This window comes from Cryptomeria japonica, chromosome 4 (assembly GCF_030272615.1).
Source record: "Cryptomeria japonica chromosome 4, Sugi_1.0, whole genome shotgun sequence".
Classification (NCBI taxonomy): Eukaryota; Viridiplantae; Streptophyta; class Pinopsida; order Cupressales; family Cupressaceae; genus Cryptomeria; species Cryptomeria japonica.
Window position 1 is genome coordinate 516,506,063 of NC_081408.1, and position 72,089 is coordinate 516,578,151.

The 72,089-nt window shown below is 37.6% G+C and overlaps 1 protein-coding gene across 1 annotated transcript; it reads right to left on the reverse strand.

Moving 5' to 3' along the window:
- Positions 1-7,774: 7,774 nt before the first annotated feature.
- LOC131031234 (protein TAB2 homolog, chloroplastic) lies at positions 7,775-44,412 on the reverse strand. The gene is made up of 3 exons (XM_057962282.2): positions 43,857-44,412; positions 43,634-43,703; positions 7,775-7,969 (listed from the first exon to the last, which is right to left on the reverse strand). The coding sequence occupies exons 1-3, from the start codon at positions 44,369-44,371 to the stop codon at positions 7,775-7,777; spliced, it is 780 nt and encodes a 259-aa protein (XP_057818265.2). The 5' UTR covers positions 44,372-44,412.
- Between the last annotated feature and the right edge of the window lie 27,677 nt (positions 44,413-72,089).

Here is a 72,089-nt window from a genome sequence, read left to right on the forward strand (position 1 = left end):
GTGAAGGGGAAACTTCACTCTGGTACTTGTCATATTTATACTTCATCTTCTTTGGAATGGGAGATGATGGTAAATCTGACATTGAAGAACAATCTGGTATGCTTGCTTATCCAAGATGCCTCTTCAAGAGATGAAACAATCTTTGAATGGAGAAAGCAATCCTTTAAATAGAAATAAACTCCAAAACCCTTGCCACATTTTTTCAAACCCGAATTTGAAGAATAACAGCAAAAACGTGTTTCAAGATGCAAGAAAAATGGATCAAATCTCTATCCAAACCCCACGCCTAAGTGAAGGAAGCAAAAACGATTTAGGAGAGTGTTAAAATTGTGTCAAATTTCAAAGAAAATCACGGCATTAATAAACACGTTTTTTGTTGTTAATAAATCATAAAAACCTAGCGATTTGAACCTCCAAATGGCATGGGATGTGTTTACAAATGCATGAAAATAGGAGACAATCCAAAACGCCTCTTACCTCCACAAAATTTGGTTGAAAACTTGAACAAATTCGCCTTCCTTGGCTGCTCGGGTTCTTGGAGAAATGCAACAATTTTCAATTTGCATGTAACAATGAAAATCGGGTTTCTTTCTTCATATTACAAGTTTAAAATGTCACTTTTTATTGCACAAGGCAAAATAGGGTTTCTAAAACCCTTTAGCAAGTTTAAAATGCCTTTATTTTCATTTATAAGCCAAATCGGGTTTTTGAGAGAGAAATACAAGTTATAACAACTTGAAAGAGGAAAATTAAATCCCTTCAACAAGTTTTAATAACTCAACTTTAAAAAAAGAACTTGTAATGGGGATTTAAAATTCCCTTTACAAGTGACTTAGAAAATAAAACATGTAATAGGGAAATAAAATCCCTATTACAAGTAAAAACACTTAAATAGGAACTTTCTAAAAGAATTACAAGTGACTTTTAAATTTATAATTTAAAATTAACTTGTGACTTATCGAAAAAGTTCCTATTATGACTTAAAAAGCCAAAAAGCATCAAGGGGGAAATAAAAAGTAAGTTACAAGTTCTAATTTCATAAAGTGCACTTGTAATTAACTAAAAATTTCCCTACAAAGACTAAAACAAAGGAAAACATTAAAACTTGCAACATAAGGAAAATTTCCCACCTGCAGTCAGGGAGAAAAAACCCGAAATTGAAGGAAAAACATAGCAAACGAACCCAGAATGCGATGAAATTTGAAACGTGGTTTGTGGATGGACTGAGGATTAGTCCAGTCAATGGGTAAGGCGAAATTCTGCCTCGAGAAGAGTGCCATAGAGTACAATTTTCATTTTTTTTTGACAAAAATTTTATGTAATGGTCCATTTTTTAAAACAAAAATGAGGACAACAGTACGGTATATTCTGCCGGTACCACCGCCTCTTGGCCGTGCATGAGCTAGAACGGTGTATGGCCCGTGGTCACCTTGTACGAGGTACAGTACACCCACAGTTGCGCTGGTAGGCATTCCTCCCAGTCTGCCTGCTCCACTCCATAGAATTTAGAAATGATAGACACGAGTACCTTATTTGTGGCTTCGGCTTGGCCATTCGCTCAGGGGTAGTAGGGGTTGGACAGATTGTGAAATATTTTAAACTCGGTCGTCATTGTCCGAATGACTTGGTTAACAAAGTGGGCCCCCCTATCACCTATGATTTGAATTGGAATCCCAAACCTGGTTACAATTTGTTTATACAGAAACCTTGCCGTACTTATGGCAGTGTTGTCAGGCAGAGCTCGAGCTTCGGCCCACTTTGTCAGGTACTCCGTGGCTACCACAGTGTGTCGGCATCTATGCATGTTGCTTACTTTGAGAGCTCCTAGGAAATCGAGTCCCCATCTTTCAAACAGTTCCTATGGCTGGGAGGGAAACAGGGGCATGAAGTCTCGTTTAAAAGGCTTCCCCGTACGTTGGCATGTGTCACGTCCAACCACCCATTTGCGCGCATCAGTGTGCAAAGTCGGCCACCACAGTCCTGCCAACAAAACCTTTCGTGCAGTAGCATCGAGCCCCATGTGGTCCCCTGCCAATCCATCATGAGATTCCTTTGACACACTTGGGATTTCCTCCTCCATGACACATCTCCTCAAGATTTTATCAGGTCCCATTTTATACAAAAGACCATTGATCAATTGGAAGGTCTTACTCTTCAGTGCCACTCTCTGCCATTCCCTTGGTGGCATCTCTTGTGGAAATGTGGAAGTAGAGAGGTGCTGGCTGATCTTCTCGTACCATGACGGTAGTACTGCAATCTGGAATAAGTGTGCATCCAAAAAGTCCTCGTTTACCCCTTTGGCCGGCTCTCCCAACCTGATCCGTGATAGTTGATCGGCTATCACATGGGACTTCCCTAGCCGCACAATAATGGTGAAGGTGAATTCTTGCAAGAGCAACAGCCATCTACTTACCCGACCTTGGATGATCAATTTATTTACCAAGTACATTAGTGCCTGATGGTCCACGTAAAACGTGAACGAGGTAGCCAACAAGTAGTGATGAAAATTTTGAACGACGTACACCATCCCGAGCGCCTCCCTCTCTGTTGTACTGTAGTTTCGTTCGACCCTCAACAAAAGCCAGCTGGCGAAGAAGACGGGGTGATCCAGTCCCTGTGTCCCCACTTGTGCGAGGGTGGCCCCAATGGCAAAGTTAGAAGCATTGACGTGTACGTGAAACTCTTTATTCCAATCCGGGTACACCAAGATTGGTGCACTCACCAGTCGATCCTTTAGTTCCTTGAAGGCTCCTTCCTGCTCCCTACCCCACACGAACGGCTCCCCCTTCCTTGTCAGCTTGTCTAGGGGCAAGGAGACTTGCGCAAAGCCTTTGATGAATCTCCGGTAGTAGCCAATGTGGCCTAAAAATGACTTCACCCTGTTACATTCATCAGACTCTCCATATTGATGATCATCCCTATCTTGTTTGGGTTTGTCTTTAGTCCTTCTTTACAAATAATGTGGCCAAGGAGCTTTCCCTGTGGTACCATAAACCTGCACTTCTTCGGGTTAAGAGTTAGCCTAGATTTCCGACACCTCTCCATACATTCTCCGAGTGCCTTCAGATGAGTGTCTTGATCACTGAAAATAGACCAGTCATCCAAGAACGCCCTGAAGTTCCCCACGGACATTTTGTCGAAGATGTGCAAATTTATTCTCTGGAAGGTTGTCGGTGCATTACATAGCTCGAAGGGCATGCAATTGTAGGCATACACCCCCTCTTCCACCACAAATGTAGTCGTTAGCTTATCTTCTTCCACAATACTTATCTAATTGTATCCTGAGAACCCATCCAGAAACATGTATATCTCGTGACCAGCTACTTCCTCCAAGATGTTGTCTGTGAATTGGATTGGGAATCGATCTTTGATTGTTACTGCGTTTAGGTACCTGAAGTCTACGCATATCCTTATCTAGTTAGCCTCCTCCTTGAGAGAAATGACTATTGGGGAGACCAAGTCACTTGTCTCCACCTTAAATATGATCCCAGCCTCCAACATTTTGTTGATTTCCTCATTCACCTTGGCCGCGTAGTTCTCTTTCATTCTATATGGTCTCCTCCGTACAGTTTGGGCTCTTGGTACGACGGATACGCAGTGTAAGCACAATTTCGGAGGTACCCCCTTCAAGTCCTTGTAAGTCCAAGCAAAGAAGTCTTTGTACTCCAGGAATATCCTGAAGACTGTCGGCTTCAATACGGGGTTCCAATCATCCCCTAAGAGTATCACCTACGGGTCTTCGTCCTTGCCTAGATTGATTTTTTTCACATCACTTTCCTCATACTTGATAGGTTTATCACGTTCAAACCGGTGGGCTGGTGTGTCATCCACCCGTGCCACCCCTTCCTGGTACCTACCGTACTCCGGGGGAAAAGACTGCTCTTCTGTACCGCCACTTGATTCCCCAATCTCGTATATTTGCAGCATGTGGCACTCCAAGTGGAAGACCTCGTAGTCCTCCATCTGCCAATGGAACAGTCTAGCCAATGAACTAGTTTCATCTTCAGAGCATCCGTCCAGTTCTAGCACTCCTTCCCCGTTGGGTTCCATCCCTCCTCTGTCTCCTTCGGAACCCCACTCCCATCTATTTGAGTCCTCTGAGTCGGAATCAAACGACGCAAGCTCCGCTGACGACCTGGTTCCTCAGGTCAATCACATACTTATGGCCTTCACTCTCAATCGAGAGTGTATTCTTCTTCCAGTTATGATTGGCTCTAGCCATGATCACCCATCCCTTCCGAGAAGGGCATCGTACCCTTTCCTCTCCAGTGGAATGACTACGAAGTCCAAAAGGAATTGTTGTGTCCCAATCACCACCTTTTGTGCCATGAGAGGCTCAAGGGGTTTGATGTCGTGTTGATCTGCACTGACGAGGTGGAATGTTGGTGGCCAGAGGGTAGGCTTGCCAAGACCCTTCCAAGTTTCTTCTGGTAGTACGTTGACACCAAACCCACCATCCACAATGGTGTTTGTAAGCTTATGTCCCATTATCTCCACCTCCACCACGGCAGGTTTTCGTCCAATGCTTACTGTGAGCAGCATAGGGTCTGTGGCATCCGTTCTAAGTTCTGTCACTGGAAGCGTACTAGGTGGTTCTATTGCCGTTTGGTGTTTCTGGTCAGCAGTGGTGTCACCGGCTGCATTTGTCAAGGCCATCCTCAACTGCGGCATGGTTTGTAGGAGGTCGGATACCCGTACGGGTATAGTGGTCTGTAACATCTGCTTAATGATAGTTTTTTCCGGTCTCGACCGAAGTGGAGTACTGGCAGCTGGGTGCGAGGCCCTCCGTTCTTCTGCCATCGCGCGTTCAATGTCTGCCCTGGCCTCTTGGAGTCTTTCCTTCTCTGTGCGAGGGTCAGGGTACGTGGCTTTCTTACTTTGCAATCTTGTGATTGCCAAGACACTCTCCTCCAGTTCCTTTACCTCCAGCATATTCACCCCTTTTTGCTTTGGACACTCTGTGTCCTCGTGATTTCCCGAACTGCACCATTTGCATAGCAAACTCCCCACACTATCTCCATTTTGACATTCTCGTGCAAAGTGACCCCATTCGTTGCATTTTTGGCATTGGATCATGGGTCGTCCTTTTGCGTCGTACTAAATTCTACTCCTCGGCGTGTTATGCCGGTTGTTTCGGTACCCACCAGGAGAGGTGTCCGAGTTTGCTATCGGCTTCGGAGGTGTCGCTGACGGTGTGACTTGGTCGGGTTGGGTGTAGAGCACTTGGCTACTCCGTGCTTTCAAGTTTTACGGGCATTCCTTGATGGAATGTCCCATTCCTTGGCAGATATCACAGAAGGGTTTTCGATGGCAACTCCCCCTAGTATGCCCTTTTGTCTTACAGTCGGTGCACTATAGTTCCTTTCCTTCCTTGCCATTTTCTTTGTCAGCCTTTAGTTCTTTCATCATCTTCATCATATCCCTTCGAAGTGCTTGTACGGTCTTAGATTCCCCGTCCCTGTCTTCATCTGTACTATCACCATCACTCACCCAGCGCTTCCTTCAAGATGTCTTACTTTCACTCTCAATATCCATCGTGTGGTTGTATGCTTCGTCATACGAGGGCGGAGGGACCACCTTCATCTTCCGTCTAAGGGACGATACCAGTCCTTCGACAAACCATCTCTTCTTCAGGCCATCAACCGGCTGGTTCTCCATTTTGTTGAGTAGTTCCCTCAACCTTCTATTGTAGGCCCACACATTTTCACTTTTTCCCTTCTTGGTATTGTACATCTCCGCCACGATTTCATTGTCATCTCGTAGGAGTTTAAACTCCTCTGGGAAAGCCTTCTTCAAAATTGTTCCATGATGTTTTATACTGGGCATCCAAGTCCGTATACTAGTCAATTGCTATTCCTTGCAGGGTGGCCGGAAATGCCTTCAAACAATAATCATGGTCGTCTTGGCCATTTGCCTCCCAAATGGTCACGCATGTCTTACAATGTCGTACAGGGTCCTCTGACCCGTCACCCATGAATTTTGGGAGCTTTTGTTTCTCTAGAGTGTGTGCCATTCTCTTTGTCTGGAGGGTTTTATGTAGCACCTGGAAGTTATTATATGTCTGGAAGGTATTATGTGTCTGGAAGGTACCGTATGCGTTTGACCTGGTTAGAGCCCCGTCCGCATGGCTTTGGTCACCCTCGCTCCTATAGTCCCTCCTTCCCGGGGTTTCTGGTTCTGACCCTCCTATTTTGGTTTCCTCCGTCAAGGACAAATTCCCAATGCGAGATAATGTCGTTTCAAAAATATTGGCGATCTCCTCGTGCAGATCCCGTACCGCCTCCTCTCCTTGTTCAGAATACTCTGACAGACTGCTCTGCGATTCGGCTTCAAAGTCTTCTTCACTCGACGTCGAGTGTGGGGCCTGGTCGACAAGATCCTCCTCCGCTACGTCTGGAAGTGACAGGTTCTTGGCGACCTCCTCCAACTCCTTCCACGTACACAGTCTCTGTCTCTCCCGACTACGACTCACACTCCGACTTCTGCTACGTTTCTCAGGGCTCCTTGAGTCAGCAACTTCCCTTAGCCATCGTCTCCGCTCATCCTGTTCTTTTATGTGGAGGGATCTTCGTACAGTTCCCTCGTCTACTCCCTCGATGGTAGTGGTACGTCTGTCTTTGTTTGGCCGTAGGGGCATTAAGTGTAGAGGCTACGGCGTCAGCTTATATCCCTTTCCTCTTCCTCCTTATGGTTCCACTCTTCGTACCTTTGGAGTACTTGTTGGCGACGGAGTTCCCGTGCAGTTTCCTCTCTTCGGTCTTGGAGTGCAATCAAATTTCTAGCGAGCAACCTTGGAATACTTCCAAGCAGATCAAAGATGGGAGTGTTGACGGTGAGTTCACCACGTACCATGCCTTCAGAGACGGCTCTCTCCTGAGCCTCCCTCTGCACGTACTGCGTGACCAACACGTCCCACAACTCTACCAAGTGTGTCGTCAACTGATCCTCTCGTGCCTCTTCCTCAGTACTTTCTTCGTGTGTGTCACTGTCTACGACAGTTAATTGTTGGTTGAATGGCCAGCCCATTAATTCCTTCCGCCTGCAACCATAGTTATCTCCAGGTTCGTACAGGCAACGGCGCCAAAATATTTGTTCCCTACTGTGAATGGTTTAAGTTCCAGAATGAATCACGAATAAGCACAGAACATATACCAACAATACAGCTATGCAAGTAACATTCATATGGCAGAAAGATGTTCTTTATTGCATTCTCCAAAATATTCAATACATCCCGGGGTTCCCTTACATGGCAATATATACTAACTAACGGTTGGCGGAAGTACCAACCGTTACAACTAACACGGGAACCCACACGGCCGACTCCAAACATAACAAAAAGACATAACAATAACTTAAAGTTTTATTCCCTAATTACGGCCTAACACACAGTTCCTTAGTGATTGGGAGGCCAGTATCTACCCTACCCCAGTAAGTATTCACTTGGCTTGTATCATTGGGTTCTAAGTTCACATGAGCCAAAATTTAACAAAATTTGACAGATTCAAGAAAGAATTATTTCTTGAATATTTAAGAAACAAAAAGAAAGCGTGTAATGTCCTAAAATAATCATAAAATATTAAGGAGACAATTATATGCAAGAATGTTTAATACAGAAAATAAGGAGTGCATTAGGGATCACCTCATGTCTATTCTGAAGGAAAGTATTGTAATAAATAAGAAAGATTTCATGAAGATATGTCCTAAAGGAAATAAACAATTAAGTTCCACATGAAATGCCTATCTACCAAAAGACAAAAGCCTGAAAACAGAATCCTCAAATCAGAAAATGAATAGCACCTGCCAAAGACAATTGAACAAAAGCCCACTTCTCCCCATAGAGGTTATCAGGTAAGTCCATTGGAAAAGGCTGTTCTATTGACAGAAGAGGTTTTGCCCCTTCCTGAAATCCTGGATGGCGCATATACACAGGTTCGTACCGCTCCTCCAGCAACTGAACCAATGATAGACACTGAAAAAGTAACAGTCAAGCTAAGAAACAGTAATTAAATAGCCTCTAAAGGAGTCACTGAAACAAAAACATGCTACAGCGTTTCCCAGAGAACTTAATGTTAGCAGTATTCTAAATGCAGATATATAGATGCTGGTAAATAAACAACTCATTGCAACAAACCAAAGTTTGACTTATTTCAACAACACTAGCATATTTAGTGCACAATAAGCTAAATGAAATCATACATTATAACAGAACCACAGGTTCTGACTACAAATCTGCATGTAATGAAAACAAGCACAAGGAAGCACTGGAAGTTTGCATATCCTACATAGATATAAGCTTTATTTGCATGGCATGATGATAAAAATTAAGCCTTAAATAGAAATATCCATAGAAGGGACCACCTCAAACTCATAAGGTGATTTTTGGTAGCCATATTTTGTTTTTTTAAGAACACTAGGCACACATAATTATCATTACATGATTCATAAACTTGAAAAAAAAAGTGTTAAAAATCCGTCTTTTATTTAGTTAGTTGTAAATAGGAAATTGTTCAACCATAGAAAATCACCTAAGAATTCTAATATGCCTCCTCATACATTAGTCCACTATCATGCTTGTAACTGTTACATTTTCAACAATATAACAGCTTAAAATTCAACTGAAGAATCTTTCTTAAATTAAAGAATCCTAAATAGAAATGTATACAAGAATTTATTAATATAGTATTAAGAAAGATTATTCTAATCCAACAAAGGAGAAAATGAATTGTAGTTTCTATTTAAGAACCTACAGTATTTCTGTTTTTGTTCAACACATAATCATGTCTTGCATTTGCCCCACAATCTGTTGCCTTATGACTAGAATGATTACAAAAAAAGTAATCACCAATCACCAAAGAAATAACTTTACAACTTGGTCATATGAGGCTGTTTGGAGGGGATGATATTCTGAAACCCTTGTTATCCTTGCTATTTTTCTGATGAATATCCTCTTCTTTCTTCTTACTTCCCCCATATTGATAGACCCCTTGAGTGCATCCGTATGGCTTTTAGGCTTTTCTACACTTATCATCTTTGGTGGTTTGGTAGCCTTTGGATTCTAATCTTCTTTAGCATTACTTTAATCTTCTTCATAACCAAGACCACTCTTAATGAATGGTGACGTTGGCATTTAATGATGTCATATATGATTATAGTACTCTTCTCAAACTTTAAGCTTCTATTCGGTTGAGCAGCAGTTTTCTCCAATTCCTTCCTCAAGGAAACAATTTCAAACTCTAGCTTCTCACAATCATCTTCCTTTGTCTTCAGCTAAGTTCTTACCACCTCTTCTATCCTCTGTGCTCTTCTAGTTGAATCTTTAGGTTGATGATCTTATTAGATTCCTCAAGGCTTTGTGACATTTTTTCTTTTGAATCACAATCCTTTTCTTCATAGTTCTGAAGCTGCAATTTTTGTTTCATATTATTTTTCTTAACCTTCTTGATCTCACTTAAAGCACAAATGAGTTCTTCTTCAAGATTCACTTCTTCAATTTCAGGATCGTCCTCCTCTTCTGAATCCATCTATTTTTTCACACAATTGTCTTCACCTTCCATGACATCAACCCTTATTTCTGCTGCCATGAACAGAGTTTCTTCTCTATCACTGTCTGAGACACTTTCATTACTCTCCTTAGATGAGTTGTCCCTTTTTGAATAGAGGCTCTCCTTGTGTTTATGGAAGTTCTTCCTTTTGTATTGATGATGTCTACTCCCTTTCTTCTTGTTATGATCTTCATTGAACTATTATCATTTTCTGCATATAGACACTTAGCAGCAAAATGTCCTATTTTACCACAATTAAAACATTTAAATGGTAGCTTGCCTTTGTATTTGCCAGATCCTTTCTTTAGCTTTCTCATGCTTCCTCTACATCTAACTCACAGCTTGATTCAAGGTCTTCATTCTTCACCTTCTTCGAAGCTTTGAGGGTTGCTTCTCACTTTGATGGCTTCCCTTTTCTAGTCCTCATTTCATATGTCATGAGAATCCCATGCAATTCATCCATTGTTAATGTATCCAGGTCCTTCATTTCTTCAATGGCAGAAAATTTTGCATCAAATCTCAAGGGGAGAGACCTTAGCACCTTTTGCACAATCATTGAATCTTCAACCTTTTCACCAAGCCTTTGATGGTGTTCATGATTTCATCCACACAAAGGAGATAGGTTGCAGTATTTTCTTCATCTTTCATTTTCAAGCTCTTGAATTGCCTTCTATGGGTTTGGAGCTTAGTCTTCTTAACTTTGTCATCGCCTTCATAGATGTTCTTAAGTTTGTCCAAAATTTCTTTTGCCGATTTACAATACATCGCCTTGACAAACTCTGATTTTGATAAACAACACAAGATAGCATTCATAGCTTTACATTATTTTTACTAGCCTTCTTTCCAAACAGATCCATTGGTGGATGATGGAGCTACATAACCACTCACTACTGATTGCCAAATGTCAAAACAAAGAGCCATAAGATAAGTTTGCATCCTTATGCTCCATAATGCATAATTTTTTTCGTCAAACAATGGATCTCTATTTAAGGAGAAACTTTCTTGACTAGCTTGTTGTCCATATTTTTGTATTCATAAAATCGGACAGCCCCTTTAAAAATTTTGTTCAAAAATGAAGATTTTACTCTAAGACACACTTTCAAGGCGAAATTTTTGCTCCTTTCTGAACTAGACTAATCTTTGGTTCACCCTTGATCCACGTTTCAAATTCCATCGCCTTCCGAGTTCGTTTGCTATGTATTTCCTTCAAAATTGAGTTTTTTCCTCTTGACTGCGAGTGGGAAATTTTCCTTCTTTTGCAAGTTAAGAGTTTCCTTTTCTTTTCAAGTTGTAGGAGTTTTTTCTAGCAATTACAAGTGAACTTTATAAAAGACTTGTAACTTGTAACTTTCTTTTTATTTTCCATATCCCCCTTTTTAGTCTTTTAAGTTGTAGGAACTTTTGGTCAAATTACAAGTAAATTTAAAATTTAAAAAGTTCCTATTTTCTTTTTAAGTGGTAATAGGGATTTAAAAATCCGACTGCAAGTGTTTTAGTTCTTTTTGTGTTTTTATTTGTTATTGCTTCTCCAAAACCCGACCACATTTTTGGCATCGATTTGTGCCTTTCTTGGTGGAATCTGACCCAAGTATATGCATTCTTAGTTGGATTCGGTTATCATCTTGGCTACGATTTTGGGGGATCGATGGTTGTTGCCACGTTTGGCACACGTTTTGCATATTAGTGTGAAGTGTTTTGCTCCGTTTCTTGTTGTGTATGCTCCGCATTTTGGGTGCACATTTTCCGCCATGGTTGCCACGTTTGGCACACGTTTTGCATCTTTCATTCATTGAAGAGTGTTTGGCATCTAACGTAAGTCTCCTTCCAAGCTGTTTTTTTGTGAAATGAGTTAAATGCAAAACCGATTTGTTTGCTGCTTGGGATACCAAAGTGGTGGCTTCTTCACCTATTTATAAGAGCATTACAGTTTCTCCCAAGCTTATTTGCTTTGATCTAGGGCATTCTTCAAGCAAGGTATGTGTATTTTCAGTTTCATTTTGCTTTCTTTTTGGTGGTTGTTAGTTTCTTGTTTGCTCATGTATTGTAAATATCTTGCTCTTGCTTGAATTCGGATTTTAGAATGTTCTTCCCAATTGATAAGTCATTTGCATAGCAATTTGTGAATGTGTAAGATTTTCACCTTTTTTTATTTTTCCTATTTACTTGTATTCGGGTTTTTAAAACCCAATTACAAGTAACATTGGTTGTGTTGACCTTCCCTTTGGTAAAAAGAGTTAACCTTCTTTTTACAAAAATTACAATGTTAAGAATTGCTTTGAAGCTCATTTGCTCTAAATTCGGGTTTTACAAATCAGATTGCAAGTTGAGTTTTTCCCATTTTCCAAATCACCAAGACAAAGATGTCCTCCATATTTATCCATGGTCATCCAAGTTTGCCATCATTGGTCAAAATCACTCTTTCCATCATGTCATAACTTCTACTCTTGCCATTACATCCATTTGTCCCACTTTCATTTATTTTTCTCATTATAAGCTTACTTGTAATCGGGATTTTAAAACCCGATTGCAATTACGTCTTCACAGGAGTTTTTCCCCTTTCCCATACTTGCAATATGTCTTCCAAGATCCGATAAAGCCTCTTGTTTGTTCATCACTCCTTCTCCAAGAGCTTTAGCGCTAGGGTTTGAGTTTTTCCCATTTGAAGAAGATCATATGGCTTTTTCAGCAGATCGTGATTTTGCATTGACACTTCTGGATTTTCATCGCAGCGTTACGGATTCTTGTTCAATAACCGATTTACCAACATCATCTTCCCAAAAGAAGATAGAAGTAAAATATGACAAATATCAGAATGCGATCTCTCCTTCTCAAGTCTCTTCTTCATTGGATGAGATTAAGGATACAGAAATCAGACATGTGGATATGTCAGATTTCCTTAAGAGGATTAAAAATCCTGTGGATCACAACATGCAGCGCTTGCTGGATAGTCATATTCATCTTGCCTCCTCTTTCCCAATGGCTGCCCTAGAGCTGTAATTCGTTCTTGCTTGTGCCGCTCACTTTAATCAAGAGACCAGAACTATTAGAGATGATGATGGAGAAATGATTATCCGCCTTGATGTTGAAACTATCGAAAAAAAATTCAAAATACCTACAGCCGAGGTTTATGTAGAAATCTCAAAGGAAAGTGCAGCGGAATACTATATGAAGAGGGAGAAGGAATGCAAGCGTCATATCAACAAGTGGATTCAGGAACCACGAACCTGTCTTACCCGGTGGGCTAAGTTGTTTCGTTGTGACTTCAAATGAGAGATTGGTGATACAATCACTCTTTTGAGTAGGATCATGGGTTTAGAGCATTCTTGATGTCTTTGAACCATGGATGTATCAATTCATTGTACTCATCAGACAGTCCCAGCACATCTTTTGGGGTGAAATCATTAGTGATGCTTTGTGTGAGCAGCTTGCCAAAGTTCCTACCACTTTGACCTTCTACATGAACTCATATTTGGTGTATATAGCAGCATCACTTAGACATTTCCTTGGTCTTTCTACCAAGGGTGATCGCTTGCTTGTGCTTGTGTGGGATTATTATGATCAGCTACCTTTGAGACCTAGCAGGTTGCATTACAGGAGAGTTCAAGATGCTTTCTATGGTCGCTACATGTGTTTATTTGATAAAACATTCAAGAATAGAAGGGTGTGGTTAATGAATATGGTTGTCTTTTCCTTTAATTCCCAACTTTTACTTATATAAGAGTTGGATGCTACAGTGGAAAGCCTTACATGCTTCCAAGATACCCAACCGATAAAATCATTCTCATGGAATTGGGAAGACAACTCATGGCAGTTCATGCGCAACAATCAATTCGACATAAGGCTGGAATGGGGATATCTTCAAGTACCCCATTGCAGATTGGTCGATATTCTCTCATGACATCCACAAAGGCTAAAGCTATGGAGACTAAGATGCAGGAGATCAAACTCAAAAGGTTCAAAGAAAGGGCAAATTTTGATTACCGAAGCATGAAAGGAAGGATTAAGATGTCCTTCATACATGTGAATCGCATAGAGGACATCTGGATTGATCTTCGCAAGGAAGAGGAGATTCGTAGGATGGACTATTGCAGGCTCACACTTGAGCAAATTGTTGCCTTGAACCTGGTAAGCATCCCTTAAGGAATGATTGATGATGGAAATGTACTTGATTCCGAGTATGTTGAAAAAAGAGTTAATGAAGCAACACTTCCATCGATTCAATGGTCACATAAGGAATGTACCTCTATCCTAGACAGATTTCAACCTATTTTGGCTAACACCAATGCTTGGCTCAAAAGCAATGGTGTTAGACTCATCAAGATTAAGATTGGAAAAGAAGATGATTCTACGGGGCCTGTCAGACGCAAGTCTGAAATCAAAATTGACAAGGAAGGTGCATCATCTTCTAGTACACGAATCAAGTTGAGAGTTAGCAGAGCAATGGTACTTCCTCCTGAAGAAGTAACAGTTCAAGGAAAAGAGAAGCCTCAGCTTCATATTCAAATCATTGATTTTGAAGATCCAGAGGAAGAACAGCAGCAAGATGATGCTCCTAAGTCCACAACTTCGGAGTCTCCTCATTAAGTTCCTTCTCAGATTCCTCTCAATGTACCTATGTCTCCTCTTGACACTAATGTGGATTCTTTTTCCACCATTCACATTGCTCCTGTTCCATTGAGTGTGTCTGCTCTGAGGGTCATTCCAATTTCAGCTTCGGAGCCATCTCTTGATCACTCACATGAGGACTTGTTAAATGTTTTCAAGGAGAATCCTGCATATGTCTCTTTGCCCAATTTGTCGCTAACAGAAATTGATACTTCTGCTATCAATTTCGACAAGTTCTTGATGCAATCTTCACATCCTTTGGTTATTGAGCAGGCAATAGTTGTTGTTCAAACAGAAACTTCTCCCAGGGTGACAACTGTAGTTCAAACAAAACCTACTTCTTCATCACCCCCAGCTGTTTCTGAGGCAGATTCAATGGCTTTACCTCCATGGCTAAGCTCTTTCACTCCTAAAAGAAAGAAGTAGGAAATTTCTCTTGATATCTTTGATTTTCAGCAACTTAAACAATCCAAACCCAAGGCTGCTAAAAGAGCTAAGATAGTTTCGAGAGTGACTGTTGATAGCAACAAGATGAAAGTTGCATAAATTGTTGAACCAATTGTGGATAAGCCTCATGAAGAGATACAAGCTTCTGACTACAGAATCACAAGGGTGGAACTAGGTAAACAAACACATGCAGTTGTCATGCATGATGCTCAGCATTCGGTGACTTCATTGGTGCAACGGTATGATGAACTCTTAACAAAGAAAGACAAGCTGGAAGAGGAGAATTTGCAGCTTATCTTAGTAATTCAGAGAATCACCAAGTCTTCCAAAGAAGGGACCAATCCTTCAACGTCTTTCAATTCAAAAGAATCAGTCCGAGAAGTTGAACAACCTGCTCAGAAAGTGCAAGCACTCGATTCTTGGGTAGATCAGATTTCTGATCTATGTGCTCGGGTTTTGAAGGAAGTATTCCAGGTAATGGTCAAGCTGGAAATGACCAAGGGGAAATTGAACCAAACTTCTGAAGTTTTCAAATAGAATCTAAAAAAGATTGAAATCAACTTGAGAGTTTGGCACAGGATGCCACAAGAAAAGATGAATGTTTTACAAGAGAATGGCATTGTTCCTACTAGAACTATGTGATTTGGAATTTGGAGAACTTCTAAAGAATAAATCCCTTGTTCCGAAAGCACTCATTGAAGAAATTGATGATGCCTTGAAATTGCGTATGGAAATGGTACAAGATATTGTTTCTCATTGTGAGAAAGTTTCTTGTAAGATTGTAAATCAGGGTGGGGAGTTGTTGTCAGAAGAAGATATTCTCTCAGATTTGAGAAGAAAGATTCATCAAGAGTGGGAAGATGAACAGTTTTCAGTTGCATCAATTCAAGCTTTGGTGAAATACCAAATCTTTTTGCAGGAAATTCAAACCACTCTTGGGAAGCATAGTCTTGCGATTCTTAGTAGTTGTTATCAAAATGGTTATTGTTGCTAAGAATACCCATGAGCCAAATCCTGATGAGTTGCAAGGAATTATTCAGAAGTTTAAAGGATACATGGCCAAGCATGCTGCTATATAAGTGTTTTGGACACTTAGTTTTAAATTCAGAATTGTAGTTTTCCTTTCGACAAGTTTACTTGTAAGAACAATTTTGTAATTGCAAGTTAATTCATCACTTGCACTTTTGTAATTACAAGTAAGTTGATTACAAGTCAATTTAGAATAGGACTTGTAATTTTGAATAAGTCTTAGTTAGTTGTTGAATGGGTCCAAGTTAGTTGGAAACCTCCCTTCTTTTTCTCAAGGCTCCTCTCCTATAAATACTTGAGGGCGTCTATTGTAATTTTTATCTTTGGAAAGCAAGCAAGTAAACTCTGCCAAAATTTACAGCAAGAAAGACTTTGTGCTTTTTTTTATGTGTAAATTGAAGTTGAAAGGAATAGAATCAAATCATTCAAGGCTTTAGACTTTGTGCTGAATCTCTTGAGTTTTGTATTCAATATTGCCCTTCTTGCATGTGATTCTTGAGAGCTTAATCAAATTTGTCTTACAGACTTTGTGCTGCAAATATTGGAGATTAATATAGATTAAAGTAAGGTTCTTATTGAGGGAGGTTGTAGAACTTTGTGTCTACACTTGTTCTTGAAATAAGTTAGAGTAAAAATTGATTTTATGTTAAGAAATAGCAGTGAGACTTTGAGTTCACACTAGTTCTTATTGTCTTGTGTTAAAAGTGACAATATATTTCAGACTTTGTGTTGTTGTATCTTGTACTTGTTCTTATTATCATAAAAGGGTAGATAGGATTGCAAATATTCAAGACTTTGTGCTTGATATTGTTTTCCCGTCCCAGAGGAAGTGACGGAAGTCTTTGGTCTTTCAAGAAACTTCATTTCCTCTCTCTTATTTTATTGTACAAGTTATTGCTAATATTTGTTTCTAGTTGCTATTCTTTTCAATGAAGAGAATAGAATATAGTTTTTCTTGAAAAAAAAAGAAGGACTGTTGTCTCACCCATTTTTAGTTTTAGTTTAGTTTGTAGATAGGGGGAGCCTTCCCTAAATTAGAAGAGTATCATACTCACACACTGTGGCTGAAACCACAATTTTGCACATCCCCCAAGTGTACAAAATTTCCAACCAACATAGCCTTGTGTGCTCCCAAGATCTACCTTCTAGCAGTTAGACAATTTCTAAAGGAACTCGCTCTGATAACAATTGATGAGCACACACTTATACTAAGAGGGGATGGGTGAATCAATATAAGATAGTCTTTTACTTATATAAAAATTTAAACACAATAATAACAAACACACAAGATCCACACAATTAATACCACAAGATTTATGTGAAAACTCTTTCGGGGAAAAACCACGGAAAAAAACTGCTTGGATCTACTATCCGAATCTAGCCACAACAAGAATAAAATGATTTTACAATATTTGCAGGCACTAACCCACTGGAGACACCAGTCCCCACTACAGAATTTGCAGGCATCAATCCCTACAACTAAGCACCAACTCAGCAAGAGACACCAATCTCTTCTTTTAAGAGGCACCAACCTCTTCTGCAAAATTCACCTTTTGTATGTTGTTTCTTCAACGAATGATGAATATTTTTTGCACTTAACACACTTCACAAAATCTACTTTGTATTAAATCTACTTTTCTTTGTATTCAAATGATCAAACACTTTCTCCCACATCATACTTAAAAACAAGCTTCACCTTTTTATACCCCTTTGAGCACCAAAATTAATTACATAAAAAACATAAGTTGGCCCTATAAAATAAAACATAATAATAAAATTCCATAAGTCGGCCTCCAATTGAAGCCAATATAACAACCAATCTCACTCTTGCTTGAACAAAACAACCTTTAACATCAATGACTACATTTCCAACAATATGCCTCCTCATACATTAGACTATTAGCATGCTTGTAACTGTTACATTTTCAGGAATATCATTTGCTATTATGGCTCTCTATTTTGCAGATCATTTTGCTTTTGCATCCTTAACATCTAAAGTAGATGCAATGGATTGTTGACGATGGACATACAGCCTTTGGTTTCTACTCACTTGTGTCATTGTCAACTTCTAAGCAATAACATGAAGTTCAAAAGATCTTGTATTCTTCAAGTTGCCAATGGAGCAGTCCAATATCTAAGTGATCACCCTCTGAACATTCCTCTCACTATGGAATTCCTTTCTCAATCGATTAAAATACCCCATTGTCATAGGCTTCTTCTTCAAAGTCTACCACCCCTTCACTTATGGCCTGTGTCTTTGACCTACATTGATACACTTTCCTTTGTTGTCCATGGTTACACTATCCTTTCCAATTATCACAGAAGTATGTGAAAGTGGTGACTCAACAAGGCTCATATGCTGGTCCAAGCAGGAAGATAACCACAAAATATATAACAAAATTCTGATCTCCAATATCCAATTTTGTACAATAGGACTCCAAGTGGTTCAACTCATATTGATCTGACATAGGCAATCTAGAACTCAACAGCAATAGTCTTGCCTTACCCAATTTATGCGAGGTATCCTCATATGAAACCATCACACCCGATCCTTTGTCTACAATTATATTTGTTCAAGTACTACAATTATATCCATGTTAAAAGTTACAAGTCAGTCCACTTTCACGATAGGGGCTGCAGGGTTAACCAATATGGTCAAGATCAAACTTTTTAAATTCAGCAAGCAGGGATTAGTTTGCCTAACATTTCCTACAGGTCTGCTACAATCTGCAACACATTTGTTACCTTGGGCTCCTACTGATGTTTACCATACCAGGTCTGCAAATACAAGATTTGATAGGCCATGGCTACCTTCACACTTTGTTTCTCTCATTTATCAGGTTAATATGAATTAAAACAAGCCTAATTTTATTTCATTTTCCATGTCCTAGGTTTCCTCTTGGACTCCAAGCTCCACTGCTTTTATGTGGCAAAGTTTGGGAAAGTCGCCTCTCTTGCTTAGTTTAAGGTGCAGCCACAGTTGTTTCTTCTCTCCCCAACTGCACCAGAATTAATTTAGTATTGTGCTTCCTGAGGTAATTATTTTTGAAATGGTCTCATTGTCCACAAAACTGACACAAGACCTTCTTTTCATCTTTTTAATTGTCTTCTCACCACACCTTTTCACCATTTATTTTATAAACGTGCTGATAGATTCAAGCTTTTCTCTTTTTATTCCTCCAATTATATTTAAATATCATGCTTGCATTGTCTTCTCTCCATAGTTTCTTTGTAGCTTTATGCTTCTGCAAAAGAGATTGATTGTACCAGCTCATCTGAGATTGACAATTTTGCATGAATCCTTCGATAAGCCATCTCTTTCTTGATCCTCCAATAGAGGCTTTTTCAAATGTACCAGTCAATTCATTTAATCTTCTATTTTAAGCATGTATTCTAACTATCCTTACATTTTTTGTAAATTTAATATTGTTCTGCTAAAATTATGTATGTGATATGCAGATTCTGCACTCAGGTTTGAAATTAGTTGTCTAAATTAAGCTTCAATTGAACCTGCAACTTTGAGTGCAATAACCTGCACACAAAAGCTTCTTAAAGTACAACAAACAATGAATAAAAATTGAGACCAGAAGATATCACTTCCTATCTGAAAAATATTTTATAATTTTGAGTTTTTTGTGTATTACAAAAGTGTGTGCAAAGTCCTAAATAGACCTCATAACTTGGAAAAAAAATACTTTTTAGGTAACTTCATCACAAAGAAACCCACCAAAACTAAGCTTATAATACTCAGAATAAAGCAAAAAGAAAAAGAAAATAGCACCAAAAAATAAAGATAAAATCTGCACCTAAAAATAACCTAAAACCAGTGCACATCTTTAGCAGTTGTACACACCAATAACAGTCATTAAATTGGCACCAAACTGAAGAAAAATCACAAAGAAATAAGTCTGATTTTGTTGTGTTTAGTGCCAAAACACTATTTGAGAGACCCATAACAATCTCACACTCCCTCTTCACAACGAAGGTGTTCTCCATCAATCCTTCACTCAAATCCTCAAACTTCTCTTTCGAGAAATGTTGTCAAAATTCTACATCTTGCTCACCTGAAGTAACAAAATAAATTGCTCCCTTTTGAACTTTGTCTCTAAGAAATGATAATGAATATCCATGTGCTTGGACCAATCATGAAACATTGGATTTTCAAATAGCTTGATGTAACTCTAATTGTCACAATAAACTATTGTCAACTCCAATATATTAGTAGTAAGTTATGTCAGCAACTTGCAAAGCTAGATAACTCACAACTAGCAGAATCTGCTGCTATGTACTCTACCTTAATGCTTCTCCTGTTTGTTTCCTACTAAACCAAGACGTCATATCTAACCCCATGCTGAAACAATATCTTGAAGTGCCCTTCCTAGCTTTAACCATCACTTGCCCAATTGAATCCACAAAGGCACACAACATTAATTCTTTGTCTCCAACATACTTCAACCCATAATCAATTGTACTTTCCAAGTATCACAAAATATGTTTCATGATAGTTCAATAAACTTGTCTTGGCTCAAGCATAAGCTGACTTACTGTATTTACCAAAAAACAAATATTAGGTCTAATAACTACCAAGTACATTAGAGAATGTAATGTCCCTTCCCAGAATTTTTAAGGATAATAACAGATTTGCGACAAAACGGCAATCTTCTCAAGATTTGAAACATAAACAGCAATATTAACCCAACTCTTCCCAAACAGCAGCAATTAATCATACTCAAATAGCATAGATCAACTAGACAATCAACACATGAACTTGCCCAGAATGAATCAAACTCCAACAGCAAATAATATCGATTATGATCAGATCTCTACAACCAAATGACTATTATGACAGTTACAATGGCAACAAACAACACTTACAAATCTGCAATGGATGATGCATTCATAGAAAGACTAAATTGTACTTTAACTTAAAGCTCCAATGCATTCCTTGAGTGAGAATGCCCTCAAGAACCAAATGGTTTTTGTCCTCTAGTTCTAGCAATCAATGGGTTTTCCGTCCACTGATCACATCTCCTATGGGTTTTCGTCCAAAGAAGATCACTTGAACACAAAGTGCCAAGAAGATATAATAACATAACATGGATGATTACAATTGAAATGTTTTCCTAGTTTTATATGCTTCCCAACCAAAAGATCAAACTAGTCAGCCTGGACCCAAAATGATGCCAACGCCTAAATTTGAATTCTACATGCTACATCACAAGTCAGCCTTAAAGGCCTTACAAACTTTCCCATTGAAGGTTCAAAGTTTCTCCTTCCTTCTGACTTGGCATGTGTTGGGCTGCAACCCGAATCGTCAACCTCTAATAGATCATTGGCATGTGTTAGGCAAAAGCCTCAATTCCCAACCTTCAATAGCTCCTTGGCATGTGCCAGGCAGAAACCCCAATCCTCGACCTCTAATAGTTCCTTGGCATGCATCGAGCAACAACCCCAATCCCAGACCTCCGACAAGTCACTTGTAATGTCCCCTTTCCAACACTAGTCCTTTTGGTTGACTTTTAGCCTCTTTCGAAGGCCCGTAGGCTAATCAGAGACAAAATTAGGGTTTCCATCTTCTAGGAGGTTTTCAAGGGGTTGTTTGCAAAAGTCTACAGTTTTCTCTCTAGGTATTTATGGGTTTTCAAAGAGCTTCAGAATGTTGTGACATGCATTTCCATCAGAGGAGATTTTTGAACTTACTATTTTTAGTAAGTTATGATAACTACCTGGATTGTGCTTAAAAGGTGTTTGGAGTCACTTTCTATTTTTAGCAATATGCTGAATTTTTAGTAAGTACTATTTTTAGCAATATGGTACAACACTTGGTTTCTATTTCTGGCAGTCCAGTTTGAGGGGTGTTCTATTCAGGTTTCTTAGAGTTCGTTTTTGGAAGGTAATAATTGAAGTGATTTTATAATTTCAAGTTGCTTTTTGACCCCCACGCCTAGGCTCAATGACTTTTAAGTTGTTTTTAAAAGATGTTCTCATGTGGGCACTCAAGTTGGGAATTATTAATGAATTTTATTAAGTTATTTGTGCACATGAAAAAGGGCGTCCAACTTGGAGGGCAAAAGAAAATTTGAATTGTTGAGTTTTGAGCCTATAAATAAAAGGTCCTTCCTTCTCTTTTGGTATGCTATTATTTTGACAACGAAGTGCTGTTGAAATTTTTCAGAGACTCTTGCTTTGGGGTTGAGTGCCTCCTAGCTTCTTCCAGTTTTGAGTTTGAAAGATAACTCCTTGTTAATTGTGGTGTAGCTTCATCCAGAAGTTGCCACAGAATTCAACAAAGATGTTTTCTCTCAGTCTTTATTTTGTGTGGGTTTGATGTTTTCTAGCTGGTGTGTGAGTGGTGTTTGTTTGTTTTTTGGAGTGTGAAAAACCCTAGTTGCTGATTCGAGTTTATACTCATACCATCTGAAGGTTTGGTCCGATTTTTGTGGGTACTGGCTCATTCTTTCCCAGAGATCTGGGTGCTCCTATGCCCAAGGTTTCATGATTTTTGATGAGGACATTGATTTTTGCTACTGGCCATACCATCCTGCCTAGGCTGCATTGGGATTTGTGCCATCTCCTTAGTTGCTGGTTGGGACTTGGGATTGGTTAAAAGTTGGATGCCTAGCCCTTATAGTGTCTTTGCTTTCAATTTAATATATTTCGGAGAAGAATCGAGAGAGTTATGATCATTTGAAGCTTCCCTGGGTTGCTGGTTGAAAAAGTCAGTTTGTAGCTGTTGCATATCAGATTGGGTATCGTTGTTCTAAACTCCTATTTTTCATCATTATTTATCAGCATTGAGTTTTGGGATTGATTCTCTTACTTTTTGAATCATACTAGCAGTGTTTTCTCATGATGCTTCATTGTTAGCTTTATTGTAATTCGTTGCTTTAATAGTACTAAACAACGTTCCTTAATTTTCAGATTTTGAAGCTAACCTTGTTACCCATTGGATAAGTGGAAGTGGCTAGTTTACTGCCAATTTCTTATTTCATTACTTTCCAGCAATTGTTATTAAAACTCCCACTGAATAAGTGGTCAAATTTAGTTTTTGTATTGCCCACTGATGAGTGGAAGTCATTGGTTACACCGCCAAGTTGTATTCCCTTTCATTTTCCAATATGTCTTTCCAAGTTGTTATCTAATACTCCAGCTGAACAAGTGGTTGAGTTTTCTAGATTTTCTTATGCTAATGTTAACGGCTGCAAATCCTTGTGTTTTAAATTGAAAAAAATTAAGGGGATATTTCATCACTAGCATGCATTGAATCACAAGCTCAATCTACAATCTCCAATAGCTCCTTGGCATGCATCGAGCAACAACTCTGATCCCCAACCTTCAATAGGTCCTTTGCATGGATCAAGTGGTATCTTTAAACCCTAACATCCAACAACTTTTCAACATGAGTCAAGCAACATGCCCAATCCCCAATCTTCAACAACTCCCTAGAAAGTGTCAAGCGACAACTCTAATTCCCAAACTCCAACATTTCCTTGGAAAAGTAGCCTTTTGTAGGCTTTTGAAAAAGGGACATGACAAGTCCTCCCTCCCCAAGGTTGCTTGTCCTCAAGCAATGCAAGTTAGGATGCTCAAGAGTCTCGGACCCTTCCCATGTGGCACCTTCAACTAGTAGGTTTTCCCATCTTATTAGATACACCATGATGCTCTTGTTCCTTAATTTTTTTATGCAAGAGTCCATTACTTCTTTTGGGATCAGAACCAACTTACCCTCATTGTCTAAGGGAGGCAACTCCTCTAAGGGCATAATGTACTAACCAAGGACTTTCTTCAAACAAGACACATGAAAAAATTTATGAATCCTACTATTCTGTGGAAACTCTAACTCATATGCCACTTCACCAATTTGTTTCACTATTCTATACAATACAATGAATACATAGTAACAAGGTTTGAGTTTCTCAACTTCACTCTTCTTAATAAAAGTCTATTTATATGGCTGCAATCTCAAGAAAACCATGTCTCCCACCTCAAACTACCTCTCTATACTTTTTCATTCTACATATGTCTTTTGCTGATTCTATGTCTACTACAAGTTATCCTTTAGTCCCCTCAATATCTCTTAACTGTGGTCCATCAAGTTACCAGCTGTTGGGACTCTACTATCTAAAAGCAATAGATTAGTATAAGATAGTGCAACATAACCATATAGAGCCCTACAAGGTGTCATCCCAATGAACATGTGGTGTTAACTGTTAAGTATTGTAGCAATGTTCACCCATGTACAACCACTTAACCCATGCAATTTTCTAGTTTGAAACATAGTTTCTTAAGTACTCTTCAATCCAATTATTCACTATTTTTGTTGTCCATCAGTTTGGGGATGGTAGCTAGTACTTGGTGTAAGTTATGTACTTGTCAATTGAACCAATTCTTGCCAAAAGAAATTGAGGAATCTACTGTCCTTGACACTAACAATGTTCTTGGGCAAGCCACATAACCTGAAATCTCCATGAATAATATGTCTACTACTTGAGGTGCCTTGAAATTCGAAACAATAGAAACAAAATGTGCATACTTTGTTAAATTATCAACCACAACATAAATTTATTCTCTACCTTGTACCTTCGGTAAACTTGTAATGAAGTCCGTAAATAAGCTCTCCTATTTTTGCTCAAGAATTAGTAGTGGTTAAAGAAGGCCTACTAGAAAATTTGGTTCTCTTGTTCAGTTGGCAAGTAATGCATTTTGTAATATGCTTATCGACATCCTCCTTCAAAACCTTCCAAGAAAACCTCTCATGAATCTGCCTATATGTCTCATAATACCCTTGATGCCTCCTGTTGTTGGAGTATCATTAAAGGCTTTCAAAATCTTCTCCTTGATCTTAGACTTAGGTACAAAACAAAATTATTTTTGTAGAAGATCATCCCTTCCATCACCACATACCTATCACCTTTCACAATCTCATCAAGGACGTCAATAAAAAATTTATTCTTGGCATACTCAACAATAATGGAAACCTTCCAATCAATAGCAAGGACAGATTATGTGCATAAAGTAGGCCTCCTAGAAAAAGCATCAGATACCACATTCCTCTCACCCTTCATGTATTCTATTTCAAAATCATAAGCTTGCAACTTGCTTACCCATTTTTGTTGGAAATCATTCAAAAAAATTTGACCCTAGAAGAAATTCAAAATATTATGATCAATCTTCACCAAAAAAATTCCACAAACTAAGTACTATCTAAACTTCTCTAGTGCATGCATAATTGCCAACATCTCCTTACCATTGATGGAATAACCCTTCACTAAATTGCTAAATTTCCTACTTTCAAATGCAAGCAAATGCCCTTTCTAGGTAAGGACAATTCCAATACCTTCTCCAAGGCACATGTAATGTCCCTTTTTTGGGGTTCTCTTGCTTTGCAGGTGGCATTAGCTTTCTAGGTTAGCTTTCTAGGTTTGTGTCAGTTTGTTCAGAGGGGTAATTTGATGTTACCAATGAGCTTAGATGATTTAGTGTTGTATGACACTTTTAGATGTGATTTCTAGCTTTTGGTGTGCTCTCCAAGAACCTTGGAGTGACCATCTATTTTTAGTAAGATGCTTGGTTAGCTCTATTTGTCATTATTCTTCATCGAGGTCACTCCAGTGCGATAAAATTTCAATTCTGATGCATTCCGACATTTTTTGCAAAATTGGTACATTAATGGCTTTTTTAAATTATTTTTACTAAGGTTGCTAAAATATTTAATTAAAATATTTTAAATGCACCTTAGTGTGATAGCTCGTCAAAACCGAGGTGAAAAGTTTTAAATCTTGGGCACATCAAACAGGGGCCTTGTGTGTCAAATTTTCATTATTTTAATGAAAAGGTCTTTTTCAGAGTTAAAATGGTGTTTTAATTAAAAGTGGATTTAAAATGGAGTTTTCCAGAAGTTTGGCGGAAAAAATTATAAAAAGGCATTTGAGGAGCTCATTTGGTATGTTGGAGTTTATTATTTTCTCTTTGGTGAAAACCCTTGGGGTTTTGAGATTGAACTTTGTTCAATTCAGCCTTTTGGAGGATGGAAATCCTCTGGAAGAAGATCAGCTACAGTGGTGAAAGATCTACCCTGGTTGATGTCATGGGATTTGTTTTAGTGTCTCAGCTTGTGCATTGAAGGATTTGTAGGATACAAGTTTGAAGAGTTGTTTTTGGTCAGATTTGCAGATTGGAAGTTCATTTTCACATGTATGCGTGTGTGCCAAATTGAAATATCTTGAATATTTAAATTGCAATCTGCTGGTTTATGTCCCCTGTAATATCCCTTGGCTAATCTGACCCTGTTTCGCTTATTTGAACCCCAAGGAATATTGTCAAACACTTGGCATACAATGTTTGAAGCCGCTGTTATGAATTTTTTATTTATCTTCTTTGGGTTTGTAGGCTGCAAATGAAGTTATGGAAAGCTTCTAACAATGCAAGGTTGTTATAGAAATGATATATTAGCTGTTTTAGACCTTTCCACACATATGTAATGACTGAAATTAACTAGTACAGCTAGTTGACATTAAGACAAACACTTGTCATGCATCCCAATGTATACCTACAGCCATTAGGCATTTAAGCAAACAATTGGCATGAAAGCTAAGTGGCTGATCAATGTTGAATGTTACCATGAATGTGGAATATGCAAATTATATCTCCATTAAACATATGCAACCTCCAAGTAATTCATGATATAATCATAATAGAAAATGATGCAATGAAGTAATGATTTTCTAATACAATGACCATAGATAGAAAACCTGGAATTTCAATGGCTGCCTTGATATATTGGTTTGATTCTCCTCATATGCAAATCCCTTGTCAAATATATATAGCTGTTCACCTTTCTAAATCCCCTTCTATAGAACTCGAACTACTGTAGCGCACTGTTCATGGCACTGTAGCGCTCTGTTCATGCGCACTGTTCACGGCACTATAGCGCACTGTAGTCTCTTTCAATTTGCAAACAAACTCTGAAATAAACCCTCCAATCAGCTCAATATTGACTTCTGAATGAAGCCAACTCTCACAAGCATAATCAAATGATATTGCACACCCTCTATATACTGTTACAATGAAGAAGCCACGCTCTCCAATGCCAACAAGCCTTGAATCCTGCAGAAACCCTTGGTATTCTACACTTCAATGCTCCAGAGAAACTTCAATCAAAAACTCCAATCACATAATGAAGTTCGATTCCTTTTGCACACTTATATTTCCTCAAGAAGTTCGAACTTCTTCAAAAAGCTCTTAATTAACATTAAAATGTTATAATATTTCATTGGCATCAATAATGTAATTAAACCTTGGGTTATGTGCTCATAAATTATTAATAAACTTGGCCCCCTTATCATGATAAATAGACCCTCATTTAAGTGCTTTATATTATAAAGTCATTTTATAACTTAATAATATAATCTCCAAATAATTAATGTTTAATTGAGCCAATTAAACATTAATATCTCCATGAATACTTTGTATTTTCAAATGTCGTCTGAACTGGGAGCTAACATGAGGAGACTGCATATGACCATACCCCCTTTACTAAAAATAGCAGGGGTCCATCTCTAACATCCCAAGACTTACTAAAAATAGGAAGTAGAGCAAATGATGTCCAAATGATGCCAAACGAAGACCAAACTGAAGCACTTTGAACACTGGAGATGATACCAATCCTCAAAAGACCCTCTATCCAACACATTAGCCTACGAGGGTCAGGATAATAGGCTAATCTCACAAAATCCAAGTCTGCTAAAATGGGGACATTACATCCCCAGCCATACCCTTTGTGAAGAGCATCAAATAAATTATTTCAGCTGATATTTATTTTTCCTTAATTAGCCATAATATTTCCAAATTGCCTTCAAAGGAGCCGATGATGCCAAAAGGTATTTTTTTAAGCTTTGAAGAATAGCCAGCACTGCTTATACTTGGCTTTAGGGGAGTCGTGGAGTTGAAATCTAGTGCAATGGATATTTTTTTCCAATGAGCTATTGATTAGAAAATCATTGTTGGGTCGTATAAGTCCAAGATGATTTGGTGCATCTCTCCCTTGTCCTTCGTGGACTGTTAAGAGATGACATGGGCATGTTTGATCAGATGAGGGTGTAAATCAAGAGGTGAGTAGTTGGAACTTTCTCATCCTTGAAATTTGGATGCTTATATGGTGAATTGATTAAGCATGAATTTAATTTTGAAGATTGCAGGTATAAGCTTAAGTATTCATTCTCTTTCTAGGCAATTGTATTCCACATATCGAGACGTCCATTCATACAAGCAAGTGTGAGTTTGAATGGCTTCTAGCTGAGCATTAGATTTGTGTGTGGTTGGAGGTTAAATTTCCCTTTGCTGGCGTGGAACTTCATATTGTTGGGTGCTTACCATTCTTTGTTGTGTAAGTTCATTATATTGCTGATGTTAGGGAAGATTTTCATACTTGGAGTGTGGTCAAAAAGTATTCATAATTTTGGCACAAACAAACTCAGATTTGTGGCAGCTCAGAATCGCAGATTCCAATCATTCCTCTCAACTTCGATACCAAGACATCTTTGCTATTCAAGGTCAGGTTGCCATTATATGTTCCTGTTCTAGTTTGCTGTTCACTACAAGAATCTTCCTTCTAAAAAGTTGTAAATAATTGTTATTTTAATTCAAATGTTTTTATTATTGTTCAACAAATATGTATGAATGATGTTCAAAACTATGAAACCAAACTATTATATCTGAAAACTCTCAATCAGAATGCACATGAAAGGTTTGACAAAATGTATATTCAGTAAACTTGAAAGGAGATGAAATTTGGCTCAGATCTTACAACGGGTATAACACATTGCCTTATTCTTACAAAAACTGAAACATCCAACTTGCAAGCAAAATGTTTGACAACATTACTTGAGATAAAAATCCCCTTCCAAATTGTAATGTTCTTGGGCAAAATTGTTATGTCCCCTTCCAAATTTTTCCCTAGAATTATAATTATAACGAATTAGTGCTAGGGTTACTCTTAACTAAGGTTTATGATACTTCTTACTAGGAAGTTCAACATATTTCAATAATAACTATTATGCTTAGATTCAATTATTGCAACTAGTGAACATTTAGCATTTGTAATACATTTGATAACTATTATATTTCAGCCCCAATCCCTACCTCTAACCTAATCCTCCACCCTACGAAGGATGGGGAATAACCATGTTAGGGTGCTAGAAACTATCCTTCACAAACAGTGCCTTTGTATGATGTAACACATGCCCATTCCACCGCACGTCTTATCTATTGCCATTGTATGATGTAGTTGTTAGAATAATATTTCTTTAAACTGTTAATGGTCAATAATGGCATATTAGATGTCTACACTTGTAGGTAGTTAGAAGTAGGTGATTTCATTTATATCTACAGCATTTTGTTATTCCTATATATTGTAATCTTTTCTCAAATAATAGATAGATTTTTACCAGTGAATCTTTGATTTTTACATGGTATCAGAGCACAGGTGACTAAAAAAAAAATTTGGTCTTCTACAATTCCGAAAGGAATTTTTAAAGCTTTTGAAGATCATTTTTTTATGTTTTTTATGCTCTAAAAATCGTGTTTTTTTCTAAGGAAAAATCGAGGGTTTTTTGTTTACGATTTTTGTGAGTATTTCTCATTAAGAATTGAAACCCTTCTCTGTGGACATGAATTTCTGAAGATTTTTGGAATTTTTTCTAGAAAAATCACGCGATGGCAACTTCTGGCTGATCAGCGAGGGTTTTTGTGAGAATTTTCTCGTGTTTTTAAAAAAACCCGACGGAGGCTCTCCTTACCTACATTTTTTCAGGCCTTCTTTTCCCGTGCGACGCGATTTCGCATCTTCTCTTCTGCACACAAGTCTACGCGAATTTTTCGGCCTTTTTCTGCGACGCAACTCTTATTCCCACGATTTTTTGCGACACCTTTTCAGTTTTTGGCTTGCGATTTTCAGCAAGATTTGGCACACGATTTTGTGTTTTCGGTGGCATTTTTTGTGGAATTTTTCCGTTTGGCAATGGATTTCTGCGACCTATGACACATTTTCTGCAATTTTTCTAATCTTTTATGGCTACCTAAGGTTTCTGCAAATTCGTCTAGGGTTTTGACCCTCTGTTTTAAGGTGAAAAACAAATTTGATTGCAGATTATTTGTGGGTTTTTCGAAATCTCTTTTGGGTTGCTTTCAGATTTTTTTGTGTATTCCAAAAAATTTTGCCTCAAAAACCGTGCTACAGTTTCAGTTTTTGCCTTAAAATCTAACTTGTAGAACTTTAAAAAAAAAACCTCTGTTTTCATCTGTTGGTTTTCATGCATCGGAATTTGTGCCTTCACCAATTCGACCTTGGGGTATGTGATGGCATCTCTGACAAACATTATGCTCAAAAGTAGCCAGAAATTCAACGGCCGCAACTACAACACTTGGAAGCAACGCATGTTGACAATTTTTTAGTACCAATGTCTTGATGCAGTTGTTCCGGGCATGTCTTTGCATCCAACTACTATCGGAAAAGATCAAGACAAATGGGATGACCACAATCGGGAAGCCGTCATGCTCATCAAACTCTCCGTCACCGATGAGCAGCTATCTCAGGTACCGTCCAAAAAAACTGCAAAGGAGATATGGGATCATTTAAAAGATCTTCGTGAAACCTTTGACAAGAGCAAAGCGTTCTTTCTCAAGAACATGCTCTTTTCCATCATGATGGATGAAAAAGTGTCCTTACAAGAGCATCTAACGAAGATTAAGGACATTCGTGATCAGTTGGAGGCGATTGTCCAAACAATGTAGGAAGAGGACATGGTCGTCATCACTCTGGAGAATTTGCCCAAATCTTATGAGCATTTCATCGAGACGCTGAATATCACCTCCACCATTGTTGATCTCAAATTTGCAGATCTTTGCAACAAGCTGCTACAACAGGATCGTTGGAGACAACAGTTTGGGAGTAGTACCAGTTCCACCTCCACCAAGCAAGCGTTCTCTGCCAAATCTTCTGCTAAGAACAAAGGGAAGGCTCAATCTTCTTAGCCGAAAGGCTCTGTGTTGGTTGAAAATTTTGTACACTTGGGGAAATATACAAAATTGTGGTTTGAACCACAACGTGTGAGTAAAACTCTCCTAATTAAGGGAAGGCTCCCCCTATCTAACTACAACTTTAAAAATAAAATAGGATGGGACAGCAATCTTTCTTCTTTCAAGAAAGACAATATCCTTTTCTCTTCACAGAAAAAGATAGCGATTGAATATAAACAGCAGTAACCACTTTCAAATGAAATGAGAGAAAGGAAATGAAGTTTCCTGAAAGCGCAAATACTTCTGTCACTTCCTTCGGGACGGGACAACAATATCAAGCTCAAAGACTTGATTATATGAAGTCTTATCTACCCTTTTCTATACTAAAGCTATAAAAGACAAGTTATAACAACTCAAAGACTAGAATATCTTATTCTTTTCTACTTAAAAGAATGGGAAGTAGTATAAGCTCAAAGACTTACAGCTATTTCTCACAAAATCTACTCCTAAATTCTCCTAAGAACAAGTGAAAGCACAAAGACTTACAGCTTCTCTCAACAAAATATTTATTTTAATCTATATTAACCTCAACTACTTGTAGCACAAAGACTGCAAATCAAATGTGATTAAGCTCTTTAAGAAACACTTGCAAGAAAGATAATATAGAACATAAACTCAAGTATGTAGCACAAAGACTCAAATCTTGAGCAATGTTCTTCTATTCCTTTCAATTCTTGAATTTACACATGAAAGCTCAAAGACTTCTTTGCTGTAAATTTGGCAGAGTTTTTGCTTGCTTTCCAAAAGATTAAAATTACAATAGTCCTCTCAAGTATTTATAGAAGAGGAGCCTTGAGAAAAAGGTGGGAGGATCCTAACTAACTTCAAAGATTCTCTCAACCACCTAGACTTATTCAAAAACTAACAAAGACTTCAATAACTAACAAAGACTTATTCCAACTACAGTCCTAATTGAACACAACCTGTAGTTGCCTTACATGTAATTACAAAAGTGCAAGTAATGAGTTAACTTGCATTTTACAAAAATACTTTTACATGTAACTTGTCAAAACAAAATTACAACTAAAGATTACAAAAGCGGGAAAATACAACTAAGTGTTGAAAAACACTTAAGTTGCAACACGTGAAGACACGAATCCTTTAAACTTCTGGATGATCATTTGTAGTTCCTCAGGCTCCGGTTCATGGGTGTTCTTGGCAACAACCATGGTCTTCACGATAGTATCATGACACCGAAGGAGCGCAGAGTTGTTTTTATCCAGGATGGACTAGATTTCATGCAAAAAGACTTGGTGTTTCATCAACATTTGAATTGAAGCGGCCGAGAATTGTTCGCTCCTCCACTCATTATGAATCCTCATCTGTAAATCAGCAAGAACTTCTTCTTCTGGAATTTGCTCTCCATCCTGACTTAATATGTTGCAAGAGGCCCTTTCACAATGTGAGACAATATCTCGGAAAACTTCACCCCGAAATCTCTTTGCATCACTGATCTCCTCAATGAAGGATTTAAGAACAAGAGCCTTGTTTTCCAGAAGCTCTTCAAATTCCAAGTACATGACCCTGGAAGAGATGATGGCATGCTCCTGTAAAACACTCAACTATTGTTGGGGCATGGTACGCCAGATTGTCAAACTTTCTTCAACACTTTCCAGATTCTTTTTGAAAATATCAGAAGTCTGATCCAGTTTCTCCTCAATGGTTTCCAACTTAGACATCATCTGAAAAATGTCTTTCATTACCTATGCACATAGATCATGAAGCTAATCAACCCAGGAATCCAGTGCTTGTACCTTGTGAGCAGCCCTTTCCATTCCATTGATTCTTGGGAACCAGAAGAACTTATGGAGTTACTCCCTTCAGCAGCAGGTTATGTGATTTTATGAACGGCTGCCATAAGTTGTCGATTTTCCTCTTCTAGCTTGTCTTTCTTTGCTAGAAGTTCATCACACCTTTGTACCAGCGAAGCTACAGAAAACTGAGCATCATGTTTAATGACCTCATGCGTTTGTTTGCCCAATTCTATCCTTGTAACCTTATAATCAGTAGCTGACATTTCTTCAAGTGGCTTATCTGCAATGGGTTCTACAATTTCAGCTACCTTCATCTTGTTATTGTCAACGGTTACTCTAGAGATAGTTTTGGCCTTCTTAGCAACCTTGGATCTGAACTGTTTTAGTTGTTGATAATCAAAGGCATCAAGTGAGATTTCTTGCTTCTTCCTTTTTGGAGTAAAAGAGCTAAGCCATGGGGGTAAAGTCATCAACTCCCCTTCAGTAGCAGCTGTAGGCAAAGGAGAAGTAGTTTCTGTTTGAATCACCGTGGTCATCCTGGGAGGAATATTTGTTTGGACAGCGACCACGGTTTGCTCAATTACCAATGGGCATGTAGATTGCCTCATAAACTCTTCGATCAGAAGTGGAAGTATCAATTTCTGACAACTGGATGCAAGTAGGAATATCCTCAAGAACTTCCAACACACTCTTTTATTGATGATCAGGAGGTGGCTCGTATGCTGAAATGGGAATAGCATTCTGAGGAGATTCATCCACAAGCAAATCAGGAGGAGAAAGAGGCCTCTCAATGGAAACTGGGGGAATAATCTCATGAGGCGAGTGTGAAACTGGGGACTTAGGAGCATCATCAGATTGTTGCCCTTCTTCTAGATTATCTAGATCAACCACCTGAACATGAAATTGTGATTTTTCCTTCCCACGAACTGTCGTTTCCTCAAGAGGAAGCACTACTGCCCTACTAACTCGCAACTTGATCCTTGTGCCCGAAGATGATGCACCTTCCTTCTTGTCAACCTGAATCTCAGACTTACGTCCAAGAGGCCCCGTAGAATCATCTTCTTTTCCAACCTTGATTTTGAGTCTAACAGCATTACTTTTCAGCCATGTGTTGGTGTTAGCCAAGATAGGCTGAAATCTCTCGAGGATGGATACACACTCTTTGTGTGACCATTGAATCAAAGGAAGTGGAACTTCCTCAACCCTTCGTGAAATATACTCAGGATCAAGTACGTGTCCATCGTCAATCATCCCTTGTGGGATGTCTACCAAGTTCAAATCAACAACAGTGAGCCTGCAGTAATCCATCTTCAGAACTTCGGCCTCTGTGCAGAGATCTATCCAGATATCCTCAATGCGATGCATGTGCACAAAGGATTTTTTGATCTTCTCCTTCATACCCGTGTAATCAAAATCAACTCTAGGTTTAAACCTTTTGAGTTTAATTTCCTGCATTTCAGTCTCCATGGCCTTAGCTTTTACGAATGTGACAAGAGAATACCAGCCAATTTTTAATGGGTTTGTTGTAGAGATTCCCATTCCAACCTTGTGTTTAGCAGACTAAAAAGTGTGGACAGCCATGATCTGTCTTCCCAACTCCATAAGAATGATCCTATCAGTTGGGTATCTAGGAAGCATATATGGTTGACCACTATAGCATCCAATTCTCATATAGGTAAAGGTGGGGAACTGTAGAAACAAGCATCCATACTCGCTCACCCTTTCCCATGCCTCATCTGATACCCTTTTGTTCCTCAGAGTTTTGTCAAACTGACACATGAAGTAACCAAAGAATGCATCTTGGACTCTTCTGAAATGCAGTCTGCTAGGTCTCAAAAGCAACTGATCATAATATTCCCAAACTGGTATAAGTGAGCGATCACCCTTGGTAGAAAGACCTGGAAAGTGTCTAAGTGATGCTGCCAAGTATACCAAATATGAGTTCATGTAGAAAGTCATGGTGGAAGGGATTGCTGCAAGTTGTTCACATAAGGCATCGCTGATGACTTCTCCCCATGATATATGATGAGACTGCCTTATGAACATGATGAACTGGTACATCCAGGGCTCAAAAACATTAGAATGTTCAAGGCCCATCATCCTGCTGAGAAGGGTTATGGTGTCTCCTATCTCCCATTTGAAATCACAGTGGTACAACTTAGCCCACCTTGAGAAGGAGGCTCGTGGCTCTTGGATCCACCTGTTGATATGCCGCTTTCAATCTTTTTCTCTCTTCACGTAATACTCAACTGCACTTTCTTTGGAGATTTCCATGTAAACAGGTGCAGGAGGTATTCTAAAGACCTTCTCGATTGTATCTGCATCAAGACGAATTATTGCTTCACCATCATCATTTTTTATGACTCTTGTCTCCTTGTCAAAATGATGGGCGCAGGTGAGAACAAATTCAAGTTCTAGGGCAGCCACTAGGAAAGAAGATGCATGATGGATATGGCTGTCCAACAGCCGCTGCATGTTGTTATCTTGTGGATCTTCCACCCTCTTGACAAACTCTGACATATCCACGTGCCCTATTTCTGTGTCTCTGATATGATCCAAAGGGGAAGAAACTTGGGAAGGTGCAACCTCGTTCTGATACTTGTCATATTTGTATTTCATCTTTTTTGGAACTGGAGATGACGACAAATCTGACATTGATTGAAAACCTGGAATACTGTGATGAAGACTTAAAAGTGTTAAGGCAACATCATAGTCAGCTGCAAATAACATTTTTCCTTCTTCAAACGGGAAAATTTTCGATTCTTGAACCTCACGATTTTGTGAGAGGAAGAGGGGAAATATATGGAAATGGGAAAATCTTGACTTTGACCAATTTCGGATCTTGGAAAAATTTTTGCAAGTATACAAGTTGGAAAGAGCATACATGCAATCGGATTTTTAAAACCTGAATGCAAGTACACTTGTAAATTTGCAAATGGAAAAATGGATGGAAAATGAGAATTTGACTAAAGGAAAATGACGGAAATGGAAAGTACGGATATGGGAAACATGAATGGATAGAAATGGGAAAATCCAGGAATGTCATTTTCATGATAATGGGAAGAACTTTTCAACATGTAATCCGGTTTTTAAAACCCGATTTTGAAAGGGGGGGTATTTCACATCTTTTCAACTTGGAATTTGAACCGAAAATGGTTAAATTTTTTAAACCGTAAGGGAAGAATAAAAATTTTCAGCCAACTTGTAATCGGGATTTAAAATCCCGATTACAAGTAAAGAGGGAAAATGGGGAAGAACAATGCAATTCAAAAATTGCATACCAAGGGGAAAATCTCTCTCACAAAAACCGATTTTTGAGGGAAGAACAACATATTTACAAAATTACAATTAGAAAGGAAAACTAAGAAAACAAGAAAATAAGAAAAAGAAAGAAAGAAAGAAAGGAAAATATACCTCGAATAAAACTGAAAATGCTTCTCCAAAAATGCAATCAATCTTGGAATGAAGAAGACAAACCAATAAATAGAGAGAATCCAAAATGCCAAACCCTAGCCACATTTTTGCAAAAACGCCTTATGTAGAAAAGCATGGCAGCAAATGCAAGGGAAATGGCATGAAAGATGTTTGAATCTCCTTCAACCCTCAACGCCTTATCATTCCAAGCAAAAACGATTCATAACATTGCTGATTCGTGTCATTCCAAATGGCAAAAAACGTGGTTTTGGAAAAAATGTGGTTGTTGTTATAGAGCTAAAAACCAGCAATCTTAACCTCCATGTGGCGTGAAAGGTGTTTGAAAATGCATGGAAATAGGAAGGAATCCTAAACGCCTTCCTATTCCAACAAATTCTCCACAAAATTTTGCTAAAAATCCTCAAAAACGTTTTTTCCTTGCAAATCGGATTTTTTTGGAACCAATAACAAGTTCGAAATGCATAAAACCATGAAAATCAGGTTTTTTGGAGGATATAACAAGTTTAAAATTTCACTTTTTCAACATGTTAGGCAAAATCGGGATTTTTTGACCAAATAGCAAGTTTAAAATGTCAAAAATGCACTTTACAAGCAAAATCGGGTTTTTGTAGACAAAGTGCAAGTTTTAAAATTGTCACTTTTTCATTCACAAGGCAAAATCGAGATTTTTTTAGAGAGATGCAAGTTTAAAATCACTTGCAAAGAGGAAATAAAATCCCCACAAGAAGTTATAATTTACTTGCACACATGTAATGGGGGTTTAAAATTCCTATAACATGTAAAAACCATTAAAGTAGGGGTTTTTGGAAAGAACTACAAGTTTACTTGTAACTTAACCAAAAAATCCCTATTTTAACTGAAAAAGCCAAAAAACAATAAAAGCAATAAAGGGGAAATTTAAAACAAATTACAAGTTTTCATTTTTTAATAAAGTGCACATGTAATAAGCTAAAAATCTCCCTACAAAGACCAAAACAATGGAAATCATTAAAACTTGCAGTTCATGGAAAATTCTCCACCTGCAGTCAGGGAGAAAAAACCCAAAATTGAAGGAAAGACATAGCAAACGAATCCAGAATGAGACGAAAATCGAAACGTAGTTCGAGGATGGATTGAGAATTAAGCCAGTCCAAGGATTATTCGAAATTCTGCCTCGGGAAGCATGCCATAGAGTAAAATTTTTCATTTTTTCACAAAAAATTTATGTAATGGTCCTTCATTTTTGGATACAAAAATGAGGACAACACTCTGATTCTTCTCAGGACAACTAGAAGAAGAACGTTCAATGCAATTATTGTCATAAGTTTGGTCACATGAAAGCTGAGTGTCGAATTCGATTGGCTTCTGAACAAAAGAAGCAAGGAGGGCCTCAACCAAAGGCAAATGTCGTCGAACACTCTGAGCAGAAAGAATCTGCTTTCTATGCTTTTATGGCTAAGCGAATAGCAGATCCAGTACATTCTTTGCCTGGTATATCGATTCAGGGCTGGTATATCGATTCAGGGGCTTCGCGACATTTTACTCATCATCGGGATTGGTTCACAAAATTTGAACCATTCTCGGATTCTGGAATCTTTGGAGGAGGAGAGTACACAGTTGTTGGTAAGGGCACTGTCCAAATTCACTCAGGAGATAGAAATTTTATTTTTCTTAATGTCTACTATGTTCCAGGCATGGAACATAATCTCCTCTTCGTTAGCCAGATCATGAGGCATTCTCCTCAATTAGATGTTACCTTCAGTTCATCCACCTGCAACATTGTTGATAGGGAGACTCGTACTACACTCACTATGGGACTTGAGGATCATGGTTTGTATAGACTTGTTGATTCCGACGATTCTCAGGAGCACGCTCTGGCTGCTAGGAGTACATCCATCAGAACACTTTGGCATCAACGTAATGGGCACTTAAACGTGCACTATCTCTCTCAGTTATCTCGGGAGGGTTTGGTTGCTAGTCTACCTGAGATCCAAACTCAAAATCATGGAGTTTGTGGAGCCTATCAAGCTGGGAAGCAGCATCGGACACCATTCTCAAATGGTGATTCTTGGCGAGCCTCCAAGGTCCTTCAATTGGTTCACACTGATGGATGTGGGCCAATGAACACTCCATCTGTTACTGGGTCTAGGTATTTTTTATTATTTGTTGATGATTTCAGTCAGAAAATGTGAGTGTATTTTCTCAAGAATAAATCAAATGTGTTTAATACATTTCAGCAATTTAAGGCCTTAGTTGAGAAAGAATCCGGTTCTCAGATTGTCACTCTAAGGTCAGATAATGGGGGGGAAGTTTTGTTCCACTGACTTCTCTACATTTTGTACTACACATGGCATTAAGCGCCAACTCACCACACCATGCACCCTCAGCAAAATGGTGTCGTTGAACGTAGAAATCGCACCATTACTGAAATGGCTCGTTCTATGATGGAGCATAGAAATGTTCCTAAGAAATACTAGGCTGAAGCAGTTTACACTGCAGTCTACCTCCTGAACCGATCACCTACACATGCCATTAAGAAGATGGCTCTTGAAGAAACCTAGTCAGGACGCAAGCCTAAAGTGGACCATTTGAAAGTCTTTCGTTCTACTGCTCATGTATGGATTCCAGACGCCAAGCGTGCTAAGCTAGATTCAAAGAGCCAAACACTTATGTTTACTGGTTACAACAACAACCACAAGGCCTACAGGTCGATTGATGTGGAGACATATTGTCTCATTTTCAATCATGATGTTGTGATTGATGAGACTATTGGCCCATTTATGCCTCCTAGTCCTGCGACTCAGTCTATGAAGACTTCTTATGTTGGTGTTCGTCTTCCTCTTGGTTCCCATGATGGGAGGGCTTTAGAGCATTCTAACTCTAAAGATGAGGAATCTACCAATCCAGCACCACCTGATTTTTCACAGGATTCGCATCCAGATGACTTTGTTCTGAAAAACTCCAAGGGATGTTGTTTCTCCAATGCCAGATGTTGGTACTTCTACCCTCAAGCCTAAATGGTGGGCCAAGAAAATTTGAGATCTTCGTGATGATGAGCTTCTTGAGGATAGTCTAGTTCGCCGAAAGAGAAAGCAGCAGAATACAGTCAACTTTGCACTTATGGCCAACATCCACAGCATCCATGAGCCCCAGGCATATTCCGAGGCTAAAGGAATTCCTAAGTGGGAAAAGGCTATGGAGACAGAATACCATAGTCTTCTGAAGAATAACACTTGGGTTCTTTCTGATCTGCCTCCTGGGAAGAAACCTATCAGCTGTAAATGGGTTTATAAAGTCAAGTATCATGCAGATGGTACTTTGGATAAGTACAAGGCCAGATTGGTTGTTCGGGGATTTACACAATGGGAGGGCGTTGACTACGAGGAGACTTTTACTCCTACTGCCAAGATGAGCACAATTCGTCTTCGTCTCGCCATTGTAGCTCAGTTTGGACGAAAACTTCACCAAATGGATGTTAAGAGTGCATTCCTCAACGGTGAGTTGCAGGAAGAAGTTTATATGCTTCAACCTCCTGGCTTCAAGGTTCCTGGTAAGGAACGTCAGGTTTGTAGATTGGTAAAAGCCCTCTATGGCCTAAAGCAAGCCCCTCGGGCTTGGTACTTCAAGATTGATCAGTATTTGGTTGAACATGGTCACAATCCCTCTGACACTAATCTGTATGTCAAACTCTCTGGTGATGATATCCTTTTTCTTGTTGTCTATGTGGATGACTTGATCAATACTAGCAGTTCAGCACCTTTGATTACAGCCATCAAACAAGACTTGTGCCAAGCTTTTGACATGATAGATTTGGGGCTTCTCCATTATTGCTTAGGCGTTGAAGTGTGGCAGACTGATGACAGTATCTTTATTTCACAGTCCAAGTATGCACACAGTTTGCTTGACAAGTTTCGAATGCAGAATTGTAAACCCGCTTCCACACCTATGAAGAAAGGGCTGAAGTTATCAGCCCAGTCCGATTCACTTGCAGCAGATGAAACTGAATTCAGGCAACTAGTAGGCAGCCTCATCTACCTAACTGCCACTAGACATGACATCAGTTTTGCTGTCAGCTACATCTCTCGCTTCATGACAGCCCCAAAAGTTGATCATTAGATTGCAGTGAAGCGAGTGCTGCGATATGTGAAAGGCACTTCAGATTATGGCATTCTGTATAGCAGTTGCAACAATCCAAAGCTGATTGGTTATACCAACTCAGATTGGGTAGGATCAGTGGATGACAGAAAACCACTTCTGGGTACGTATTCAGTTTGGGTACAGCTGTCGTCACTTGGAGCAGCAAGAAGCAACAAGTCGTGGATCTTTCCTCGACCGAAGCTGAATACCAAGGAACAGTCAAGGCTGCATGTGACGCAATTTGGCTCCGGAGGATGCTCTCTGACATGCAGATGCCACAAGCAGGTCCTTCTCCCTTGTATACTGATAATCAAGGGGTGCTCAAACTGGCCAAAAATCCAATCTTCCATGAACATACCAAGCATGTCGAGCTTCTTTGTCACTACATCTGCAAGCTGGTAGAAGACGGATCAGTTCAGTTGCAGTACGTTCCGACAGCAGATCAAACTGTGGATATTCTCACCAAGTCTCTGAGCCCGGATAAGTTTGTAAAATTCAGGGGGCAACTTGGTGTTTTTGATCGATTGACCATTAAGGTGGGGTGTTAGAATAATATTTCTTTATACTGTTAATGGTCAATAATGGCATATTAGATGTCTACAGTTGTAGGTAGTTAGAAGTAGGCGATTTCATTTATATCAACAATATTTCGTAATTCCTATATATTGTAATCTTTTCTCAGATAATAGATAGATTTTTACCAGTGAATCTCTGATTTTTACAGTAGCATGGTCCATTCCACCACAAGACTTAGCTATCTTGTGAGGTATTAGTACTGCCTTTCCCTAACAATCCCGCATTCAATCCTTCTTAGGGGCAATAGGAAAGATTAAAGATTAGGCTGCCATATAACCATTCTTAATGTAAATGTTATGAGCATATTCTAATTAGTAATTTATATGAATTCACTGTATTAATCAATCTGCATAAATCCATTTGAAATACATAAATATATATTCTTCTATCTAGAATGGATTCATTAATGAATACGATTTACTTAATTATTCTCATTATATGAATATAACGATAAACATAATTCTGCTCACGTTATGTATCATAGATTGGCCTTTATTCCTTTTAATTATTAACTTATGAAATTGCATTTTGTAATTGTTCATATGGTAAAGCAGATTTAGCGTACCAGGCTGTGCACTCCAATGAGCAATCAATACTGAATACTATCAGAATAAAAATACCAAATCTGATTGATGATCCCTTGGATTACTGAGATGGCCTCCTTATATCCCCTTCTTCTTGGATTGTCATGTTCTTTCATTGGCTGGCTGTTGTGGAGAGACGTCTCCCTCTATCTGACCATTGCCCATTCATGTTTCACTTTGACCAATCGTCTCTCTTAACCTCTACTAATTAATAGTTTACAAATAAAATCATGGCACCTCTTTGATTACATGCTCTTTGCCTCTAACTAATCATTAAGGTGACCACACCACTTCAAGGATTAATAGCAACATTAATTAAAGTACACTCAACTCTTACCATTTCCTTAATTTATTCGATATTATGCTAGGATCGCTGCATTCTTGCTGATGTAGATTTTGAAAGGATTGCTGGCCTGCATCTCCTTTCATGAGAAAATCGCGAAGTCTCATAAATGAGACGATTTTTTGATTGATGGTATCCTACTGTAAGACCATTTCATGCAATGGGGTCACTGTCGGATCAGGCGCATGACAGTGCTCCAAAAGATAAATTGGCATAAGATAATCCCAAAGAAAATATTTGTCAAGTTCTATATGCTGCAAGCCAAACTTGGGTGCCACAATTCCACGCCCCATTTTAGAGGGAAAATTAGTTGAAAATAATATCCCAAGACCACTCCTTAACCATTGGCCAAAAATAGTGAATGATAATTGACATAAAAGATGCTCCATTTAAATTTTAAATAAATGCCAAATGCTTTTCGAGATTTCCAAGTTCCAACACCTCCACTTGCTAATAATATTAAATTTAATATTTAATAGTCGGATAAAATATCAAATATCAGAACTAAATTAAATATTAAATAAATTATTTTTCATTTGATTTACTATTAGCCAATGGGAAAATAAAATGGGTTAATAATCAATCTGAACTTACTAATTTTGGAAAGAGGACATGACTGTTGTAATTGTTTTCCAATATCAACATGTGCCTTCATTGGCTTGAGAACTTTTGGTGATAGGACTCTGACCACTCCACAGATGTATTAGTGTACAGTTGTGCATAGCATCTGTATTCCCATTGTGGTCATCATAGACTTTAGTCTATTTACTGTTTTGATCTGAACCCATGTTCATTTTATGGTTAATATACACAAACTTATTCCCATTGTTTCCAAAAGAATTTATTAGTGTACAGTTGTAATTGTATCCAATATCAACATGTGCCTTCATTGGCTTGACAGCTTTTGGTCTAGGACTCTGATCACTCCACAGATGTATTAGTGTAAAGTTGTGCGTAGCGTCTGTGTCTTGCTTTGGGATTACTCACTAGATATTTACCTGAGTTATCTTATCCAGTTTATGTATTGTCTTTGGCACATGATGGTGGTGAATGGATCAGCTGAAGAGATTCATCATTTTTGCGGCTTGAATTGAGACTTAGGATAATAGGTGGCTTTGTTAGAATTTAATTTAACTAACCTAGGTCAAATTGAATAGTTGAGTCGGTGATTCGGTGATTGGTTTCTCCCAGTAAGTTTTGGGAGATATATTTCTTGCAATTTTTATGTACCTTGTACAGTGATAGTGATTGCATGAATGGAGAATTCACAATATGATTGTCGCTGTGATTTTATTAATTATTTTATGCAGTCATTCCAACAGATTCCCCTCGGGGCTGTTCAAATAGATAAAGATATCCAAGAAGACAATTCTTTGATGAAATACACAGGTAGCCTTCTAAACTCTATTATAGATTAGATGTGCATGCATCTCTCTCTCTCCCCACCCTCTCTATTTCCCCGCTTGCTCGCTCTCCCCTATCCCTCGTCTCCCCTCTCCCTCCATAGGTTCAAAAAAATTCAAAACAAATTTCTCAATTGCATGCATAGAACCTACAAAATGCACTGGCCGTGGAGGACATGACTGTGTGTGAGAAGACGCAGATAGATGATAATTGATATTAGCATATCTATATCCTTCGCACTTGTTAGTATTATAGTAAGAAAAGATTTGTAATGTGCATTTTTAATCTCTCTCTGAATAGCTAGAATCTAGAAGTCCAACACAAAAATGTCGTTAATGTTCATGCCAAGCTTGACATGGTTTAGCTTGAAGTGGAGCAATTGCCATGATAATGACCTGGGCTGAAGCCCAACTAGGCCTGCTCCACTTGTTAACGCAACAGGTGTGTCAGTGTGATATACCATCTTTATCATATAGAAACAAAAACTGATGATAGTAAGCAGAGGTTGACTAATTGTATCAATACCACATGAGCATCTGTTCACACCCTGCATAAACAGGTAGATTTCAGACATTCAAAATCTCCAGACAAGCACCTATACTTATGGTTTACTTGCTATCGCAGCAGTTAAGATTTTTAATAATAAACTCTTTTTCCATAAATGCATTGTGGGCCACTAAATTCAGAGAAACACCATAAATATGAGAAGTGCAGAAAACATACCCTTTTGCTTGCAATTGGCTTTATTTCAAGCTCATTACATGCTTTTGATACGATAGTCTGCATCTGTGACCTGCCATTACCAAAAGCCTCTTATTGCATTCCCTATAAATACTTTGAAAAGGTAAGACTTCCAGTAACTTGGGTACCATCATTTAGCCCCTTTGATTTCCAACTTACGTCACGTAAAGCCCAAATTTTCAATTTTCGAGTTTTGAGCACCCACCTGAAAAAACGAATTCTCTGAGGCTTGGGCACACCCAAAGTCTGAATAATGGACGTTATGGCATTCTTGAGAGTTATACTGTTGATCACATTGTTTGGATAAAATCTGGTAAACTCAAGATCCCTCCTGCTGTCACATACAACAAGTTCCCATATCTTTTTACCACGGATGTCTAAAATGGGTCTAGAGCAAAAGTCCAGCTCCCATTCTGTTATGCTCTGTGGATCAGCATCTAGTGCTAGTTTTGTCACCTCCCAACCTTCTTCAATTCCCTGTAATGTGGATGCAGGTGTTAATGTGGGCGCTCCCGATTCAGTGTTAGTTTTAGTTAGGCCTCCTGATTGTTCCCCACTGCTCGTCTCCAGAGCCCAACTAGGAGATTTTAGTGGTCTATTTCTGTTTTCTCTTTGCATGTAGGGGGCAATTTTCCATGGTGATGGGAATTGTTGTACAGCTTGAGATGAATATGAATAAATGCCTCTGTTTGGCAATGCAGAATATCTTAGCACACCCATGGCCTGGGTGGTTCTTTCAGCGTAGCGTTTGGGTTTTTATACCTTGAAGCTCTGCCACGTACTCTTCTCCATAAATTATCCAATCTTTTCCCCTAATATCTAATGTTTTCTTTAACCTCGTTTAATTTTATAATCATTTTTTCTAACTAAAAATATTAGTGTGTTCAAATTACTATTGTTCGTGTTTTTTTATTATGTATTCTCATTTATCACTTTAAAGTTGTTAAATAGTATATCAAAAAAATTATAAAAATTTTAATGTCTTTATTTTTTAGTTAAATGTTTATAATCATTTTTTCTAACTAAAAATACTAGTGTGTTCAAATTACTATTGTTCGTGTTTTTTTATTATGTATTCTCATTTATCACTTTAAAGTTGTTAAATAGTATATCAAAAAAATGATAAAAATTTTAATGTCTTTATTTTTAAATTAAATGTTTAAAGGTATTGTTTGGGATTCTAGTTAGTTACAATAATAATGGAACAAGTCATTATATAAAGAATAGTTATTAATTGGTCATTTGAAAGTGGTGATGGGTATCCATACTAAGGCACTTAGAATATTTTTCATACCACCTAGTCTTAATAAATCAATTTCATCATCTAGAACATGTCCCCTTCATTTAAAGTCTTCCACAGTTAATTAAATAATCATATTATTTACTTAATCACCTTTTCCAAATCATCTTATAAATAAATAAATAATTGTCCATTTCCACCTATTTTCCACCTCACACATGGCTAAAATAAGTAACCCTCAACACATTCCAAAAATAAAGGAGACCTAGAAAATTTTGTCCTTATGGTTTCACTATTGCCTCCACCAAATACAAAAAATACTAGTGTGTTCAAGATACTATTGTTCGTGTTTTTTAATTATGTATTCTCATTTATCACTTTAAAGTTGTTAAATAGTATATCAAAAAAATTATAAAAATTTTAATGTCTTAATTTTTAAGTTAAATGTTTAAAGGTATTGTTTGGGATTCTAGTTAGTTACAATAATAATGGAACAAGTCATTATATAAAGAATAGTTATTAATTGGTCATTTGAAAGTGGTGATGGGTATCCATACTAAGACACTTAGAATATTTTTCATACCACCTAGTCTTAATAAATCAATTTCATCATCTAGAACATGTCCCCTTCATTTAAAGTCTTCCACAGTTAATTAAATAATCATATTATTTACTTAATCACCTTTTTCCAAATCATCTTATAAATAAATAAATAATTGTCCATTTCCACCTATTTTCCACCTCACACATGGCTAAAATAAGTAACCCTCAACACATTCCAAAAATAAAGGAGACCTAGAAAATTTTGTCCTTATGGTTTCACTATTCCCTCCACCAAACTTAAGAATATAGCCTTCCTAGATGAACATGTCTCTTATTTCCCTCATCTTCTCAACCACTTACTAAATTTTGTAAGTTCATCTTAGTCATGCACATTCTAACTACCTCCATCTCAACCCATCATTCCCTCCTGGATCTTAGGGAAATCCTCTCAACCATTCTCCACCATTGATCTCACCATGAAATCCTGAGCATTTGTTCCTCATTCCAAAATTTTATATATTCAAGCTCCCTCCCTCATTTCAATATCCATTATCATTTGTGCTAAGTACATGTCAAATCAAGTAGTCTTCAAGCAAAGGAGCATCCACATATCAATATTTACTAGCAATTGCACCTTAGTGTGGAATGGGTACACCGAAAAAGATGTTGTTTCTTAAAAATATATATAACAATGACCATTCACATGATTAGTGGAGTCTTTCACTTTGTGCCCCCATGCTTGATGCATTGGTGATATCATTTTGTGTGGCGTTGTACTTATCATGATGCCTTGTGTGCACATTGTTGTGTAATGCAACATTTGAATATCACATACAATGCAAAAAAAAAATTCATTCAATTTTGGTTCAATTAATGTCTTGTGTGAAAGCTTGGGGCATTACATTATGGAAATGTTTGAAACTGATTTGAAGTGTTTATAAAAAAAATTAGTGATGGATAGAGTTGTTGAAGTATTTTAAGTTTTCACTTCATCCATTAATGTCATGATCTTTCGACTTGAGTGCATGAAGTCCATAAGTCTATTAGAGTTTCACTTTTTTTAATAAAGTTTTCCACTTAACAACTGAACTGTTTATGAGAAAGAATTAGTGGAGAAGTGATAGCTTAAAATCAACTATGCGTTCACTTAAAAGGATTGAAATGTGAATGAAACAAAGCCTCTAAATCAAGAAGATAATTAGGTTCCACTACCCACAAGCTCATGTTATGTTTGCAATCTAGAGAGAGATGGAAAAGGAAAGGGATACAAAGAGGAGAGGGAGAGATAAAGAGAGAGGAGAGAGGGATATATAGAGATAGAAGAGATAAATATATAGAGAGGGAGAGAGAAGGAGAGAATGAGAGAGGGAGAGATCGAAAGATAAAGATAGAGATATAAGTGACATACAGAGATAACGAGATGTGTGTGTGTGTGTGTGTGTGTGTGTGTGTGTGTAGAGAGATGCATGGATAGAGAGGAGGAGCATGTCTAGAGATAGAGGGAGAGATGAAGATAAGAAGTGATATACAGAGAGAGCGAGATATATATATATATATATATATATATATATATATATATATATATATATATATATATCTGTGTGTGTGTGTGTGTGTGTAGAGAGATGGAGACAAGGAGGGAGAAATAAGGAGTGTGTGTATATGAGTGGGAGAGAGATAGATAATAATAGTAGAGAGAGAGAGAGAGAGAGAGAGAGAGAGAGAGAGAGAGAGAGAGAGAGAGAGAGAGAGAGAGAGATGGATAGAGAGATAGATATAACTTGGGAAGATAGAGAGGGTGAGAGAGACAAATATATAGAGAGAGGGAGAGATGCAAGGGGTGAGGAAGAGGGGGAGGAAAAAATAGATACAAAAAATAGGAAGAAAATGTGAGGGGCAGATGGAGAGATAAAGGAGGTCATAGAGACAAGTGATAGAGAGAGGAAGAGAGAGGGAGGGCATAGTGATAAAGAGATAGATATGGAGATGGGGAGGGAGTAACAAGAGTGTGTGAGAGAGAGAGTGAGAGATATAGACTTAAAGATAGGGAGGGAGAGGGGGAGGGAGAGGGATATGGAGATAGAGATAAAGATAGAGAGGGAGGGAGCGACATGGAGAGAAATAGAGAGGATAGAGATGTAGAGAGATATGGAAAAAGAGAGTGATAAGGAGAGAGAAAGAGTGGAAAGACAGAGTAGGAGAGAGATGCAAAAAGATGTAAAGACAGAAGGAAGGAGGGAAAAATAGAGATAAAATTACATAAAATCTATTATATATTATTGTAAATTATAATATATAATAATACAACTAATATGTGTGTGTGTGTGTGTGTGTGTGTGTGTGTGTGTGTAATATTATACAATAACAACTACAATTATTTATATATAATTTAATTTGTGTTATTTTATTATATATTTATATAAATTGTATTTATATTTTATAATTTGTAATATAAAGTGTAAAATATAACAATAAATATAACTATTATATTATTTTAAAAATAAATTTAAATTATGTAAATGCATATCCAAATCTTTTTTTATTTAATTATTTATTATTTATTTGTTCAATTTTATCATTATTTATATTAAGTATATATTTTTAATAATATTTAATTAATCAATCTATAAAATCATCACAAATATATAATTAACAACTATTAAATTTTATTAATTCACACATATATATTTACACATGTGTGAACAAAATAGAGAGCAAATGCAAATGTATATATATTTTCAAATAATCATGCAAGCTTTCTCATCAATGATATCACTAAATAACAAGTATCTTACGAGCTATATTTCAACTACAATGTAATAAAGGCAATTACATTGATTTGAAATGTAACACGAGCTATGATTTGAAATGTAATAAAGGCGTGATTTGAAATAAAAAGAGTTAAAATAAAATATATTTAATTGTACTCCTAATTCATTTTGAGGTAAGCAAGAAATATATAATCTCTAAACTTTCGGTACATCTTTACAATTTCTTGGAAAGCAACGTTAATGAAATTTTTGCTCAGTTTAGTTTTTACTATAAAGTATTTTAAATGTTTAAAAGCCTTGCCTTATTGGGCAAACTCCCCATGAATGCATGTATATGATTTTGTGATTTAATTCATTGTCTGCAATGTATTGAAGAGATTGTGACTAGTCGACGGAGAAGGTACGAAACTGATGTGAAGGGCACGGTCATCGAATTGATTGCATCTTTTGCAATGTTGTCAGACAAATTCAATTCGCTTCCTTCTGTTTACAAGTAAAGGCGCATAAGTTTTTGCTAGACTGTGGACGAATAGAGAGTACAAAAATAGTGTCGTGTTGTGCACGACACTTATTTTTCCGTTTCTTTTCTTCCCAAAAATGTAATGAGTCATTTATTTATCCTTACCATTCCACATATTTTCACTTATTGAAGATCTATCCAACTTTATATCTCAAATTTGATCTTTTAAACCATGATCACAAATTTACAATCTCACATTTTATTTTCTTATTTTATTTCTAAATAATGATCCAATAAATTATTAATTTTGCCTCCATTAACTTATATAATCAAACTATAAACCTAATCTACCACTTTGTTATACCCTGAAAATAAAACATATTGCCCAAAAATCCCTCTCATACCTATCTTCACAACCACTATGTGGTATACAAATATAAGCATTTAGGAAGAGTTTAGCAAAGTGCTTTGATGTTGCTAATTACATTTCTAATGAGAGATACAAGAGATCAATGATATACCTCGCCCCATATAGTTCATTTCATTTTACTTGCATTTAGTTTTGGCACATGTTAACATCTTAGTCTTACTACTGTCTTACTACTGAGAAATAAGAATATGACCCAAGAACAACCTTCAATTTTGAGGTCTTATGATAATGTGTGTGGTGGACACAAAGTATCCAATCATAAATAAAGGTAGCCACCCATAAGTCATGTAATTGGAGAACCCCACTTTTTGTAATTATACTCAAAAGACTAGAAAAGGTCTCTTAAGATAGAGATAGATTGGTTATTCCTTCCACAAAATCCTTTTTTGTTATAAAGCTCCTCTTTGTGGTTGTAGCAATTCTTCAAGTGAGACCAAAGCACGTGACCCCAACAATGCTTAAAATTTGATTGTCCAAAAGGCTAAAAGAAGCACACAATGACCCATGCCATTGCAAGTTTTTGTAAGCAACATTTTCGCTTGTCTACCATTGTAAAAAAATGAGAATGAAAGCATGTGGAAAATATAGAAAATAATTTTGAATTCTTTGGGTATGATGATTTGCAATGGTTTCATAAATTTGTCCACTTTTTGTGATTTGGGAAGTTTTGAAAGAGGGGAGCTTTATTCAATGGCATCTCATTTTGAAGTTATTGATACAAAAATCAAGGTCTTTCACAAGGTTGTCTAATACAATTTTCATCAAAAGATTTTAAATATAATAATCCTTACAAGAAGACACTAAGAAATTTCTAGTTTCTAGGAATAAGCAAAATACACATCAATTTTGTCCCACCAAGCATGTCTTTAAGTTTCCAATGTGTACATCTAGACATTTATTTTTTCTAAAGTTCAAATGTGTAGTTTATAGGCAACTAATAATTTTCATGCCTACAAGATTTGATTTTGAATGAATATAATTACAAGGTATAGTTATGTAGAATTACCATAACTTGTTCAAGTTCCTTACTACCAAGTCACGGGGGCTTCACTTAGTGAACCTAGGTTATAGCACGTGCGTTCATGGCATACTAAAGAATCCCCCTATTTTCAAAAAATATTGCCCTAAACTCCTTTTTTGTCACCCCCTCCCAATACACAACTTGAATTAAAAGCCCCCCTTTTTTCACCAAATATTGTATTTTTTTATAGTCAAAATTAAAAACCACCCATTTTCACCGATAGGCAATATATTGCACCCTTTTTGGGGGGATATTAAACCCCCCAATATGAATGCACGTGATATAATATTGCCTAGTCAATGAAGCCCCCATGTACCAAGTATCCATTTGAGGTTGTTCATAACTATTGATCCTTAAAGCTCACACTTCAAGGAAACAATTTTATAGGAAGCTCAATGAATGCGAGACTAAGTGTGTTTCACTAAACAACCTTCAAATTTTAGAAGTTGGCTTTTCATTTATCTATGGGGAGGAAAAGGGAAGGGGGGAAACTTATAAACAAATCTAAATCTAAGGTGAAATGCAAAGCTTTACAATAATTAAACTCTTTCTCAAGAATAATCAAAACATCTCAAAGAACATAGAGTATTGCAAAGTCTTCATTGTTGGAAAGAGAATGAAATGCTTAAGGTCAGAGTACTTCAAATCTCTTCATGAGAAATACCTACTAAGGTTCACTACAATATGCTTTGATTATTTCATTACAACCTCTAATGCTTCTACGTATCACTCATCGGTAAGCATAGTATGATGACTAAACATAAACAATTACAGAAATTGAAAAAGTAGAAACCATGATCCAAGATTTACAATGACATACTAGCATCCTTAATAGCCCAATGTAACATACAAAAATTACATTCATGCTATTAAGACACAAAGCATTTAAATGAAACACAACACAGAAATCAAACTCACAAGAGACAAACTAGGCACCGTTTGTTATATTGATTTCTATTCTACAAAATACAATGCTAAGTTTTGAAAATGAATTGCTCATTATTGAAATCATAAGCGTCTCCAAAAACTAGTTAACCCGTATTGCACTAAGCCTACGGGCTTATATAGAAAGATCTTTTCTAACTGAACTTAGCTACTACAACTAAAGGAGCCCATGCATATTTGCCACATGTCCCTTGCTATCATGGTGGCTATTATAACTACTCACGGATAATGATTATGCATGTGATGGCATCCTTCAACCTCTATTGCGACAACTTGAATGCCTAGGCCTTTTGTTTTGTTTTGTTTTCTATTGCATGATTTGAGACTATCATGTGGCATCTTCTGCTTTGTGTTATGATCTTCCTTTATTTTTCCTTTACCTTGTATGTATCCTGGACACACGTAGTGTTGGTGGAACTTGTACAAACCTTTTTTCTTTTCCTTACTCAAAACCTTGTGGTGCCAACACGTGGCACTTTTTTGTTGTGGATATTCTTCAAAACATAAAGCCTTTCTTGATAGTGCATGGGGCTGCCATGTGGCGCATTTGTGCTTCTTCATGAAAACAAAAGGTAGCTTTCTCACTAAAAACTGTTTCATGTTATCACATGGCTTGTTCTACGATAAGATTGAACACTTAAAGAACTAAGGCCCAAGAATTACAAAATGATGCTAAATTAAAAAGATGAACTATAAAGCACTTCAAAATTTAAAACAATCAAAATAAGATTGCCCTTCGGCCACTGAGATGGAATCCACAACTTTGGTGACTCAAAGAGGCCTTGAATACCAAAATCTCTAGTATGTAACAAACAAAAATGATAAGCATAAATAAAACTGCAAGATACTATAGTTTTGAGAGAATAGATTGCAAAGGTGCCCAATCTGCATCAAATGGTCGGTTTTGTAGTTGGAAGACCTCAAAGGCTTGATCCAAATCAATCATCTCTCTAAAAGAGATATTAGTTAACATGGTCAAAGTGGCCTCCATATGGAAACTAAGTTGTGCCAAGGTGTGCAGAATTTGCTCGAGCTCTATAACATTGGGTTTAAAACTCAAAGCTTGCATGAAAGACTAATCTTATTGTTTACACTCTAGCAATTATTTCATTTGATCTTCATTAAGAACTATCTCATCTAGAAATAAAAGGTGATGAGAGCCCCAATCGAATGAATTGCTCGATCTCACCCCTCATGTGTTTTATAGTTTACTTAAGGGCTTTTGAGGAATTCCTTTCTCTTGAGAGCAACTACATACATTCAATTAATTCATTGGGCCTTTTGGTGGCCTTCCTTCTATCAGTAATCCCTACAAATATCAAAGCATTGCTCCCTGCAACATATAACTTTTTAATCAACAATTTTGACTTTGCTACCTTGAAAGTGATGCTCTACAAAATTTCCTTAATTGTTGAGCTTACATCGACACTTAGCCTTTGTGCATCCATAATGAATTGAAGGGTTGGCCTCAAAGAGACAACAATAGCTTTGATTTTTGTCCTAATAAGAGACTTATAATTACTAGAGCATAGGGAGGCAAACAAATTATAGAGTCGAATTGACCAATGTGGCCTGCAATTGTTGAATCTATAGATCTTTATTGTTAACTTCTTCCTGTAACTTGTTTATTCTCTCCAAAGAACTTGAAATCTCTTTATGTGATTGCACCAATTCATGATCCCTTAATTGCAAAGTGGATTCTACAGCCTACTTGACCCATATTTCTAAATCTATTAAAACTTGAGCTTCTTTAAGTTCCTTTTGGATCTGGGCCTCTTTGTACTATAGTTCTTGCTTTTTTTGGCCCTGCATCCTTGTAGCATCCAAGAGATCCTATTGGAGCTTGGTGATTTCTTACATTTTGGCATCCAACTAGGCCTCAACCAACTCTCAAGTCATCTTCTCAGTGCTTGTTTGGGCCTATGCCTCAATTATTTCTTTAACCCGTCTTCCCTACTCTATTTGTGCATTTTGTTGGAGTTATTGGTGTTCAACCCAACAATAAGAATAATAACTCTAATTGAAGTCTCAACCCGAAGTTTGGACATTCACTCTGTGAAGTTACTATCTTCATAATTGGTGTTCATTTGATTGTCAACCCAAGGACGTAATACTTGAAATGGATCTGCACTATATATGCACTAAGTTCTTGCGATAGCTACCCTGCATTACTGCAGCAACTAACATCTATGTGGGAAACGTAAGCAATAATTGAAACAATTGAAAGACTACAGGAAAACTTCTGCATTAACATAAATTCATTCAAGAAATACTGGCTAAGTTCAATGCTACCAAACAAGAATTACTCTGTTTTGGTTTGGCTGCAGGAACAATCAATGGATCTGTTTCCAATGGCTGCAGGAACAGTCAATGCAAGAACGTCTAATGTAGCTAAAGAAGAAAACTAATTTTAACAAAGGCACAGGAACACTCACCAAGTGGGCCCCCTTGGATGAGTGCTTCCTAGGCTTCCAACACAATTCTAAGTGCTCAGAATAACATATCTTTATTCATTGTTCATCAAAAGTCATTACATGATTCAAAATCAAAAGAAACTCAAAACACTTGTAACTTTATTTCTAAAATCCTCTACTTTGTTTCTTCTCTTTTCTTTTCTAACCTATGAAAAGAGATAAAGACTTTTATTTAAAAGAAAACAACTACTTCCTTCAACACAGATCACGCCAATAAGAAGAGGCAGATAATTATTCAAGAAAGGAAATAGCCGAAGTTAAGTCACTGATAATGTGGATCTAAACCAAACCACAGTCATAACATATCGTGGCGGTATTTACAACACTAATGCCCACTTGAGTAAGACATCAGTAAGTATTGCACTCCTACTTTTCCTCTGCCATTCCTTATGCTCATCAACATTTCCGTTGATTCAATCTTTCAGTCACCTCCTTGAATATCACTTTCTGCAATTGGCGTGATAGGAGAGCTTTCACAACAACATTATTTTATTCCTACAATTCAAAAAGAAAGAACATACAAGAACGTACACATCTATTTTAATTAATCAAAACATCTATTAATTTCACACATGATATTTCCTAAGACAATCCGCATGGCAACAGGAATGAATAACATGGCTGCAAGAATAAACTGGCAAAGACAAAACATGTTTTAATAGTTTCAGGCTAACATCTGAAATGCATATAGTCAACTTTTGATACATCATTACTATCATGTATATCAAAATATGAGAAAAACTTAAGAGTTATGGGGATAAAAATATGCTAATGTCTCAACTCATCATGCCCCCCAACTTAAGGTCTTGTTGATCCTCCAGCAAGAGGAAAATTCGTAGTTCTGGCACTAACTCTTAAGTCACCAATGGTTCCTTGACCTGTTCCTCCTGAAGCTAAATTCCAATAAAACCCCTTCATCTTTTCTAGCTTGGACCATCTAGCCTCTTCTGTAACTGCTTCATAGGGCTTATCTGTAACCTTATATCCCAACAATGGCCACACAAGGATAGGGGGCTAAAAGATCAAAGGTAACCAGTTGTGGTTTTTCATCCTGCCCAGTTGGATATATTTAGGGGCTCTTTGTATAGCTGCGTGAAAATTTGGCAGTGAATGAGGTTCTCCCTATTCCAATTCCTCTGGCAAATTGTTCCAGCGCTAAGTTAGGCAGTCAATTGCAGTTGCACTTTCATTCTGAATTAAATGTTCATATGCTTGGAATATTTCTTTCCTCATTGGCAACACTTGATTCCTTACATCTGGCCTTACCAATAGTTTCTGCCATTCAAAATAAAGAAATCTTGGCTCTTTTGCTTCCTTCCTCAGTGGTAATGGACAATCAAATTCAATATTCTTATGTGTTCTAGTCTGTGCTCCCATGCCGATCTCATTCTGAAAACATGACATTAAGGCTTTTATGTGGATATCACCAATGTATAGCAAGGGATTCCACTCACTGTCAGAAGTTACAACATAGTTATGCAAGTAAAGTTCACACAATAAATTTTTCACAGTTGTTGGGGAAGTCTGATAGGCATCATAAAACTCCTCAGGGATTTCTAAAGAAGGGCTAAGGTCTCTGATAATGTGGTTTAATTTAAAATTTAAATACCGCTCCTTCAAATGCAGAGCATAAACTCTTGGCAGTGCCCTACATTGCATTAACTCAGGGACCATACTAGTGATTGCATCAACTTTGGCTTCTAATTCTTCAATTTTGTTATCCCTTTTTTCTATTTCCCTATGTTGCTTGTCAATAATCCCTTGTAATCTAGCCCTCTCTATCTCCCACTGCCTATAAAATGTTAGGGACCATACTAGTGATTGCATCAACTTTGGCTTCTAATTCTTCAATTTTGTTATCCCTTTTTTTCTATTTCCCTATGTTGCTTGTCAATAATCCCCTGTAATCTAGCCCTCTCTATCTCCCACTGCCTATAAAATGTTAATGCAATAGTTAAATTGGTGAGAGATGATGGATGTCTAATAGTTGTTACCTTAGGACGTGGGATTTCTTCAATTGATTCCTCAAGTTGTTCCGCCACATATGCTAGACTTGAAAGTCTGTTAACATCATCCTCCTTCTGAATTTCAACCTCTGCTGGGCTCTCTTCTTCTGATGCTTCCACTGAAATAACCTTCATTGCATCACTTGCTAGATGGACTTTTTGGGTACTACTCTGAGTTCTTCTTGCATAAACCTTTGGAGTGGCCACAAGAACAATTTCTACCTGTGGCTTTGCTACAGGGGTATTTCTCTTCGGCCTAGGCCTCTTGGCTACAGGGGAAACTTGAGTTGCCTGCGGCTGAACCATAGGTTCATCATTTGCATTAATTACTTCTAATTCTTTCTCTTTTCTTTTAGAAGATGTCGCTTCTCTTTGAAAAGAAGTGGAGGGTTGCTCAATGCTTGTTTCAAGCATCTCTTCCTCCGTAATAATCAAAGCTCCTTCAGGGATAAGAGATTCATTCCTTGCAGAAATTATAGGAGAAGAGGGTTCTCCTATATCCTCCTTTTCAACTACTAACTCATCTGTAACAGGAGCATCTTCAATCCTAAATTGCAGTATGTCTTCAAATACCCCCCATTCCATTTGTGAAACATCCCTAAGAGAACGTTCTACCAACAATTTTATCAGACTATGATGGTTGACAGAACAATTTCCATTCTTCCGTGTTTCTTTGGCACTTGTGGAAATGAGGTGGTATAAGAAATTTGGAACATTCACCCTCCGACCATGTCGTAAATAACTAAGCAATTTGAAGTGGGTTGAATGTAAATTTGAATACCTCCCATCGCAGGTAATATACTTCATTATATACAAGGCCACCTGGGGTCATTCTACTGGAAGGGATACCCTTCTAGTTCCTTGCTTGTCCACTATTAGAGGTCCATCTGTGGAGCATGTAAATTCTTCTATGGCGCTTCTAGCATCCTTTGATTCAAGAAATAGTTCTCCCTCCTGCAGCAACCCTATAACCTCAACTATTTTTTGCTTTGTAGCAATGACTCTTAATCCTTTAACAGTAGCCTCCCCTTGGTTGAATGAATTCATAAACTCAAAGGCAATTTCCTCATTATAATCTGTTATTTTTAGAAAGTAGACAATCCAACCATGCAGCCGAAAATAATGCTCACAAAGAGAATCCTATAGCAACGCATCATGGATTATTGGTTCATGGAGGATAGGATCTTCGCCCATGTCTCACTCTGTAAATGTAACAATTTCTGCAGCTGAGAACTAACAACTGAAATACTCTACAGACTGAAAATGTTTGATTGAAACTTCCTTACCCACTTCCAGTGTTGGCGGCACAATTCATTACTTTCTTATGCTAAAGAATATCTCATTAAAAGAATGATGGAAAGTAATAAAATCAAGGTACCGAAAAGGATAAATAATAACTAATTTTGAAAATCGGACCATAAAACACCCCCCAACTTATTTTGGCACGTGTCCACACATGCTGAAGGGATTTAGGGAAGTGTATGCGGATTTAGCAAAGGCAATAATCATAATGAAATCATAAATGCCTAATTAAAAAAAAAAAAATGTACATACCTATAGTTGTGTGAAAAGAATGGCGAAATGAAATGATTTAACATGAATGAAATGACAGATAAAGAAATGAGATGGGATGACGTGGATGGAAAAATAATTATTTATGGAAAAATAATATTTCCATAAAGCATGGAAATATCGTTATGAAATGACGCTTGGAGAATTATGAAGTGGTAGGGATGTTCTCTGTAGAGGCTGCAGGAACCGTACCCCGAATACTTTCTTCTATTGTAGTAGGAACATGCCCAGTTGCTGCAGGAACTTGTGTTTGATCTTTCTTGGCGAATTGTTGCAGGAACTCCTCTTTGGTGGCAGGCTTATGATAAAGACGCAATCTGTGACCATTTACTAAAAGCTTAAACCGAATTGGGTCAATTGTGGTCAAACGAACAACTCCATTGTTGAAAACTTCCTCTATCTCATATGGGCCTAACCATCTAGTTTGCAGCTTTCGCATAGTATCTTTATATCTTGAGTCATATAACAGTGCCCAGTCACCTTCTTTAAACTTTTTCTCCTTGATGTATTTATCATGCCACGTGGCTCTCTGATTTTGAATCAGTTCTGTTTGTTGGACAACCATTTTTCTCCACTCATCCAAAACATTCAATTGTTGAATATAGTCTCTTTGTGCTTCAGAAAGTGTCATATTTAATTGCAAAGTTGTCCTTAGAGTTTTATGTTCAAACTCAATAGGCATCATTGTTGATTTTCCATACACCATCTCAAAAGGTGTAAAATAAATTGGTGTTTTTCAGGTTGTTCTATATGCCCAAATTGCTTCTGAAAGTCTGTGAGACCAGTCTTTTTTATGAACAACCACTGTCTTGGTAAGAATAGCCTCTAACTCCCTATTTGTGACCTCTACTTGTCCATTGGCTTGTGGATGATATGGAGTCGACTTTATGTGCCTTATATTGTATTCATTGACCAAGGCTGCAATCAATGTAGAAGTAAATTGTGGTCCTTGGTCTGATACAATTTCCCTTGGTACTCCATATCTTGTAAATATCTCCTCATAAAGGAACTCGGCCACCTTATTATCTCTTGCATGTGTCATGGCTCGAGCTTCCACCCATTTGGCTACATAATCAGTACATACCAGAATGTAAGATTTTCCATTAGAAGGAGGATCAATTGGACCAACAAAATCTAATCACCATTTATCAAATGGTGCCACTAATATTTGTGGGTATAATGGCATCTCATTAGATTTAGTAGGTCTCCCCATGCGCTGACATCTATCACATTTCCTTGTATACTATGTTGCATCTTCATATAATGTTGGCCAATAATATCTTGTGTTCAGTATTTTGAGTGTTGTTCTCTTAGCAGCAAAATGTCCTCCACATGGCTCATCATGACATGAATGTAGGATATCATATGTTTCATCTTCTCTTACACATCTTCTCATGACTTGGTCAGGACTAGTATAAAACAAACAATCATCAATCCATGAATAGTTAAAGCTTTTCTCAACTAGCAACCTTCTTTCTTTAGGAGAGAAATGAATTGGCATTTTAGCAACAACTAAATAATTGGTAATATCAGCATACCAGGGAGTGTGGGATTTTATAAGGAATAAATGTTCATCCGGAAAAGCATCATCTATGGTTGTAGGATCTTCCTACAACTGAAGCCTTGAAAGATAATCTGCAATCACATTGGACTTTCCTAGTTTATCAATAACTATGATATCAAATTCCTGCATCAACAGTAACCAATGAGCTAATCTACCAGTAATTGAAGGCTTATTCATGAGATATCTGATTGTAGTATGATCAATGTGCACAAATATGGGATATCTTGTTATATAGTGCCTAAATTTATTGAGTGCATATATAACTGATAACATTTCTTTTTCAGTGACTGTAATTTAACTCAGGCCCCTGCAAGTTCTTGTTGACATAATATATTGCACTCTCCAAGTTATCAACCTTCTCTCCTAAGACTGCTCCTATTGCATAATCAGATGCATCCGTATGAATTTGAAATGGCAAGGACTAGTTTAGACCTGTAAGAACTGGTGCTTGGGTCAAAGCTTGCTTGAGCTTTAAGAAAGCTTCATTGCATGAAGAAGTCCATTTAAATTCCATATCCTTGGTCAGAAGAGAATATAAGGGACTTGCAATTTTGCTGAAATCTTTGATAAACCTTCTATAATATCCAACATGACCAAGAAAACTTCTGACATCTTTTTGCTTTACCAATGCATTGATATTTTGAATAACTTCATTTTTTGTTGGGTCAACTTGTATTCCTTTTATAGAGATATGATGACCAAGGACTATACCTTCTTGCATCAGCATGAAGCACTTCTCACTATTCAATGACAAATTATAGTCTTCACACCATTGCAAAACTTTCTCCAGGTTCTCTAATGCTTATTCAAATTCTAAACCATAACTTGTAAAATCATCCATATAAATTTCCATGATATCTTGGGAAATATATGAAAATATGCTTATCGCTGCTCTTTGAAAAGTAGTTGGAGCATTACATAATCCAAAAGGAAGAACAAAATATGCATATGTTCCCCAAGGACAAGTAAATGTAGTCTTTTCTTGATCCTTTGGGGCAATTTGAATCTGGTTGTAGCCACTGAATCCATCAAGAAATGAGAAGTATCTCTTGCCAGTCAAAGAATCTAATACCTGATCTACAAATGGCAATGAAAAATGATCTTTTCTGCTTGCTAAGTTCAAGGCTCTGTAATCAACACATACCCTTCATTTTCCTCCTTTCTTAGGAACTATTACCAAAGGTGATACCCATTGACTGTCAGAAATAGGGTAGATAAATCCAACATTCAACAACTTCTGCAATTCCTCCTTGACTATTTCTCTTAATGCAGGGTTGATTCTTCTTTGTGGCTGTCTAAGTGGTCTACAATCTTCTTTTATGTAGATACGGTGGGTACAAACTGTTGTATCAATTCCATGCATATCCTTGTAATCCTATGCAAAAGCATATTTGTGACATTTGAGCAAATCCACAAGTGCCACTCTTTGAGCTTCCGCAAGATTATTGTTGATATTCAAATATTTATTTGAATCAAATTCTCTTTTGACAGTAAGATCAATCAGGAATATATCAGAAAAAATGAGAAGTACAGACTTCCTGCGGCAACAGAGTATGCAATATATCAGTGGTTGTAGGAAAGTCTGAGTCTGCAGTATTTGGTACTAACTCCTGCAATTGTTGCTCTTGTCTTAACTCATTTGTCAGAATTTTATAAAGAATTGAGTCTTTATCATGAAATTGCATGAATGGTCCTCTATTAATCATCATAAGGTGAATGATAGAGTCAACTCCTTCTTCAAATTCTTCTCCCAAATTATGCCAAACGACCTGTTGTTGATCGAATTGGGGCTGAGCAGGAGAATACAAAGCTAATGTTTTGGTAGAGTTCCCATCTAGAATAGTCATATCCCCTGATCTACATCCAATAAATGCATCAGTCGTAGCAAGCCAAGGTCTTCCCAAAATCATCGGATATCCTCCCAATGTGGCCTTTGGAGAAAGGATCATAAAGTCTACAGGGTATTCCCAAGAATCCAAAGCAACAACCACATCTTCAATCATACCATCGGGTTGAACTGTAGAGCTGTTAGCAAGCTATAGGACTGTAGGTGTAGGTCTGATACTAGTAATTTCAAGCTGTTGCATTATTTCTCTTGTCATAACATTAATGGCTGCCCCTAAATCAACCAAAACATTTTTTACCTGAGTTCCATTAATGACTATATTCACAACGGGACTACCAGGATCAGAATAATCAGGAATTGAAACTTTTCCTAGCATGATATCTGCCAGTTGACCCATTACAGGCATTGTTTGCGGATCTTTCTTCTTTATGCTAGGATTTTTTAGACATGCTTCCCTAAGTGCCTTACTGAATATAGGAACATCCTTTATTGCTTGTAACAATGGGATTTTAACACATACATGTTTCAATTGATCTATAATATCAAAACTTTGCTCTTGTTCTGTAAGAACCTCTTTTTCTTGCAACCTATAAGGAAATGGGGGTAATTGTTGTTTTCGAGGTATTGTGACTGTTGGACTAGAGATTTCTTGGTCTTTGGGTATTTCAATTATAACTGGAGGGGATGGATTAGGCAGAGTTATTCCAGATCTGAGGTGAATATCACTTATAGATAAAGAATAGGCTGGGTATTGATTAGGATCAACCGAATAAACTTATTATTATTGTTGAGACTTGCTATTTGGATTCAATATTGGTTGAGTGGGCAACTTTGTAGGTTTAGGTGAAATAATAGTGGCTGCAGGGGGAGGCATTATTGCAGGTGGTTGTGGCTGTTGATTAGGTTGTTGATATCCAAAAGACTGATTAGTCCATGGTTGACTTCCCCTCCATTGAGGAGCAGGTTGCCAATTTCCTTGAAATTATTGCCATTATGTTTGAGGTGGAGACCAATTTCCTTGTGGTTGCTACCACTATGGAGTTTGACTAGCAAAATGTTGGTCTTGGCCTTGAGGACCATACCAGTTTGGATAACTATCAAAATTTTGAGCATATGGAGATTGCCATTGATTATTTGGTGCATAAGAATTCCCACTATAACCAGAAAAAGAAAGTGGATCTTGAGGCATACCTTGTCTTTGAAAATTTGGCCTTCTTTGAGCAACATAGAAAACTTGTTCATCATCACCTTGTATTGGCTTGAAGTCAGGGACATCAAGATTTGCAACCATTTTACATCTGCAGTCTCTTTTCCTTTGTCTACAATGAGGACAGAATTATGCAAGAACTGCATCAGCTTCTTCATGCTTCTTCTTAGCTGAGAGTGTATCCAATTGAGTAGCTATATTGTTTATGATATCCTCCTTAAAGTCCTTCAAAAAATGGCTAAGTTCCATTCTAGAAACTCCAGTACTAGATATTGATGAAGAAATTCCTGGCTTGAAACGCTTGTTTTTTTTAGAAGCAGATATGGAATAATTTTTACAAATTTTTCCTATGCATGTTGATCAAAGATAGGAAACTCAAATGTTGCATCCAAAGGCGGGGGTGGATTATTTCAACCAGGAGGTGGATTTCCTTGCATTGGACTTGTAGGGGGGATTACTAGATGAAATTCTTCTTCTGGAGCTCCAAAAAGGAAATGGAGGTTGTTCTTAGGAAATTCAGATTCAGGGTGGTTCAAATTCTCTAGGGTTTGATAAAGTTCAACAAAAGGATTTATATCTGGGGAATCAATTTCTGCATGATTAGGATGACTGGGTATTAATCAACCTAGAACATCTCTTCTTCGCCTATGCATGCAGGTTCATAAAATCTTTTCAAACAATTAGGTCTATCAAAAAGAATAATTAACTGTAAACTAAAGAGATAATAACCATAACAGGTTCTTAGTTTGACACCATCCCTGATAACAACGCCAAAAATGTTCAACACAACAATAGGAATAATAACTCTAATTGAAGTCTCAACCCAAAGTTTGGACATTCACTCTGTGAAGTTACTATCTTCATAATTGGTGTTCATTTGATTGTCAACCTAGGGATGTAATACTTGAAATGGGTCTGCACTATATATGCACTAAGTTCCTAGGATATCTACCCTGCATTATTGCAACAACTAACATCTATGCGGGAAAGGTAAGCAAGAATTGAAACAATTGAAAGGCTACAGGAAAACTTCTGCATTAACATAAATTCATTCAAGAAATACTGGCTAAGTTCAATGCTGCCAAACAAGAATTACTATGTTTTAGTTTGGCTGAAGGAACAGTCAATGGATTTGTTTCCAATGACTGCAGGAATAGTCAATACAAAAACGTCTACTATAGATAAAGAAGAAAACTAATTTTAACAAAGGCAATGGAACACTCACCAATTGGGCCCCCTTGGATGAGTGCTTCCTAGGCTTCCAACACAATTCTAAGTGCTCAGAATAACATATCTTTATTCATTGTTCATCAAAAGTCATTACATGATTCAAAATCAAAAGAAACTCAAAACACTTGTAACTTTATTTCTAAAATCCTCTGCTCTGTTTCTTCTCTTTTCTTTTCTAACCTACGAAAAGAGATAAAGACCCTTATTCAAAAGAAAACAACTACTTCCTTCACCACAGATCACGCTGCTAAGAAGAGGCAGATAATTATTTAAGAAAGGAAACAACCGGAGTTAAGTCACTGATAATGTGGTTCTAAACCGAACCATAGTCATAACATATCGTGCCGGTATTTACAACACTAATGCCCACTTGAGTAAGACATCAATAATTATTGCGTGCCTACTTTTCCTTTGTCATTCCTTACGCTCATCAACATTTCCATTGATTCGATCTTTCAGTCACCTCCTTGAATATCTCTTTCCGCGATTGGTGTGACATGAGAGCTTTCACAACAACATTATTTTATTCCTGCAATTCAAAAAGAAAGAACATACAACAACATACACAACTATTTTAATTAATCAAAACATCTATTAATTTCACACATGATATTGCCTAATAAGACAATCCACATGGCAATAAGAATGAATAACATGGTTGCAGGAATAAACTGGCAAAGACAAAACATGTTTTAATAGGTTCAGGCTAACATCTGAAATGCATATAATCAACTTTTGATACATCATTACTATCATGTAAATCAAAATATGAGAAAAACTTAAGAGTTCTGGGGATAAAAATATGCTAATGTCTCAACTCATCAATTGGTGTGCATTGTGACAATCTAAGAGGGCCTTTTGGGCTTGCACCAATTCTTGTTCCTTGGCCAATAACTTTATGTACAAGTATTCTTTTTCTTTCCTCTCAATGTCAATCTTTGTTGACGCATCATTTAGCTCAATCTGGAGCTTAATTTTCTCTATTTTCTCTACTTGCAGGGCTATAGAAGTGTTCTCCTGAAGTTCCTTCTTGAGGTGTGTTATATCGACATCTTTTGCTTTAGCTTGCACCCAAAACCTTTCCAGTACTATAGTTGTGACAACTTACAATTATTTTTCTTTCTTCTCTAGCTTTCTGCTCAACTTAAATGAATAAGTGGTGACTACCCTTTATGTCTCCTCCATAAATTCCACTTTATCTTGAGGGTGGGCTAGCCTCATATGGATCCTGACAATGTGTGTCATGTAATCTCTAGGCTACATTTGGCCTTGGGACATTGACTTTGGAAACCTTTGATGTGATTGTTACCACCTGGTGCTTTTCCTCAAAGAGTATTTGAATTCTTGAAGTTGTTAGTTTCACATCATCTTTTATTTTCATCTTTTGATATTGCACCATTCGAGCTTGGCTTGTTGTATTTGCTTGATTCGCTAGCTTGATTGGGGATGATATATATTGTATATGGTGAAAATGGATAACAATAATAACAATATTGAAAGGCTAAATGAATTCAACCACCAAACCCTAGCCTAACAATCAACAAAGATCCACCATAACATATGAAGATTACCTAAGACAATGCAAATCAAATGAAATCACAAAGATTATACCATTACATGTCCAATAGGGTTTTGATCTCCATTCTTCCTATCTCCATTGATCTTGCTTGATATATTTGCTCTCAGATTTTATGTGCACAAGAGCTCAACAAAGAACGAAATGTGGTTGCAAGTAGGATCGTAGTATAGTCAAGTCCTTAAGATCAGTGATTAGGATGAATGATTAGAATGATTGATTAGAATGCATAGAATGATTAGGGTTTGATAATGAAGGAAGCATCTCCTTATATAGAAGACACTATATGAAATGGAGGGATAAGATTGAGAGGTGTAAAAGGAGGTCGGCTATGATTAGAGGGTAGGTAGAAGAAATAATAAAATAATGAAATGGGTAGGTAGTGTATGAATGACATGTGTCATAGGTGGAAAAGGTTAATGAATTAATTAAATAAATAAAGATTTATTTAATTAATAGAAGAAGTGGGATCAATTAAATAAATAAGATATTTATTTAATTTAGGAAAATGATAATTTAAATAAATAAATGTATTTATTTAAATGAGAAATAAGGCTAGAAGAGGATAAATGAATTAATTAAATAAATAAAGATTTATTTAATTAATAGAAGAATTAAGCTTAGATAATTAAATAAATAAAATATTTATTTAATTAGACATGACAATTTTAGGTGTCTACATTTTGCCCCTCTTTGAGACAATACGGCTTGTCGCGTTGTTTCAAAGAAGATAAGATGAACTGATACAGAGTTGCCCCAGAATGGGAATGATACGCCCCCTCGAGAGATTGGATGAAAATGTCTGAAAAGATTGCAGACAATCTCTCGATAAGAAAGACGGGATTGACTAGATAAAGTGATAAAGTCACGGGATAATGAAGACTGACTCAGGAAATGAAGGCGAGGGCTAGGGTAGGCTATAAGATAGACCACAGGGGAAAATTCATCCTCATTGTCATCTACACCTTCACGAGAGCATATTGCAGAGCGAGAATAGAGCAGGAGCAGTCTGCAGCGATGGCTTTCATGCATAGATTCGACCGGGTTCGTCGATTTTAGAGGCCAGCAGAGGCAGGAGAGCGGGTGAGTACCACCAAACCTCCTTGTACTTTGACGCATTTAATTTTGTCATTAATGCATGTCGAATAGGGTAATAAATGCGCTTAGACTAGGGTCCAAAAAGTGTCAAAAAACGTCCAGGTGCATCTGCGTTGGTGCCAGGCACATCTGTGTTCGCTAGGCGCGTCTATGTCTGGACCCGCGTCTGCGTTTGAAAAGTATGAATTTGCATCTTCTAGGACAAATCGGCAGTTCTGTGATGAACATATGTTGTCGATTGGATAAGCTGCTGAGGGGATACACTCAAGCAGGTCCTCTAGGAAGACTAGGATAGATCAAGGCACTTTGTGATGAACAGTGAGTACCAAGATAGAGTACTTTGTGATGAACAGGGAGTACTGAAATATGAGTAGTACTTTGTGATGAACAGGGAGTGCAAATGTGAGTAACACTTTGTGATGAACAGGGAGTGTCACACACGCAGTACTTTGTGATGAACAGGGAGTACCACTAGGATAAATAGCAACACTTTGTGATGAACAGTGAGTGTCACTAGGGTAGATAGCCATATGCATTTAGATAGCGAGTAGCATTTTGTGATAAACAGTGAATGCCACTATAACTGACATGATTGATTTGTTTGACTGCAGGAGTATTTGCCGATGCTAGAGTCACGGGACAGATTCCCGTCGACGCAGAGGTTGCGACCTGAGTTGTCGCTCGAGGACAGAGCTGCCATCAAGGAGATGGGTTTGAGACATGTGTTGTATGTGCCTGAGTTTTGGGCAAACATGGGTTTGCTGACTGCGCTGGCTGAGAGATGGCACTCTGAGACGTGCACGTTTCATCTACCGATGGGTGAGATGACAGTCACCCTGGAGGATGTATATAGGATTATGCAGATACCGATTGATGGGGAGCTGATTCCATACAATCGAGACAAAGACAGGGATGCCCTTAGATGAGTGTTCTAGGATCCAAGACTGGAGATGAGGGTGGGACACGTGGCATGGGATACCATGACATGGATAGGATTAGCACTACCAATAGTGTTGGCAGGAGTGATCAGTGAGTTCCTTTGTATCAGTTTTGTACCATTTTGTATAATGATGTAGACACCTGCGGGTGATTGTAGCCATATGATTTTGACATCATTGTAGCATGACACTTTATATATATATATATATGAGATGATTCATCTTTGCGGCAGCTATATGCATGTGTACCTATGTGATGAGATGTTCTTATGTGATGCTTATGATATGGATGCAAATATGTATATGATGCAATGCAATGCAATTTTTTTTTGTTCGTTTATGTTTTATATGTGTATGCATGATGCAAATGTGAATGTAAGTAATGCAGATGAATATGATAATGCAAATGTAAATTGTGCTAACAGGTGTTGTGTGCAGGATGTGATGCAGTTGTGATATCTATATGTATGTATGAAATGCTTATATGTGGTAATGCAGGTGCAACTACATGAAATGCAAATGTTTTTGGTGTGTCATTATACTCAGTCATGTGATAGCAGGCTACGCAGACTTGAGAAGGACGATGGAAGTCAATCAAGAAAGGGGGATGGAAGACATAAGATATGAAAGTGAAAGAGCTTCTTGTGCGTTATCATCATTGAGCTTTATTATGGCAAGTAGGTTATGACAATCGAGGCATGTGTTCGACCCAAAAAGTCATTGTACCTGTTTGCATGGAGATAAGACAGTCACAAACAAGGAATGCCCCAGTTCATACTAGACTCACAGTGTCCTCATATCCTTGGACAAGTCATAGCATTACTAAGAGACAATCCATAGACAACAAATACAAATAGGTGATGATACCCCATCCTTGCCTTTCTAGTCAAAGACATCCTGGAGATAGAATCTCTAGTCAAAGACATCCTGGAAAAGCTAAAAGACATGTCACCAAAAAAGATGAAATCAAAAGAAAACCAAGACTCGACACCAACATCCACTGTAGTCCTCAAGTTTAGTGTTTCTTGTCACTTGTATAAGTCTTATTTGATTGTGGTCACAATGTTTACTTTCACAAAAAGGATAGATAGCACTGAACCATAATGTTGTCTGAGTCTGTTGAAAGATTTGATTTGTTGAAGCCCATTGTTGCTGCTGTGTCTCATCTGAAACTGACTGAATCCATGAAACTGATACTTTATTGTAGAGAAGATGAAACTTTATTGTGGATCTGTGATGCAAATGTTGCTTTATTGCAGATTGTGTGCGGATAGACTGAAGGAAGCTGGAAGAAACTGTACTCCTCGAAACATGTGATGTTCTCAGTTCCACACCCATCACTAGATGTAGGATTTTCCTTAGCCACAGATAGGATCTGATTTATTATGGATGGAAAGGGAGGTGAAAAGGGAGGTTTATTATGAATGGCTAACCAATCTTAGGTAGATCAATAACAAACCATGATGGGAATGGGTAAGTTTATTATGAACAAATAGGTTGTGAGTGTGTGCAAAGTGAAATGATGAAAGAGAATCCTAAAGGATGGAGGAGCAATGTCTCTATGCATGGCGCTGGTGACCCAGTTTTCACCATGGTACTTGCCCAAGGCACCACCGAAGTGGTTTTCACTGTTGGACGAAATTATTTCTCTTTACTTTTTTCAATTTTTCAATGTTTTTTGTGTTACAAGGCGCCTGTTTGCCAGGTTTTCACCAAGTAACGATTTTTATATTTTAAGATTTTTTTGTATTTTTGAAATTTTTTATTTTTTTTGTATTTTTGACTTAGGATACTCTGAAGATCTATGTGTAAAACCTGCAAAGGTGCATGCTGTTGATAGGATCCTCCAAAGGTTCACCTTCTGTAGTTGAGAGCTGATATGCCCTAGATCCATATGCTGCTATAATGATGTAAGGACCAAGCCAATTTGGTTCGAACTTGCCCTTCTTCTATCTGTCTTGCTGATTTTTAGGATTTTCTCTGAGAACCAAATCACCTACCTCAAATGTGTGAGGCTTGACTTTATGATTGTAACTGCATTGTTCCTTGATTGAATGATGTGTAGCTTGAGTGTCTATCTTCCTTGATGAAGAAACTGAGATAGAATTACTAGTGTGTGGACTACGTAGGCCCATATGCGTGTCACCTGAAGAAGTTTGGGCATCCCTGATAACAAAGTCCCTCAAGGAAGCTCCATTAAAGGTCCATGATGTATCGCCAGAAGGGAATGGATGTGTGAAACAAGTGGATGAATGATGAAGGCTTATGATTGTGAAAAGAAGTGAAAGTAGGATAGCATGATGGAGACTTAGGATCAACAAGTATGCTTTTTGACTTGAAATTTTAGAACTTTTGCCCCCAGTTATTTTGGTATTAGGGGAGATCATCTCTTAGTCTTTTTTCTTCATGGGATTTTTATCCTTGACTTTGATTTTTGCAAAGTCCAATAGCTTTTGATTTTGATTTGTACTAAAGGACTTATCTTTAGTTTTGACTTTTAGTTTTTTCTTTCCGAAGCTTGATTTTTTATCCCCAATGAGTAAGGGCTTTTGTAATTCTTGTTGATCCAAGTTTGGAAGTGGAGTGGAAATGGAATGATTGGATGATATGGTAAGGCTATGTGAGCTCTCAAGAGGGTTGGAGATACACTCAATAGATTCTTTGTTGGAACCACTCTTAGGACTATTGATACCAAGAGATGCTTGCACCACTGGAGGAGATTTGCATTCAGACTCAGTAGCCACAACACTAGGTGGTTCACACCCAATTCCTTGGCATTGCAAATTGTTTGTAGGTTGTTCCTGTTGACAGAATACCTTAGGAGATAATGGGAGTTGGTCAACATGAAATATATACTCACCACATCTTAGGTCTTTAATCTTGAACTTTTCTTTTAGCTCTGCTTGTTTGGATGTAGAAGCTTTTAAGGATTCAGGATCCACATATGTCGATGAAGGAACATCTTCGCGATTGACTGGAATTGTTATTTCTGACCGAGGTTGCAGATTGTTGCAATATATGAATGGATTTGGATCCACTTTGACGGTCACTTCAACTCCATTGTGTGGAAACTTGATACATCGATGATATGTAGAAGGGACTGTGCTCATCTCATGAATCCATGGACGTCCTAGCAATATGTTGTATGTGAGATCAAGATCAAGTACTTGACAAACCACATCCTTTGTAACTGGCCCAACTCTGAGAGGCAAGGTGACTGTGCCTTTGGATGAACGTTCTTCATCATCATATGCTTTGATAGTAATTTTGTTTGTAGAATTCACAGCTTTGTCAGAATATCCCAATTGCTTAATAGTGCTCAATGTACAAATGTTTAGACCTGCTCCTCCATCTACCAGGACTCGTTTGATTCTATGTTTGTGTATGAAGGCTTCGATGTGTAGTGGTGCATTATGTGGCTGACTTACGGAGGCGTCATCGACTTCTGTGAAAGTAAGGGAGTGTGGAATGGAAAGGTATCCCACCATGGCTTGAAACTGGTCCACATTCAGATCAGTAGGAATGACAGTTTCTCTCAAGATTTTGTCAAGAATCGCTTTATGTGCGGGGGATATGCGTAGGAGCTCAAGAATGGAGATGAGCGTGGGTGTCTTCCCTAATTGTTCTACAAGGTCATACTTAGGTTTGGTTGATGAGGAAGCGGTGTTCTTGGCTGGAGCACCTTGCAAAGTGATTTTACCTTGGTGGGTTGTAACATGACATTCAGAGGTAGGTTCCAAAGAAGATCCAACACCTTTTAGGACAATCTTGGGTCTTTGAGTAGGATTCTCAGGGTTTTTGTCCTTGATGATAATAGTAGAGACGTAATTGTCCATCGAGATGTGATTGACAGTTGAATCATAGTTATAGGATGCTCTGGTATAGTTGGTTTGATCCTCTGTGGCTTTAGCTTTTCCTTTGTCATGTTTTGGGAATGGTTCCTTAAACATCTCATGTTCTTGATTAGATGAATGTCCCTCAATCTCAATGTCACCTCTATCAATGAGATCTTGTATGATGTTCTTCAATCGATGGCAATTTCCTATCTTATGACCCTTGCTCTTATGAAATTCACAATACTCATCATCATTCCACCAATTTGGTTTAACCTTTGGTTCATATGGAGGCAAATCTGGAATAGTGATTACCTTGTTTGCCACAAGCTTCTTGAAAACTGACTCAAGTGGTTCTCCCAATGGAGTGTACTTCTTTCGTGATCTGGAAGTTGTTTGAGTATTTACTTGATTGTTTGTAGAACTTGATCCTGAAAAGATGAATTTGGGTCGCACTGTGTTGGCATCAACAACACCATCATTGACTGTATTCTTGTTTTTATTCCAAAATCTTGGCTTGTCTTTTCCTTTAAAGTCATCTTTGTTTTCCTTAAATATCTTAATGACTCCTTGTTCAATTAGGACCTTTTCTGTTGCTAAGCCTTTTTCAATGACGTCCTTGAAGGTGGACAGACAAGCTTTTCTTAGATCATAGCCAATGTCTTTGTTAACATTTTGCGTGAACATTTCTACCATTTGTTTTTGTGGAATTTCACAAGAGCATCTGCTGGCTAGATTTCTCCATCTTTGTAAAAATGATGCAAAAGACTCTCCCTCTTTTTGCTTGGTGTTGCACAAAGTAGTGACTGATATGTCTGTCTCTATGTTGTAGGAGAAATGTTGAATAAATGCCTCTGCTAAGTCACCCCATGACTTAATACCAGGTGGGAGTTGGGAGAACCATTCCATAGCTTGATCACCTAAGCTTTGTGGGAATAATCTCATCAAATATGTCTCTTCTACTGCTACTTCAATGCAAGCTGTGAAAAACTGTCTTATGTGTGCCTTAGGATCCCCTTTTCCTCTATACTTATCAAATTTAGGCATCACAAAGTGTGTAGGAAAATGAGGAATTGGAATGCTCTTGTCAAATGGATAAGGACATATGTCTCTCATTGTGTATGTTGGCTTCGGTGTATTTATGTCCTCCATTTTCTTTTGTAAGTCCCTGATTTGTTGCTCCAAATTGCTCTTAGGTGGAGATCGACTTCTTGGACCATACCCCATGCTTGAGGCACCAATTGGAGGAGGAGCATGTTGCATATATGGATGATATTGATCATACACATGTTCATATGGAGGAGGTCTGTAATGATGTTGTGTATATGGACCACTTGGTACAGATTCATGTTGAGGAACCCCATATCTATTTTGCGCATGTATACCATATTCTGCAGGCATGTCATGTTCCATTGTGTTGCCCCCAAATTTGACATGAGGTTTCCTTGTGTCCAAATTTTGAGCATGCCTTTGAACATCCAATTGTTTTGGTGGTTGATCCTTAGCATTAGTATGTGATTGAGCATATTTGTCTGCATAAGACTTCCATAATGGTCTACGAAGGTAAGTATCATATGTTTGACCATGTGTATGTGGGATCTCTGGTTTTTGAAGCAAAGCTGATGGTGATTCAGGTACCATGTGTGGTCCTCTACTTCCCCCACTATTAGGTCTCCTTTGATCC

What these genes read in the sequence shown, in the direction of transcription:
- LOC131031234 (XM_057962282.2), bottom strand. Translation starts at nt 44,371, where the DNA reads ATGGGTGTGCTAAGATATTCTGCATTGCCAAACAGAGGCATTTATTCA. An exon ending in CAGAGAATTCGTTTTTTCAG is followed by an intron (nt 43,704 to 43,856) that starts GTGGGTGCTCAA and finishes TGGTAATGGCAG; the next exon opens with GTCACAGATGCAGACTATCG. An exon ending in AGCCAATTGCAAGCAAAAGG is followed by an intron (nt 7,970 to 43,633) that starts GTATGTTTTCTG and finishes TTACTTTTTCAG; the next exon opens with TGTCTATCATTGGTTCAGTT.